The 72,089-nt window shown below is 45.1% G+C and overlaps 1 protein-coding gene, 1 long non-coding RNA gene and 1 pseudogene across 6 annotated transcripts; 1 reads left to right on the top strand and 2 right to left on the bottom strand.

Annotated features, from left to right (window-relative positions):
- The first annotated feature begins 21,914 nt into the window (after positions 1 to 21,914).
- Positions 21,915 to 23,333, top strand: LOC123160737 (copper transport protein ATX1). Its single transcript, XM_044578582.1, has 3 exons — positions 21,915 to 22,216; positions 22,480 to 22,555; positions 22,767 to 23,333. Exons 1-3 carry the CDS (start codon positions 22,205 to 22,207, stop codon positions 23,033 to 23,035), a joined length of 357 nt encoding a protein of 118 aa, XP_044434517.1. The 5' UTR covers positions 21,915 to 22,204; the 3' UTR covers positions 23,036 to 23,333.
- Positions 23,334 to 33,365: 10,032 nt separating this feature from the next.
- Positions 33,366 to 38,142, bottom strand: LOC123158719 (uncharacterized). Of its 5 annotated transcripts, XR_006479358.1 has the most exons (7): positions 37,968 to 38,142; positions 37,646 to 37,855; positions 36,915 to 37,179; positions 36,117 to 36,808; positions 35,539 to 35,995; positions 35,152 to 35,468; positions 33,366 to 35,058 (listed from the first exon to the last, which is right to left on the bottom strand). It is a non-coding gene; the product is annotated as an uncharacterized lncRNA (long non-coding RNA). The 5 variants fall into 5 exon arrangements; XR_006479356.1 differs by having other exon boundaries at positions 36,915 to 37,855; XR_006479360.1 differs by lacking the exon at positions 36,915 to 37,179.
- A 630-nt stretch (positions 38,143 to 38,772) lies between these two features.
- LOC123157966 (ATP synthase subunit a, chloroplastic-like) lies at positions 38,773 to 49,479 on the bottom strand (annotated as a pseudogene).
- Positions 49,480 to 72,089: the final 22,610 nt, after the last annotated feature.

The following is a 72,089-nucleotide window of genomic DNA, read 5'->3' as shown; positions in this document are numbered from 1 at the left end:
CGATCTAAAGCCTACAAGGTCCATGAGGGAGAACTTTATAAGAAAAGCACAACCGGAGTCCTTCAAAGGTGTATCTCCGAAGAGGAAGGGCGAAACCTCCTGGCTGAAATTCATGCCGGACTAGGCGGACACCACGCAGCAGGTCGGGCCCTTGTAGGAAAGGCATTCCGTACAGGATTTTATTGGCCGACGGCCCGGGCAGATGCTCAGGACCTATTCCAAAGATGCGTCAGTTGTCAGCTCTTTGCTAATCAGAGCCATATGCCACCCACCGCCCTCAAAACTATACCCATTACCTAGCCGTTCGCGGTCTAGGGGCTTTACATGGTTGGACCCCTTAAAGGGGGAACCCACAAGCAAAGGTGCCTATTGGTCATGGTGGACAAATTCACCAAATGGATAGAGGCCAAACCAGTCAAAACGGCAGAGTCCGGACCAGTGATAGACTTCATATCCGGGGTAGTACACCGTTATGGTATCCCCCACAGCATCATCACCGATAACGGCACGAACTTCACGACCGACGAGGTTAAGTCATGGTGCAAAAACATGGGCATTAAGCTCGATTACGCTTCAGTCTATCATCCTCAAACCAATGGTCAAGTGGAACGAGCAAATGGTCTAATAATGAGCGGCATTAAACCCAGACTAGTGCGATCACTTACGAAATCTGACATGCACTGGGTAGAGGAGCTCGACTCCGTACTCTGGGGGCTGCGGACAACGCCCAACCGTACCACCGGATTCACACCATTTTTTATGGTATACGGCGCAGAGGCAGTTCTACCCTGCGACATTATTCATGACTCACCTCGAGTGCGCATGTATGAAGAAAGAGAAGCCGAGCTGGATTGGCAGGACAGCTTGGACGCATTGGAGGAAGAACGCGACGTCGCCAAGGCTCGTTCCGCATTCTATCAGCAGCAGGCTCGAAGATATCAAAGCAGAGAAGTACGTGCCAAGACTTACAACGTTGGCGAACTAGTTCTACGCCTGCCGGACAAGAGAAAGGACAAGCTCAAGCCCAAATGGGAGGGCCCCTTCATTATCGATCAAGTCCTGACCGGCGGAGCGTACCGTCTACGAAATGCATCGGACAACCGACTCGAGCCGAACCCATGGAACGCAGCCCGCCTCCGAAGATTCTAGTCCTAGCGCTGGACTAAGAGTTCGTCCCCTTCCCCCGTCCAAATTTTTACACTTCAGCTGTCTTTTGTTTCTCTTTCTTCTATTAACACCTTTCCTAAAAAGCCCTTAAGGGCCTACTCGCACATTGTTCGCACATACTTGATGTGCCATCCGCACTCATTATACCTGGGGGCTTCTTTTCCAGAAGCTCAATTGTAAGGGCTTCATGCCCAACACATGTGTCAAGCTTCCACATGTACCTTTCACTCACCATTATATGCATCGATATGACTTAAGTTTTGGCCAAGCTGGATTGCCTGGCTCCTGTGCTTACCCCTACGTTCCCGATTGTTCGGCTAGGAGGTAAAGGGAGCACCTCTGCGATTGTTACTGCCGGCTCAGCCGGATGTGTACCTCAGACTGGGTGAAGCCGAAAGCTAGCGTTCTTAAGGGAATATTCGGTCGTGTGACTTGAAAGATGATTTTTTACCTACCTATTTATGTGCCCCCAGATGTTTTTCTGCTTTTTTCGCAGTCCGGACATGCACTTTAGGGCATGCCTCCCAGGGAAAGGAACCCTTAACGGAACTATTTTCCTTGGAAGATGTTTCTTACTAACCATGTAATATAACATAACTAGTTGGGCACTTGTCTGATAAAGCACTAATGACCCCTACGCCTGGTCTCCATGCATACCCCGGTTGTTTCTTAACCAAGAAGGTATTCGGACACACTCCAGACTCTAGGGTCCCGAGGTTGAAGCGAAAAGGTCGGCAAAGACAAACGATCTACAATCCGGCTAGAAGGCATTTCACATGTCATTTTAAAATACATTGTTAAATCTACTGACTATATTCCTTCTCAATCCCGTCTAACAGGCTGTCTAACTTACAGTCCCGTTGGGAAAATTTAGCAGCCAACTCTACTTGGCCGTATACTAAACTCACAGGGATCTCCTTCCCATCGGGCCCCACCGGTCCGACCTCGGCCATGTGGTTGGGATCCGCCTTCTTGTACCGCGTCTTCACCATGGCCCAAGCCTCCCTAGCACCTTGGCGGCAGGCCGAAATCTTCCACAAACGGAAGCGCTGCCGCACTCCCTGAAGCTTCTCCGCAAGCTCCCCAAGGCCTTCGGGTAGGGAGAGGGCTGGCCATAAAGCCTGGACAACGCCGCTCATTGCCTGCCGAACTCGTTCGAGCAACTGCAACAACTTGGGAAGTTGATCACCCGTCGATACGGGCATCTCCTCCGCAGGGCGACCTGTGAGTATACCTACAAGACATATTTTGTCAATTGACTTCCTCGCCGAACTCTTCTTTTCAAAGGAGTCCGCTCAAGCACTTACTATAGACGCCGCGACAAAGCCGCTGATTCTCCTTAACGGAGCCGGACAGCTCGGCCCGAACGCCTTTCACCTCTTCTCCAAGCTGGGCGTGGGCATCCTGGAGCTTGTTCCTTTCCTGCTGCACTCTATTCAGCACCCTCTCGCCTGCCTTCAGCTGGCACAGTAATTCTTGCCGGTCCGGATCTTGTCCGGCAGCACCTGCAATGTCATTATTAGACTTGCGCGCACGCCGCACAGCGCTTATATTTTTCAAAAAAATGTGTTACCAGGAGGGGTCTCTGTGTTTCCTCCTGCGGCAGCAAGTGCGGCCTCAAGCTGGGTCTTGCACTCTTGCAGCTCCTGAGACAGTTGGGTATTCTTCTCAGTAAGATCCTGCGTTTCAAAAGATCCTTAAATCAGTTAACATAACTCCTTTAAGTCTCGGGGGCTACTGGCATATATAGCTATCAAATTCTCTTACCCGTATGTCTTTTACATATTGCTCCATGGCTCTGGTAAAACCATCTTGAGCAGCACGGAGGTGCGCGTCCCCCGCGTTAAAGGCATTCAACGCCTCAGGGGAGAAGCACGTGTCACGAAATACTGTCCGGCGGCGCCTATGGTTCATGGCACTCTCCACCTCAGACTTGGTGGCGGACAATCTGTCGGCATCTTCCGTTGGAGGAGTGTCCGGCTCGCGCCTTGCGCTCGCCTCCCCCTCCAGACCAGGTGCTGGGGCCCGGCTGGTAGAGGTTAGATTGGCAACTTCCACGCCCGCAGTTCGGCGGGCGCTTTTTCTCCTACAAAGGTCATGAGCACTCAAATGCTTCCTAGGGACGTTGCTCTGAATAATGAACTGTGACCTATACCTTTGCGGCGATGTTTCATTCCGCGCCGCGCTCCTTTTCTGCCTGCTGGTCCGGACTGGCCTTTGTTGGTCAGCCGCCGCGGGCTCGGCTTCCCGCCCCGGAGGCACTTCCTGCAAAACACCATCGTATGCGAAGGTCAGAGATGAGTGAGGAAGAAACAATGGTGTCGAGACTTCGGTCACAATCACCTGGGAAGTCGGATATAATCCAGGGTAGTCAGCCATAATGGCGACTAAAGCATTATCCACGCTGAGCTGGTGGAACACCCCGTCGATTAGCTCCACCTTTATGTCCGGATCCTCTTCGGAGGCCGGATCCTGGGATCTCTCTGGATCCTCGGGTTGCGGGGCTGGACTTATCATGTCCTCCACAATCCGACGCAGTTCCTGCGCCGAAGACATAATATAAGAAGCTTAAACTTCGAAAACACGGGTCGGGCCCTTAAAGTGTTCGCTTACCCAATGACGGGGGTTATTCATGGAGAACCCATTCAACGGGTTCGTCTGGAGAAAGTCCTCCTTCTCCCCCTTGTACAGGCCGGACAGGATCGTCACCAGATCCTCGGCCGAATCCGGTCCTTTGCGGCCATGACGGGTGTCGTCGTCTTCCCCATTGAAATCCCACATGGGGTGGCCTCTGTATTGCAGTGGCTGCACCCCCCGCGTAATGCATGTTGCCATGACTCCAATCATGGTCAACCCGGAATGGGCCAGTAATCTTATTCGGCCCATCAGATAATGGACGCTCTTGTCTTCCTCCAGTTGGGGGCTCCGCGGGCGCCAGCTAAGGCGTTTCTTCAGAGGAGCAGTACTGAACTCCGGGAGGCCGACCCGGACTGGGTCCGGCAGCGGAGCGTCTTCTATGTAAAACCATTCCGAAGGCCAGTCTTCGGACGCCTTCTTAGGGGTTCCGGATGGATATCCGGTCCCGGCAATGCGCCATATTTCGGCGCCGCCCGCTTGATATATAGACCCCTCGTGAGAACGGGGTACGAGGCAGAACAACCTCTTCCACAGTGCAAAATGGGGCTCAATGCCCAGAAATAGCTCACAAAGAGCTACGTAACCCGCGATATGCAGGATAGAGGCGGGTGTGAGGTGATGGAGCTGGAGTCCAGGGCCGGCCCTGGGGCATGGGCGACGGGGCGACGGCCCAGGGCCCTGGCGAGGGGGGGGCCATGATGGAGTATATACATATAGTATATCCCAGCAAAAAGCAAAAAAAAACAAAAGAATTAAAGAAAAGAAATAGGATGGGCTCGGTCGCTAGGAGGCCCAGATATAGCTAGCTAGCTAGCGAATAGCGATCGCTGAATCGCTGATGGATACGCCGTGACTCACGTCGTTTCTACCTTTCCTCCGCCCTCGCACGCCCGTCGCCGTCGGCCTTCTCGCTCGTCACTCGGCGCCTTGCCCCTTGGCCCTTGCCGCGTCGCCGTCGCCGCCACACAGCAGTCCGGCAGGCAGGCGGCAGCCTGGCCATCCGGCATCCGGCACCACGGCAATACGGTAATACGTATATGAGTACGCATCCAACTGGAAGTCAACAACAGGCCTGGTCAACAAGTACGCATCCATGTTTCCTGTCCATCCCCAAACCTGAATTTGACAATCTCACTAATCACTATCTCAGTAGTTTATTTATTCTTTATTTAGTATGTATGTATTCTAATCCAATCTAAAGATGTGTGATTGAAAGTTATTATTGTTCTCGATGGAGTCATTTGAATTATTATAGTCATATTTTAAACTAAAGATGTGTGATTGAAAGTTATTTTTAATAAGTTATATATATAACATACGCATACATATATATTGTCTTAGGACTTAGGACGTAGGGGCCAATGTGGTCGAGTTCGCCTAGGGCCTCCCGAAACACAGGGCCAGCCCTGCTGGAGTCCGTAGAACTCCAGGAGCCCGCGGAGGATCGGATGTATAGGAAATCCGAGTCCCCTTATCAGATAGGGGACGAAGCATACCCGCTCCCCTTTGTTGGGACTTGGGGTAGCCTCCGCTTGCTTCCCACCTTGGTAGGTGGCCAGCCCGGCTCGGACCGGAACCATGAAGGCCGGAGGGAGATATCCCCCCGCTTGGAGCTTCACCAGCTCGTTGTGCGGAACAGAGCATCTCCTCCAATCTCCTGGCAGAGGGCTGGGAGCATGAGAAGAGGAGCCGCGTCGACGGTCCATGATGGAATGGATTCTGGGTCAAAGGCGCTCCGATGAGTATTCGCGGAAGGAAGATGGTGTGATTTGGATCTGGATTTTTGCCTCTCTTATACGCAGATTATTTGCACGACTAGGGGGTAAAACATAAAAGATACCCTGGCTTTTCGCATTCGTGCAACGCATGCAAGAAGGCCATTATTGGGCGTAGAAGCCAAGAAGCGCAGCATTTATAAGGAAGCCGGACACTGTTCGGCAGGTACATGGAACTTAAAAGGAGAACCCGCCTTGCAACGCCGAAGACTATATACGCGCTGGACTTATCGTCATTGAAGCCTGGTTCGGGGGCTACTGAGGGACTCCTGGACTAGGGGGTGTCTGGACAGCTGGACTATCATCGTCCGCCGGACTCCAAGACTACGAAGATACAAGATTGAAGACTCCGTCCCGTGTCCGGATGGGACTTTCCTTGGCGTGGAAGGCAGGCTTGGCGATACGGATATGTAGATCTCCTACCATTGTAACCGACTCTGTGTAACCCTAGCCCTCTCCGATGTCTATATAAACCGGAGGGCTTTAGATCGTATGACACAACATCCATTACAACATTCATACCATAGGCTAGCTTCTAGGGTTTAGCCTCCTTGATCTCATGGTAGATCCACTCTTGTACTACCCATATCATTAATATTAATCAAGCAGGACGTAGGGTTTTACCTCCATCAAGAGGGCTCGAACCTGGGTAAAACATCGTGTCCCTTGTCTCCTGTTACCATCCGCCTAGACGCACAGTTTGGGACCCCCTACCCGAGATCCGCCTGTTTTGACACCGACACCTGGTAAAACTCGCTTATCTCCCAAGCGCCACCATCAATGGCGCGGTTGGGTTACCCACGTCCGTATTGATGAGAATCCAGAAATAAGGGGAACACGATCTCTGCTTTGACAAGACGTGCCAAGGAAACCGCATCGCTAAACGCGCTGAGGCGGTATAATAAAAAACGACTCAAGTAAAGGCTTGGTAGTGGTGTGATGTCATGCCGCAAAATACGTCAGCAGATTGAACTTGTGTACATTTTATTCTCTCTGCGGTGGAATGTGGAATTTATTTTGCAGAGCCGGACACTATCTTGGTGTTCACAATCTTCTATGGATTATTTGGAGGAGGAACCCGCCTTGCAATGCCGAACATTATGCGCGCCGGACTCATCGTCATTGAAGCCAGGTTCAGGGGCTACTGAGGGAGTCCTGGACTAGGGGGTGTCCGGACAGCCGGACTATTATCGTCCGCCGGACTCCAAGACTACGAAGATACAAGATTGAAGACTCCGTCCCGTGTCCGGATGGGACTTTCCTTGGCGTGGAAGGCAAGCTTGGCGATACGGATATGTAGATCTCCTACCATTGTAACCGACTCTGTGTAACCCTAGCCCTCTCCGGTGTCTATATAAACCGGAGGGTTTAGTCCGTAGGACATAACATCCATACAACAATCATACCATAGGCAAGCTTCTAGGGTTTAGCCTCCTTGATCTCGTGGTAGATCCACTCTTGTACTACCCATATCATCAATATTAATCAAGCAGGACGTAGGGTTTTACCTCCATCAAGAGGGACCGAACCTGGGTAAAACATCGTGTCCCTTGTCTCCTATTACCATCCGCCTAGACGCACAGTTCGGGACCCCCTACCCGAGATCCGCCGGTTTTGACACCGACACTTACCAACTGGCAAAATGGCGTATTCTTAATAAACTGCATGACAGAAATGAAACGATGTACTACAAGGTGTGGAACTCCACAGCTCACACATTCTTTTAGGCGCAAACATATTTCTGTTGATGATGTTTCTCTCATTATATGGTTGTGCAACCACTTTGTTAACTCTATTGTATTGTAGTCTCAGATGTGGTCATCTTTTCAAAGTGGTTAGCTTATTTAACCTTATTTTGATTTTTAATAGGTCTGAATAGATAATATTGAGGAGTATACACCTGTTGTTTACACACAAACTGTTGGCGCTATTTGCCAAAATTACATGGGCGTGTTTAGACGGCCTCAGGGAATGTATTTTTGTGCAGAGGATCATGGTGAAATGATGTTCATGGTGTACAACTGGCCAGCTGATTAGCTATGCATTGGTTCTTGTCCATTCACTGATTTGGTATTATGTAGTTCAACTCTTTCAGTGTCTTAAAGGGCGTCGTTCTTGCCTTCGAGCTGTCTGTCACGCCGTCGCCATCACCTATTCCCTTGCCACGCGGGACACTGAGATGGGTGAGGACGCCAATAGGAAGCTTCGTTACCGTCGTTCTCGCCATCGAGCCGCCATTGCCATCACCTAGCCCCTCGCCGCGCGGGACGCAGAGATGGGCGAGGACACCGGTAGGAAGCAGCTAAAGCTCTTGCCTTTGTGTTGTTTCTACTAGACTGCTGATTAAGTTGCGTGTTTTCCTTACTCAGGGTTGCTAGTGCAGGTACTAACATGACCAACGAGGAGGTCGTTATTAAGCCTGTGAGTTGATGCGACCATTCTCTTGGATTTCAGCATAGTTGTCAGGATCTTTGACAGAATCTTTGACAGAATAGAATTTTACTGGAGTTCGAGACTATATTATTGATGAGGTATCCTGGAGAGCTGCAAGCTGCCTTTCTTGTTTTGAATCATGTTCCTGTTGTTTTCTCCTTGGTGAGTGTATTATGTGGGTAGTGTAACCATCATGATCTCTGAGGCTACGTATAGAGTTGCATTATTGTTTTCTTAAAAATAGACCCTCTAAATTCATGTTCTCTTATAACTTATCCCGTAAAATCTTCTCTATATTTTAATGAAGTTTGACGTCACACCATTGGAGATAACCGCAAGTGGAACATTACAAGCCTTATTAGTTGCTACTGATTGTAGTTAAGCTCGTCCATTTTGTTGGAGGCCAGCTATTTGCCAAACACAACCAATTTTTTTTAAATGGTAGCCACCTACCTGGCTTCGCTGAGCTTCCGCTCAAGCGGTGCACCCCAACCACTAGTTCTTACTATTCTTCCCAACTTTTCTGTAGTGCTAGTGCAAGTAAAATAAACCATTTTTCCTATTTATACTGAATATTTTTACTTCACCATAGCTCATCTTGAAGGAAATATGCCCTAGAGGCAATAATAAAGTTATTATTTATTTCCTTATATCATGATAAATGTTTATTATTCATGCTAGAATTGTATTAACCGAAAACATAATACATGTGTGAATATATAGACAAACAGAGTGTCACTAGTATGCCTCTACTTAACTAGCTTGTTAATCAAAGATGGTTATGTTTCCTAACCATGAACAAGGAGTTGTTATTTGATTAACGAGATCACATCATTAGTTGAATGATCTGATTGACATGACCCATTCCGTTAGCTTAGCACCCGATCGTTTAGTATGTTGCTACTGCTTCCTTCATGACTTATACATGTTCCTATGACTATGAGATTATGCAACTCCCGTTTACCGGAGGAACACTTTGTGTGCTACCAAACGTCACAACGTAACTGGGTGATTATAAAGCTGCTCTACAGGTGTCTCCAAAGGTACTTGTTGAGTTGCGTATTTCGAGATTAGGATTTGTCACTCCGAATGTCGGAGAGGTATATCTGGGCCCTCTCGGTAATGCACATCACTTAAGCCTTGCAAGCACTGCAACTAATGAGTTAGTTGCGAGATGATGTATTACGGAACGAGTAAAGAGACTTGCCGGTAACGAGATTGAACTAGGTATTGGATACCGACGATCGAATCTCGGGCAAGTAACATACCGATGACAAAGGGAACAACGTATGTTGTTATGCGGTCTGACCGATAAAGATCTTCGTAGAATATGTAGGAACCAATATGGGCATCCAGGTCCCGCTATTGGTTATTGACCGGAGACGTGTCTCGGTCATGTATACATTGTTCTCGAACTGTAGGGTCCGCACGCTTAAGGTTTTGATGACAGTTTTATTATGAGTTTATGTATTTTGATATACCGAAGGTTGTTCGGAGTCCCGGATGTGATCATGGACATGACGAGGAGTCTCGAAATGGTCGAGACATAAAGATTGATATATTGGACGGATATATTTGGACACCGGAAAGGTTCCGGATGAGATTGGGATCATACCAGAGTTCCGGGAGGTTACCGGAACCCCCCAGTAAGTATATGGGCCTTATTGGGCCTTAGTGGAAGGGAGGGAGAAGGAGCAAAGGAGGGGGCGCCCCCCCCCCCCAAGCCCAATCTGAATTGGGAGGCGGGTCGCCCCCCCTTTCCTTCTTCCCTCCCCTCTCTTCCTTCCCTCTCCTACTCCTAATACGAAAGGGGGGCCAAACCTACTTGGAGTAGGTTTGCCCCCCCTAGGGCGCGCCTCCCCTCTTAGCCGGCCCCCTCCTCCTCTCCTCCTTTATATACGGGGGCGGGGGAACCCCATAGACACACAAGTTGATCATCGTGCTCATTCCTTAGCCGTGTGCGGTGCCCCCTCCACGATATTACACCTCGGTCATATTGTAGCGGTGCTTAGGCGAAGCCCTGCGACAGTTGAACATCAAGATCGTCACCACGCCATCGTGCTGACGGAACTCCTCCCCGTACCTCTGCTGGATCGGAGTTCGGGGTGCGTCATCGAGCTGTACGTGTGTCAAGAACTCGGAGGTGCCGGAGTAACGGTGCTTGGATCGGTTGGACCGGGGAGACGTACAACTACTTCCTCTACGTTGCGTCAACGCTTCCGCTTCGGTCTACGAGGGTACGTAGACAACACTCTCCCCTCTCATTGCTATGCATCACCATGATCTTGCGTGTGCGTAGGAATTTTTTTGAAATTACTACGTTCCCCAACACATCTTACCATTAATGCAGATCGTTGTTTATGGAAACATGGTTCAATGTATTGTCCTAATTAATGTTTATACATATATTTAGCAACATTTTAATAAAATCAAAATAGTATGTCAAGTCACATATTTGTTATGTATTTCTAATATTTGTAAGATTTTCTTGTGATTTCACTTTGTTTATTTTGCTTGGAAAACTATTCTTATAATGGATTGCACCCTAAATATAAGCATATCAAAGTATCACATTATACACAAATTATTGTATTCCTCTTAATATATTATAGTGCAAATCTATATGTGTCCTTTATCGGTAGTATCCTTAATATCTACAAAACTTGGCAGAGTGATTTAAGTGTATAAATCTAACATGAAATTTGAAAGAGGTTTCTAGAGTACAAGAATATCAAGTTTAAGTGTGACTAAATAGAAATTTTTAGAGTTTATGAAGTGTGAACAGGTCGTTTGAACTCAAATCTCCTCATCCTCTCTTGCTCTCTCTTGATGATCGTTTATTGGTGGAAACTGTTCATCCCGTTGTTGGGGGTAGTAGTTAGTCGCATGTGCATGTGTGCCCTAAACTTGGTTTCAAATCACACAACTGAAATCATGCATATGTATTTATATCTCAAAATTGTAGGTTGTGTTGTTATTCGTTTGATTATTATACTGATAAAATCTCTAAAAAGAGCTAGTACAACCTTACTAAACTTGTTACCAAACCCAAAGATATCAACGACCTGTCCTGGCTCAAACATTGCTTGAAATCAACCCATCTCACATGTTTTTTAGTTGGTTAAGGTTGAAATGTTTTATCGCGCTTGAAATTGTGGGTGTACAACCCTATATTGCTTAGGCCTAATACTATGATACTACTTATTCATGTGTGTCATGACCACAAAATTTAAACCAAGTTAATAACTAAAAGTGCAATCATGCCCTTAATAGTATTTGATGTTGATGACCATATGCATATTGTTCGAAACGAATGTTTTGGCTATGCTTCACGATGTATTGATCGGTGCAGAGCGCACGTATATATGGAGTACAAAGTGGGCCACAATCTCAACTATACAATGACTAGGAGGTGGGCTAGGCTATACAATATACATGCACAAACCATATATTCAACACCCCCCCCCCCCGCAGTCGAAGCATCGCCGGAGACGCAAAGACTGGACCTGAACTCCTCGAAGACAGAAGTAGGCAGTCCTTTCGTCATGACATCGGCAAACTGCTGCGCCGTCGGGACGTGGAGGACCCGGATGCGCCCAAGAGCCACCTGCTCATGAACGAAGTGTATATCGAGCTCAATATGCTTCATTCAACGATGGTGGACCGGGTTGGCGGAGAGGTAAACGGCGGAGACATTGTCACAGTAGACGAGCGTGGCCTTGTGAACATCACAAAGCAACTCCTGGAGCAGCTGACGGAGCCAAGAGCATTCAGCAACGACATTAGCCACTGCTCGATACTCAGCCTCGGCACTCGAGCGGGAGACGGTGGGCTGTCGCTTGGAGGACCAAGAGATCAGAGACGGCTCAAGGTAGACACAGTACCCCGAGGTGGAGCGCCGTGTGTCCGGGCAGCCAACCCAGTACGCATCAGAGTAGGCGACGAGGTCGGCGGAGGCGGAGGCCGTCAGCGTAAGTCTCAAGGACTGGGTGTCGCGTATGTATCGAAGGATACGCTTCCACCAGAGTCTAGTGAGAGTCGCGTGGAGCATGCATGTGAAGACAGACCTGCTGAACGGCATACTACAAGTCGGGGCGCGTCAGGGTCAGGTACTTCAAGGCGCCCACAATGGAGCGGTAGAAGGCTGCATCAGATGCAGGCGAACCCTCCAAAGCGGAAACCATGGCCTTGGTGTCGACAGGCGTGGGAGCGGGCTTGCAGTTAAGCATGCCAGCTCGGTCGAGAAGCTCATGGGCATAGCGCTGCTGATGCAAGAAGAACCCATCTGGTCGTTGAACCACCTCAATGCCAAGGAAGTAATGCAGAGGACCCAAGTCCTTTAGGGCAAACTCATCGCGAAGACGAGAGCAGTGAGCCGCTAGAGAAGCGCGATAGTGGATGCCATCAGAATGATGTCATCGACATACAGTAGCAAGTAGGCCGTGTCAGCTCCGTGATGATACACGAAGAGGGATGCATCGGAGCGAGTCGATGTAAATCCGAGCGTCTGCAGGAAGGTGGCGGTGCGCTGGTACCAGGCTCGAGGTGCCTGCTTCAACCCGTAAAGGGAACGGGAGAGTAAGCACACATGATCTGGATGTGTGGCGTCGACAGAGCCGGTGGGCTGCTCACAGAACACCTGCTCAGCCAGGTGGCCGTGCAAGAAGGCATTGGACACGTCCAACTGATGCACAGGCCAAGCTCGGGACACGGCTAGCTGGAGCATGACGCGGATCGTGCCCAGTTTAACGACCGGGGCAAATGTGTCGGTGAAGTCCACGCCCGCGCGTTGCCGAAAGCCCCGAACCACCCAGCGAGCTTTATAGCGCTCGAGAGTGCCATTCGGACGAGTCTTGTGCCGAAAGACCCACTTGTCCGTGATGATATTGGCACGGGGCGGCCGAGGAATGAGCTGCCAGGTACGGTTCTGCTGGAGCGCGTCGAACTATTCCTGCATCGTAGCGAGCCAATGAGTATCCCGAAGGGCGGCTCAAGCTGACGATGGGAGAGGAGACGACTCATAGGCGGAAGCAGCGAGAAGGTACTCATCGTTGGGGTACCGCGTGCTCGGGCGAAGGGTGCCAGCCCGAGAGCGAGTCATCGGGCGGTGCAGCGGGTCCGGAGTGGAGACGGGTGATGACGAAGAAGAACCCGCCTCCTCTGTGACCGCCACGGGCGAGGCCGCCGGCGTGGCGGCGTGCGAGGCCACCGCGGGCGAGGCGGCGGGCGAGGTCGCCGGCGGGGTCGAGGCCGGGGACGCCAGGGGCGTCGTGGGCGCCGAAGGAGGTGCAGCCCCTAGGGCAGACAACCGGGGAGAGACTCGACCCGTGGCGCGGGGGGCACCCTCAAAGCCGGGAGGCAGCCCAAGAGAAGCACGTGGGCGGCCATCAGCGGGAGCGGGCAAGGCCGCAACATCCCAAGGTACCTGCTGAAATGGAAAAACCATCTTATCAAAATAAACGTGTCGTGAAGTGATCACCCGATGTGAGATAGGATCATAGCAGCGGTAGCCTTTGGTGTTGGGGGGATAGCCGAGAAAGATGCAGGCCACAGACCGAGGTGCGAGCTTATGAGGAGCAGTGGAAGCGATGCTGGGGTAGCACAGGCAACCGAAGATGTGGAGCTCAGCATAGGAGGGTGGCGTGCCGAACAAGAGGTGATAAGGTGCAAAATTCCCGCGAGTGCGACAAGGACGAATGTTAATGAGTAGTGATGTGGTGGCGAGCGCGTCGGGCCAAAAACATGGGGGCACGTTGGCGTGAAAGAGGAGGGTGCGAATGCAGTCATTGAGAGTGCGAAGCACGCGCTCAGCGTGGCTGTTTTGTTGCGAAGTGTACGGGCAAGTGAGACGAAAGATCGTGCCGTGTGTGGCGAGAAGGTTGCGGATCGCAAGGTTATCGAACTCCTTCCCGTTGTCTGTTTGCAATGCATGAATGGGACGTACAAACAGCGTGGAGACATAGGAGTAGAAAGCGGTGAGAGTGGCAATAGAGACCGACTTTCGCCGCAACGGGAAGGTCCACACATAGTGCAAAAAATCATCAAGTATGACAAGGTAATAAAGATAGCCCGTGTTACTTGCAACAGGAGAGGTCCAAACATATCTATGAATTAACTCAAACGGGTATGATGCGACATGCGAGGAAGTGTTAAAAGGAAGACGGACATGTTTTCCGAGACGACAAGCATAACAAGTGTGATCGTCGATCTTATTACATGTGAATGAAAAACTCCGAAGAATATGACGAAGGGTGGCGATGTTGGGATGACCGAGACGAGCGTGCCAAAGGTCCACTCCGGCGGAAAGCGCCATGGGTGCAGCAATGGAGGAGGTAGATGAGTGGACCGGGTAAAGCTCGTCGGGGCTATCACATCGGTGGAGCACCATCCAGGTATGGGCATCCTTGACAGAAAAGCCAAACATGTCAAATTCAACGGTAACAGGATTTTCACGTGTAAGAGAACGAACGGAAACAAGATTTTTTAATGATGTCAGGAGAAACAAGCACATTAGAAAGATATAATGGCATGGAGTTAGAAGGAAAAGCAGCATGGCCGACATGAGTAATGGGAATGGAAGAACCGTCACCCACGGTAATGCGAGCAGCGGTGTGAACGGGGTGAGCGGCAAGAAGGTTACCGGGGTTGGCGGCCATGTGAGCCGTGGCTCCGGTGTCCATATACCAGTCGCGACCGCCAGTGTACTGCTGTGGCGTGGGCGGTGTGGAGAGCCGCTAGGAGCGCGGGATCCCAAGGCGTCGGCGGGAGGGCTGGGGCGGACGGCGCCGGCTGAGGCGGTGGCGCCACAAACCCACCGGCCGGAGGCAGCCCATAGGCCGAGGGGCCGTAGAGCGGCACGGGCTGGTACGCCTTAGGGGCCGCGTACAGAGCCAAATGAGGGGCCGGACGGGCGCCAAAGGAGCCGGGGACGGGGGCACGCGGTATAGGCATGGAATACGCGTGCACAACCCCCGCCCAAGGGTTCTGGCCGGCCTGCCAGGGCGCCGGCGGTAGCTGGTGCTGCGGCTGGCGCGGCGCCCCGCCGTGGGCAGCCGGCTGCTGCTGCTGCTGTTGCTTACGGCCACCTCGGTCGCGACGCCCGCCCCGACGCTGCTGCTGCTCGGCGGGGGGCGGAGGGGCCTGCGGCGGCGCCGGGTAGGGGAACCCGGGTGGCGGCGGCGCCTGGAAGTGGCCCGGGGCGGGCTGCGACAGTGGGGCCGGGGCAGTGGGCGGCACACCGCCACGGGTACCGGCGGTGAGGTCCGTGTGGGTAGCCCGGGTGCGCGACATCAGCATCCTCCGCTCCTCCAGCTTCAGGACGCGACGATCTTGGGGAAGGTCGGGTTGGTGATGAGGGGGATGTTGGAGGCGGCGTTCCCGAAGTCTTCGTTCAGGCCGGCGATGAGGGTGCTGAGGAGAAGTTCATCGGAGACCTTCTCGCCAAGGTCACGGAGCTCGTCAACAAGCTTCTTGAGGCGCATGCAATAATCGTCAATAGACGAGTCAAGCTGCTGGCACCCAAAAAACTCGCCGTGCAAGAAAACCTTGCGTTGGAGCGCGTTGTCGGTGAAGAGGCCGTTGAGCTTGGTCCAAACGGCGTGAGCGTCATCGTCGGCGGAGACCACCATGTGGAAAAGGTCCTTCGAGATGGTGGTGTAGAACCAATTGATGAGAGTGGCGTCGATGGACGTCCACTCCTCATCGTCCTTCATGAAGCGGGAGTCCACGGAGCCATCGATGTGATCCCGGAGATTGTACTCACGGAACACGAGGGAGAAGTACGTCTTCCATGCATAGTACGTGGAGGTGAGGTGGTCGAGGACGACGAGAACCCGAGCGAGGATGTTGAGATCGCGGATGACGACGGGATCGGGGCCTTCGAACGGGTTGGTGCGGCGGCTGCGGGTGGTACCGGTGGAACCGGGGGAGGCCATGGCCGAGAGGGGAGGTGCGGCGGCGCGTGTGCGGCAGCACGTCAAGGAAGAAGGCGGCGCGGCTGGTGGCGGCGCGGCGGGGGCGGGCGGCTGCGGCACACCGGGGCGGCGGCGCGGTGGCGAAGGGACGCGGCGGCACGAGGTGGCGGCGGCGGCGATGGGATCGCGGCGGCGGCACGGGTTAGGGTTAGGATCGCAGGTATGATACCATGTTGGAAACGAATGTTTTGGCAATGCTTCACGATGTATTGATCGGTGCAAAGCGCACGTATATATGGAGTATAAAGTGAGGCACAACCTCAACTATACAATAACTAGGAGATGAGCCAGCCTATACAATATACATGCACAAACCCTTTTTTTTGCGGGGGCAAACCATATATTCAACACATATATACAAGGGACTAATTACATTTTTCAAGTGTATACGCTGGATATTAGTCCCTTTGGCACCATTATGTAGGGATCATGGACGCACCACATGTTTATGACTCACGCGATAACGAGAAAAGAAGCATAGCTTTTTCGCGTCAATCTTGAGTTATAGGGATCGACCAGTAGAAAACACCATTATGATTTTCACATCAGCAGCGTTTATCTTAAACAGCAGGACGCCACGGCTATTCCGCTAATTAGTAGACGCGTTCCAGCGGCAAAGAAATGCGGCTGACATTTCTGTACTTGCAGCGTTCGGTCGAGCCCAAACGCTGCCAATGTATATGATGCCCAGAAGATTCCAGGTCTGTAGTAGCCACGTTCGGCTGGCCCGAACGTCGCAGCTGCCGGACTGTGTAGCGGTGTCCACCGCATCCTTGACCGCCGCTAATTTTAAATTCGAGGAAACGGCTCTCTACCCAAAACTTTAGCATCCGCTCCAAATCATGTACTCCCTCCGTTCCCTTATATAAGGCCACAAACTCCAATTAGGGCATCTCCAATAGTTGTAAGATAGGTGTTGATAAATTTGCCACCTAGGACATAGTGATGATGTGTCATGTATTAAATATGGAGAGAGAGCAAAGTTGTATGTAGATTAAGCAACAACCTTTGCACAAGCTCCAAGGTGAAATAGAGAGCAATCACATTTATTATCTCACCATCTATTGGATAGCTTACATACAATCCATTGAAATAGTTGTATGATAGTTTGTTGGTTGATGATATGGACATTTTACCAACAAGAGTAACATACAACCTGTTGGAGATGCCCTTACAGGTATCAAGCTAAAATTTAGTGACTATTTTGCAAGGCAAATTTTATTTTTGTTATCCGGATCATCAATAAGCCGGCATGTATGCAAGAAAGGAATGAGAAGGAAGTAGTAGAGTGTCATTAACTACATGCATGAAAGTATTAAACATGTTGGTAGTACGAAAAAACATCATTATTTTTTGCTTCGATTACTGTTAATGACCTTGTATAGATGCAAAATGTATTTTTCATAGTGGTTCTGCGGGCGCCTCCTCTTGGACCTATGCCGCGAGCACGGAGTGGTGCCGGGGCGAGCCCCCACCCTCATGGCGCCTCACAGACTTTAAACGCTTCAAAACGCAAAGTTGTAGTACTATTGAAAATGTACAGCGTATTGTAAGGAGAAAAACTAGAAATGTCATTGAAGTTATATTTTTTTCCGAGGATTACCACACTTTGATCAAGGATAATCAAAAAATAATGCCTCCCGGATAAAACCCGGGGTTACACAAAAAATAGAGTCACTATAGGGTTCTGTGGCGCCTTCTCTTGGACCTATCGTTTATTTTTGTTTCTTCATGAGTTTCTTCATTTTTTTTGGTTTTTTCACCTTTTTTTTGGTTTCCTTCCCTATTATTACTTTCTTTTTCCATTTTTTCTTCTGGTTTTCCGTTTCCATTATTTTCTTGCTTTTGGTTCTTTTTCTTTAAAAGCCGTGGTTTTCTCCAGTTTTCATGTATTCTTTTTCTGTTTCACTATTTTGATTTTGTTTTCTTTTCTTCACTTTTTTTCTTTCTTTGGTATGTTTAGGTTTTTTATTTTTTTATCATTTTTGTTTATGTTTCTTTGTTTCTTCTCATCATTTTCTTTCTACAACGCAACTCTAATCTTTCTTTTGGTTTTCATTTTACATTTTTCACACTTTCTATTACAGGTTTAGAATTTCTCATATACAATTTTAACATTTTTGGATGCATGGTCAACATTTTTTCGATTCACATCCTAAATTTTTTCAAATCCTAGATAACATTTTTCAAATAAAAGATTAACACTGTTTTAATACATGCTCAACATTTTCGTATACTAATTTAGCATTTTTCAAATGCTTGATTAAATGTTTTCAAATGCAAGATTAATTTTTTTAATAAATGACCTACATTTTTTGTACATACATTTACCATTTTTCAAATAAAAGATTACAGTTTTTAATACATTGTAAAAAATTGTATACACATTTAATATTTTTTAAATACTTGATTAACATTTTCCATGCAAGATAACATTTTTCGAATGCATGGTCAACATTTTTCTACATACATTGTCAACATTTTTTCTACATACATTTAACATTTTTAATGCTTTATTGACAAAAAATGAAAATACAAATTAATTTTTTTTAATACATGGTAAATATTTTTTATACGCATTTATCATTTTCTAAGTGCTTGATTAACATTTTTTGAATGCATTGTCAACATTGTTTCTATATACATTTAACATTTTTCAAATGCTTTATTAACTTATTCAACCACAAGATTAACATATTTTGAATAAAATACAAGATTAAATATATTTTAATACATGGTCAACATTTATTCTATGTAACTTTAACATTTTTTAAATGCTTGATTAACATTTTTCAAATGCTTGATTAACATTTTTGAAGTACATATTAAATATTTTTTAATACATGATCAACAATTTTTATATACACATATAACAATTTTCGAATACTTGCTCAACAATTTTTCAAATGCCTAATTAACATTTTAAAATATGTGATCAACTTTTTCACACACATTATATATTTTATTTATATATTTTTCGTATACATGAGAAACTTTTTTGCTATACACATTTAACATTTTCAAACGCTTGGTTAACATTTTTTTAATGTGTTTTATGTAAAGTGTTTTGTGTAATATATTTAGAATTTTAGAAAGACTAAACAAAACAAAAACATGAAAAAAGAGACCGTGGCTCCCGCACGCCTGGGCCGGCCCATCTTGCGACTCCCTTCTTTCGGCGCGGGTTCCGTCTGTCTCGTGTGAAGTGAGATATAGGGGCGCCCATCTCATGCGGGCGAGACTGAGAGAGCATTGCCCCTCTGATGGTGTTGGGCAGAGGGTATGGTGGGCTAGAGGCACGGGTGGAACTTAAAATCGCTCATCGCTCCTGGCCCTTGGAAAAAATAAGTTTGCAAAAACTTCACGCATTCAAGAAAAGGAAAAAAGAAAAAAACATACTGAAAAGCCAAACAAATACAGAACCAGCCCGAACCTTCCAAAAGCTTACAAAACCGGCCCAGGAAGCTTCTGGAAACTTCCCAAACCCCGAAGCTTCCCACTCATGCCTAAAATGGTGGAACGACCCGTTCTAACCGTATCGAACAAAGGGGTGAGTCTCTGCGTCTTTTACCAGAAGCGTAGTAACCAGTGTAGTGAGCACCAAATAAGAATTGGGTTTCTGTCTCTGGCTGAGGGCGAGACAAAGCCAACGCCGAATCGCTAGTTCAGGGGTACCCCTTAAAAAGATCACTCCCACCTTCTCAGCGGGACAAGTGGCGTACTACATGTTCGCCGCTTGTCACAATCTAAGGGTTTTCCCTTTTTTCATAGATTTGTTTTTTCAAAACGTTTTATCGCTCGCACCATGTGTCCAAATCTTGAATCATTTTCACCCTTAGATTTCTCACGTCAAGATTTATGAAACTAGATCCCATGTTAATGCAAGTTTCAGCTTCTTTTCCTTTTCGAGAAGCAAAGATCTACGCTTCCACGAGATGCAAGTATATGCTTCTAGTGGAAGCACAAAAAAGCAAGGAAAAAAATCGTAACTTTTTCTTTTCCGAAGAATCACAGTTGTGCAGAAAAAAAATTCGCAAAAAAATTATAATTTTCTCCTTTCCTCGCGGAAGGAAATCTGTGTTTTGAGAAAGCCAAAAAGTAATTACGCAAAAGGGATTTTTTATCCTTTCGAGATGCACAACTGTGTGCTTCTAGCGGAAGCAAATCTGTGTCTTCATAAAAACAAATCTGTACTTCATGTGGAAGCAAAACATCATGCAAAAAATTAATTTTGTGTTTTTTTTTCGCTTTCTGAGAAGCACGGCTATGCTTCTCACAGAAGCAAATCTGTGCCTCCATGAAAAGCAAATTTGCAATTTTTTACTCCAAAACCTAGAAAAACCAGAGGTAAGTGTAAAAAATTGAAAAAAACATCTAAAACTGGAAAACATGTAAACAAATAAAAAACAAAATTCAGAGGGAGCGCCCAGCACGCAACACGTGGCGACGGCTGAATGAACCACTTGATGTGCTCTCAGCTAGTTATACTCTCAGAGCATACAAAATGACCCTTGCGGCGCTTCCACAAGGGATACCCCTTTATCAGTTGCTCTCCAACACCCGCAAAAAAGGGGAGCAACTAATTAACGAGCGCTCCCCCGGGAGCCTCACAACGATCTGAGCTATTTGGCGCGCTCTCAGCCGCCCGCCACATGTCGCACTCTAGGTGCTCCTTTCGGATTTTGTTTTTTTCCACACGTGTTTTCAGCTTTTTAAACGTTTTTTTTTTGTTTTTTTCGACGTTTCAGTTTTCCACCGGTCTTCCTTAGCTTTTAGATAAAAAATAAATCGAATTCTTTTTGCGCGAAAAAACACATTTTCTATTTTTTTTCTTTCACGAGAGTCACGGTTTTGCTTGCGAGAGGCACGGTTTTGCTTTCGCCAGAGTCACGGCCGTGCCTCTCGGAAAAGAAAAAAAACATGTTTTTTGTTTTTTTTTCCTTTCGTGAGAGGCACAGTTTTGTTTCGGCAAGAGGCATGATTGTGCTTTTATGAGAGGCACGACCGTGCTTCTCGAAAACGAAAAAGAAACGCGTTTTCTGTTTTTTCCTTTTCACGAGAGACACAGTTTTGCTTTCTCGAGAGACACGGTTGTGCTTTCGCAAGAGTCACGGCCGTGCCTCTCAGAAACGAAAAAAAACGTGTTTTCTGTTTCCTTCCGCGAGAGGCACGGTTTTGCTTCCACGCGAGGCACGGTGTGCTTTCGTGAGAGGCACGGCCATGCCTCTCGAAAACGGAAAAAACACGTTTTCTGTTTTTTTTCCTTCTGTGAGAGGTATGGCTTTGCTTTCGCGAGAGGGATGGGTGTTCCTCTTTCGGAAAGGGAAAATACCCGTGCTCCCGGTTCAGATTTTTCGTCCGGTTTTTTCGTGAAAAAAAAAGTTCTCAAGACCTATCAACATAGGATCTAGTTTTGAAGATCTTGAAGCGAGGAATCCAATGGTGAAAAGGATTCGAGATTTGGACACGCGGTTTAAAAAATAAAACATTTTGAATAGACGGATCTACGAAAAAAAAAGGAAAACTCTCAGGTTGCGATAAGTGCGCACATGCAGCGCGCCACTTGTAGCAACCAGGAAAATTGGAAGTGATCTTTGTAATGAGTACTCATCAATTAGTGATTTTGCAAAAAAAAACTGCTCTCAAACAAAGCGCGCTTCCTCTCTCACAGTCGTGGGCCTAGAGTATGGTGGGCTGTGGGCTAGTGGCGCGGTGGAACTTGAACACAGTCGTGGGCCTAGAGTATGGTGGCGCGGTGGAGACTTGAAACTCACTCTTCGCTGCTGGCCTTGGAAAACAGAATCTATGTACAACGACCCCTCGAAAAGAAAAGGCAAATGTACAGCATGTGTACTGCACAAGGGGAGGGTGTACTACTTCCGGCACTTGTACTACCCCTCCCAAGCCAACGCAGGCCGGCTGGCTGGCCGGCATGAACAATGCCCATCCCTACCGATCGATCGGTCGAGGGGGATGCTTTGCTAGCTTTATGCGTGTTTGGTGCACGTCCACCCACCGCTCACCGCCCCTTCCTTGTGCTTCCCTTCCCTGCTACGCATCTTCTTCTTCTTCTTCCTCTGGATGGCGTCTATTTAAGCCGCCCCACAACCGCAATCATTGAAACCAGAACAGGTGCAGGCATCATCGAACTCTCCCTCCGACGACATCGATCCCCGTCTCCCGATCTTCTCCTCCTGACTCCTGCTGCAGCTGCCAACCATGGCCTCTGAGGTACCAATACCATCTCCTTCCCTGTGTCTCTTCTCAGTTATTGTTGGGTGAACAGATCAAGAAAATCAATAGGAAGTGGCTAGCCTAGGAGAGACTTCTAATTTGTCGTCTCGCCTGTATATTATATTATAATACACCCCTTGTTAGATTAATTAGTTGATCATTCGTCGAAAAGAAAGATCGGTTGATCGAAATAAGCTAAGATAATGTTTGATCGGTTAGAATCTAACGAAACAAAAATCTTTTCATCTTACCATGGGCAGACTGTCGTCCTCAAGGTTGCAATGTCCTGCGGAGGCTGCTCGGGAGCGGTTAAAAGGGTGCTCACCAAAATGGAAGGTTATTCCCCTCTCCGCGTCTACCCGCTTCCTTTCAAAGCTACTCTACCAATGCATTTATACCAACCTAGTAAAGTTTCATTAGCTTGTCAAAATCAGTTTCAAACCTCGAAGGGAATGACTAAAAAACTTCACAGCAAATCAATTGGAGCTAAACTAGAATTCTATATATGGTGGCCTCACTACTAATGCTTTGCTTCTTCTCCCGGCAGGCGTCGAGAGCTTCGACATCGACATGGAGCAGCAGAAGGTGACCGTGAAGGGCAACGTCAAGCCAGAAGATGTTTTCCAGACGGTCTCCAAGACCGGGAAGAAGACCGCCTTCTGGGAGGCCGAAGCCACTCCTGCACCGGACGCTACCCCGGCCGCTCCTGCAGCGGAGGCAGCCCCGGCAGCAGACGCCGCGCCTGCACCGGAGGCTGCCCCAGCAGCAGACGCCGCGCCTGCACCGGAGGCAACCCCGGCCAACACCGTCGCTTGATGGGCACGCACAGTTGATGCCGCCGTGACCTTTGAAAACTCCAAGATATTGTTGTTGAGAGGGTCATGCATGTCTGGGCGGTTTGCACGATGTTACTTACGAGTTGACAACAACGTAATGGAATAAACAAAGTGTGTATGATTTAGAAAAATGAACACGTCGAGCACATGATTTACTATAGATTTCAGATCTATTAATGTTCTACAGCTCTTCCGTTGACGAAAGTGTTCAGTACAGCCGTCCATGTTAAATTTACACAGACTGAAATTTATAGTACAAAGATACAATGTTGTATTAAGGCCTACTTGCTACAAAAAATTGTGGGACATGTTATGTTTGGCACTTGCTTGAGACTGCTGGGGTTGGAGGAATCGCACGGAGTCGTCAACAACTCTCCCTGTTACCGTGTATCTGCCGCCTTCTTCTATGGGTATGTATACGCAGCTCTATCGCAATGACAATTTACAATTTGTACCGATTGAGTTATTTATACTCAATATTCTGTCTTTTTTGTGGAATGAATGGCTCGTGTCTGCAGTCAAACTTCGGCGCTAGCGTGGAGCCGTGGAGTTGTGCCGGGAGAGCGGCACTACTACAAGGTGGTGGTGTGCGCTGTGCCGGGAGCACCACTACTCAGAGTCATGGACTGTCAGCAGGATCAAGGCAAAATATCAACTCGGCAAAAAGGTATAGTGCAAATGTCTCCTTCCATAATACTCCCTCCGTCTCATAATATAAGAGCATTTTTGACACTAGTGTAGTGTCAAAAACGCTCTTATATTATGAGACAAAGGGAGTACTACATAATTTGCATCAGCATAGTCAATAGCTTGATGCACATCACTATTAAAAATATATAAAATTAGCAGCTTAAGTTGTTGAATTTTGTTCATGTTCATGCACACCATGATGTTCACTATGGAGAATCCGGTTATCATGTTTTCTTTCGGGCAAAAATCCGATTATCATGGTGAACTACAAATGTGTATAAAAAAATATCTATGAAAATAGCAATGCTACATCTAGAAACTAACAAATACAAATGTAAAAAAAGTAACTGAAAAATAATGGAGAATACAAGACAAGGTCTATACGTTTGTACTATGCAAGTCTTATTATGATAATATACTAAAAACAACCCGATTCCTTTCTTGAATCTCAAGGATCATGCTCATACTAAAACATAATAAATGTTAAAAAATTCAAAATGGATAGAACCAAAAAAGCTTAGCATTTGTAGAAACTCCTCTAACTTTGCATAAGAATAATTTTTTAATAACTGATACTAACTAGCACCCACTGTCACTCGGCAAAAAAAAGTTCATGATCACTCAGAGCTATGAATTTCAAAGAGCATCCAAGTGTGTACATAGTTATTAGTAAGCTCAAAACATGTTTCAACCAGAATAAATACATGTTTGTTATAGTCAATGTTTCACATTATTATCTAACTTAACATGTACTCACTCCGTCCGGAATTAAAGAGTGATGCTTGGCGTACGATAGGAAGTGTTTGATCTGTGTACGACACGAAATAAGGACCGTTAATTGCAACTTGACATAGAACTTCACAGTCCATTAGGCTGGTTGTAATGGGTAGTATCATAAGTTAGTATCATGCATATGATACTAGTATATGATACTACATCCCTAATGCATAGTATCATATAGTAGTATCATAGATGACTTTATTTATTGCCATGCATGACACATACTAGTGTAGCATTTATTATGATACGGTATCATGATATGATACTCAATCCTCTCTTACTTCATTTAATTCTATGTCACTTCATCAAAGTTGCCTAGTTGGTATGCATGATACTACCTATGATACTCTCATTACAACCAGCCTTATACTAGTATTGTACAAGTATTAGATGGGTTTTCATCGTATGTATAATCAGGAATTAAAAGGCCGGTGGACACTTCTCTCGGACCAAGGAATGGTGGGACTTGTGCCAGAGTTGATGGCTAGCTACACTATAGTCCACTCATTATCCTACATGCAGCAACTCAAGGCATAATGCTCATACTCCAGGCATATATTGCTTGCATGCAAAGATAAGACTGACAGTCTTTTTCAAAAAAGGACGATTCGTCGTGGTCAACCGCCCCTTTAAACCCGAATGGAGGCAGAGACATTTCAATTAGTAATTCAGTCTCGAACATGCATAGACATACCACAAACTATTAAAGATTAGTAATAAAAGACATCCAAACAATATGAAATTAAAGGTTCAGGTTTGTACTCCATGTCCGTAAGGCCAGAAATATAGATGAACCTAATGATATATCATAGCTCCAAAAGCTGATGCACTTCATTAAGACATACCAGAAGATATTAATATAAACTTACTGGTAAGTTATTGGATGTATGTGATCGAGATGTGTATTGAAATGATATAAATATTTTTTTATTCCAAACATAATTGTAATGTTAGTGCAAGATAAAATCAATCATTTTTTCCTATTTATACTGAACGATTTTACTTCACCATAGCCCATCTGCCCATTAATGTATATCGCTGGTGCGAAGAACCAAGCATGCGATCCAACATGGCTACATTGTTTCTGAATATAGAAATAGACTACGGCACGTTATTATTTCTAAGTTTTGTAGTCGTAATCTCGTGTGGACCACGACATTTGTGATCAACGGTATGCATAGTGACTACTTGCAGTATATATACGCGATGAACGACCAACCATGACTAAATACAATTGATCCCGCATAGCTTCATCTCCGAAACCCTGCAACCAAAGCAAACCCTAAAACAGCCACCACAAAATCCTGAAACCAACCACAGGAACAATCATGATGAGGAGTGCCATCATGCCACCTCTAATGTGCCTTGCGGCAGCCACACTGCCCAGGGCATATGTGCTGGTCGGTAGGGGTAGGCTCCTGCATGTCCCTTCTGCTGTAGCGCTGGCCCATTGCCCCTCGAGCTGCGGTAGAGTAAGCATCCATCTAACCCTTCGGGGTAGGACGTGGTTGTTTTCGGGAAGGTTTTGAGCTCACATGCAGCAACACCACTCATCATACTACTCACAACACCACCCATCTTACTCACAAGCTCTTCTTCAGAGACCTACTTATTGGAATATAACACCACCAATATCATTGGTTTCTACTCAAGTATGTGTGTGCATAATCAGAATGCAAAAAAATGATTTGCAAAACAAAAAATCAACATGGAAGGGGGGCATATGCCCCTCCCCTCCTCGGCGGACTTCACCATGCTATATTTATTCAACAATTACTTATAGTTGAATACATTATAATCATTATTTGCAGCATATAATAACATATAGATGATTGTATTGAGACTTTATTTGTCAACTAAAATCATGTTTTTGTGTTAATGCCTTTATATCTTTTATGATATACGATATATATTGTTGAAAGTATATATGTTAATACGTTAATGTTCATTATGTCTCAATCGCACTAGGGCCTCCATGATGATAGGGCCGGCCCTGTCCCTTCCTCACTATGTACTCCTTGCTTTAACGTAATTCGTCCAAGAAGCTGATTTTTTGTAAATTATGAGAATTAGTTACATGGCCATAACACCCATCCATGCCATCACCTTTTCAAAAATAACTTAGAAAGAGATTATTTTAGGTAAATTGATTAAAAATAGTAATAGAATATGACATACATCAATTAGGTTTCATTTTCAATTATATGACTGTTAACATGGAACTGGGGGTTGGGAGGGGGGAGGGGGCTTTTGCCCTGATAGTCTAAAATAAATACATCAATTAGGTGCAACGGGGTATATCATATTTCTTTGTGGAATAACGCTATGTTTTCTTTCTTATGCAAGCAAAATACATTTAGAACATTTGATTACAGATTCGATTGCTGCGATATGTTTTCAGACTTTTCTCCCACTTCAAGAATATTAAATTCAACATAGCAACAACTTTAAGATCTCCCCCGCAAAAAACACAACTTTAATCTGCACTTTCTACAATAAAACACCTGTGATAACTGATAGATAACTTTGACACATTGCTTGATCCATCACTTCATCGTTTAGATAACGACAGAATGAAAGGCCTTGTCTGAGCTGAAAAAGAAAATAGGAAATTCATTCATCATTAATTCACTACATATGGTGTCGTGTATGTATGCCCGCGTAATCATGATCACCACATCGGGATGATAAACACAAGTGACCCATCAACTGAAGCACTGGAATCTGAAAATTATCTTCAGATGTAAGGCATGAAGAATCAAATAAATGTGAAATATAATTATTTCCTTATATTCATTACAACAAGTAGGACTACCAGGAGTCCAGGAGCATTAAACTTTCATACCCACTGTTCCCAATTTGTCCAAATACACCCATTAGTATGAACCAATCAGATAACTGTTGGAATCATCATCCCGCAGTTCCAACATTGTACTCCAAAAAAGATCATTGAAGGTAATTGTGGCACACAGTTCCAGGAACACAATATATTATAGAAATTCTGAAATGACATAAAAATTTCTTATTTCCCACACAAAATACATTTAGAATATTTTATTTTAGAATTAGCTAGCACTATTATTTGGAGATTTCTCTCCTGTTGATTTACAAATTAATGTCACAATGTTTTTTAGCTTGTCGTTCTGGACATTAACACTTTTCAACACAAATGTTTTCTAGCTTGTCGTTCTGGACATTAACACTTTTCAACACAAATGTTTCTGGCCCTTTTTTATATCTTAGCACGGTTTACTATATAAAATCTAATGTTGTAAAGACTTGGAGAGTCTTCAAATACAACTTAATAAACTATAGTAAGAAACCTGAATCCTTAATAAACAAGACACTTGAAACAAGATGATTTTTGAAACAGATCTATGCTCTAGATTAAAACTTACATCTCACTTTTAATTATAATTAAAACAAATAAGCACCGGGCCGCATGTCTTTTTCGCCACCCTCCCCATCGGCGCCATCCCAGAAATCCGGCGGCTTTGTGTGCAGTAATAATTATAATTAGCTTTTCAGACTATCTTATCGACGCTTCCGGGCATCATGATGCATGTATCTGTAAATTAATATCAAGGTAATAAGCTCAAGTAATTTATCCAAAAAAGATCAGTCAACATGAGGACAACTTTAAAGGTTACATAGATTTAGGAATACGTCCTTCTGATTTTAATTTTCCAAATAATTCAATTGAACCTGTTCCTTCTAATTGTACGTTCTTTTCAGTCTCTTTTTGTGTGATTTGTCAAAAAAAATACTTGATTTAATTATGATATGCTTATTTCTAGGAAGTTACTCAATGCGTATCAACCTTTATGTGTTTTGGATTGTGAATTCTCTGAACAGAATGTACTGATTTTTCGCCATTGTGTTTCTTCCCTTCATTGAATAACTGCATGTTGATGATGTTGGACAGAGTGATGCAGCTGTGATGGGCACTTTTCCTTGGATTGCTGTGGCGAGAATTGTCTATGGACTTCGTCACATGGTCGTACCCATAAATGATCCATATTACGTTTAAAAGCTGATATGATTGAACATATTTTTTGCTGAGCAACTGAATTCATCTATGTTGCTTCATATTTTAGACTCTTCCTGGGCACCTTGGTCCCCGAAACTCCCTCGCGGGCTCGCTACCAAATGGCCTCATGGTCATGTAAGTCGAGGGCCTCTGATTCTTCGGGTTTCTGATTGTGGTTTTCAACTCTGTTTGGGATCAATGTTCCTTTCTTTGGGTTCCATCTTGTGTTTCTGCGTCTTCTATTTGTTTCATGCTGGTGCTGCGCTGAGCAATTTCCTGCAAGCTTTTTCCTTCTATTTATCTGAAGGAACTTCTTGCTACAGAGTTCCTGTTGCCACACGTAGTTTTTCGATATAGAACCTTGCCCCGAACAAGTTTTACTGTAACTAGCAAGGAAAGGCACTCCTGAAGTGGAATAGCATGGATCCTACAATGTTAGTTATGCTACCAACCATTCGCTTAGTGAATCGTATAACTCCATCTTTAATGTGTACGCCAGTTTAAAATATTTCAAAAAACAATTCATAAAAACTCATGTAACACAAGGATTAATCAATTGCTTTAATAATGAACCACGAGCATGAGACTGAAGAACTTCTCCAAATAAACCTTTTTCCATCAATGACAAAGCAAGCTTGCCAGATTTGTAGCTCGGTTTGAAAAATATGTTGATTTAAAGTTTAACGATTAAACGTAGCATTTTCCCTTTCTGAATGTGTCCTAGAAAGCATAGCAATGGCAGACCATGTATGAAGACTTAATATGGCAGCTGAGTTCACCTACCATCCTCTGTTTTCGATTATCTAATAAATCTTTTAATGAAAGCAGATTATTTTGTAAGTTTACAACTTTTATGATCTCTTCCCGAACCAAACATGAATCTTTCGATTCATTTGGCTCTCACGCTCCTTTTTTTTGCTATGGCTATTTCCATATTTTTTTTAAGTAATGAGCCTATCATCTATCTTCTTTTTTATGTTTATATTTCAATATACCAAAACCTATATAAGACTAGATAAATATTAAGAGGACTCTTCCAGCTAGATAAAAATATATCATGGTCAGCAAAGTTGTTTCTTTATTTGTATTTGCCCTTTAGTTAATAATTTCAATTTCATTAAGAAAAACCAACTAAATAAATGGAAAATGAAAATTAATAGAATTCTTTTTTCTTCAAATCCAAAAAATCTCTCTTTTTTATACATAGGTCGTCGATTCGGCATTGGTTAAAAAGGGCAGGGTGCCCCCTTTTTCTGTAGTAAATAGTTCAAACCATTTTATCGATATGAGTGTTCTATATCAGATAAATTTACATTAGCTATTTCCCGTTTAAATTCGGTACTAATACTAATATAGTTGTAGAAAGAGTACCTCTTTTTGCCTGGACTTCAAGCAGTTTAGCTTTAACCGTGTTAATGGTCTCACATTCTTGGTTTATAGATAATCAAAGTTGATTTACCAATGCGTCGCAAAATGCTATGGTTCTTCCATATGATTTCTGAATTTATTCAGAAGTAATTCGTCGAGATCATGCACCCTTTTCTTATTTATCCAAAAAATACTAAAAAATATTATAAAGTGCAGCCGGATAGATCCAATCTATTCTTGAAATAGACAACTCGCACACACTCCCTTTCCAAAAAATCAAAACACCAACCACTACAGTTAGATTTATTAGATTTGTTGCTAAAATATTGATATTAAGCCCGAAACTGCTAGCGGATGGCCAGTGAGCTAAAAAACGAAAGAATGGGTTACATTTTTCATATGCTCTCCTCTTATAGATAGGATGAACAAAGAACAAAGTTTTTCGATCACTTACTTCGATCGCCCTTTTTTGATTACCTTTTTTAATGCAAATAGATTCAATCTAGTAATTTCTTTTAGATTAAGACTTACGTCTTGTTTGACCGGTGAAAGACTTCCTTTGTTAAAGCTTCTGTTCCCAAAATTCCTAAAATAAAATAAAAGAAAAAAACTTTCCACTTTCCTAAACTAAGGACGGGAAATAAGAAGGTGAGCATATCTTCTAAATTAATAATACTCAACTCAGCGCTTCCTAGAATGGGGTATTATCAGTCTCGATAAATAGATAATTTCAGGAGTAATAAATAGGAGTAAATTAAACAAAGTATTGATATAATTGGAATTGAGGAAGCAAGTACCAATTTACTAAAAAAAGAAAAAATATCTAATCAAAATTGAAAGATTTTTTTTTAAGATTAAACAAAAGGGTTCGCAAATAAAAGTGCTAGTGCCACAACTAGTCCATAAATTGTTAAAGCTTCCATAAAAGCTAGACTAAGCAATAAAGCACCTCGTATTTTACCTTCTGCTTCTAGCTGTCTCGCAATACCTTCTACAGCTTGTCCTGCAGCAGTACCTTGACCAACTCCAGGTCCAATAGAAGCAAGCCCTACGGCCAATCCAACAGCAATAACAGAAGCAACAACTATTAGTGGATTCATGGTGAGTAGTTCCTCGTGTCAAAAAAAGAAGAAATGGTTAAGGATACAATCAACCAATAAATTCTTACTTCTAAGCTCTATTGGGGAGAAGTAAACTAACTAAAAAGTACAAATTGAAATCAAATTGAAATGATAATGTGAATTGTTCGAACTACATATATATATAGACACGCGCGCGCGCGCACACACACACACACACACACACACATACATTTGTTTCTTCTATTTTGTTTGCATATTTTTCTCATTTTCTATTGAATTGGATCCTAAAATCATTGCTTAAAGTGGAAACCCGCATAAAAGAGGACTCCACTTATAGACATTAAGGATATTATAGTATAGATCTGGCCTGACTCCACCCTCTTTATGGCATATATACTTTGAAAATTCCATAATATAGCAAAAATTCAATATGGGTCATACTACTATATGGTACTATTATCCCAGTCCTTGCTCGTCCTCGAGATTCTCGCGCATGCATGTATATGCATATGTATTCAGCTTTGCCAATGAATTGAGCACAGTAGCAACGAGACTTGTCTTTTGTTAATTATGAGGCCCAACGCTATAGGTCTACTACGGTCTTAGAAGGCCGGCTTTTAGCAGGACCGACGGGTCACTCCATCTGGGCCGCCATACGCTCATATATGTACACCCCCCTGCTCACAACCCCTCCCGTGCTTGTTCAAAATTCGAACATTCAAAAGTGGTTGGGTGGCATCCGGGGGGAGTTGTTGATGTGTTTGCCACTTGCTATGCATGTTAGCCGCGTGGAACTGAACACAGCTGGGCTTCCTAACTCATCAGCACTTATGTTTCATTGTGCAATGCATTTATCCTACCCTGTCCAGAACAACACCTACTCAACAGGCTCTCTCAAACTTCTCATTTTTTATGTTTGGCGAACAGCAATAACCGAAGATGGCAAATGGAGTACACAGACTGCATTGCAAGCAAATTACATCAGGTTTTACATCACAAATTCATTTGGAAAAAAGTGCCTCACACGACCTCACAGTGCTTTCCAGCATCCATCATACGAACGCAAAGGAAAGTTTTTTCTTTGGAACAACACAATGCTTTGATAGAAAATTTTCACTGATGCCATAATATGGCCTGACAGGGGACAACGTGCATTATCATCCATGGGGGAGGTATCCTGACTCTGATTTTGCAGGATGAACCCTTCTAAGATTGCTAATCCACACCTTCAGTAATTCCTTTGCCAGCAACTCTGTCGCACGTATTCTTCCTGTGCCCTGCGACACCGCATTTGCTGCATTTTGCCATTTTCCCGGGCATCTTTGGGGCATCGCCACGTTCTGGGCAAGTCGTTCACTTGTGCCCTTTAGTCTTGCAGATGCTGCAGAACCTACTCCTTTTTGTCATCCCCTCGTACGACGCCTTCTCTCTCGCATTTGTTGGCCTGCCGGATTTTATCTTCTTTGTTGGAGGAGCCAACCCAGCCAGCGGATTGCTCTGACCGGAGCACCTATCTTCCTGTTCTGCGGTAGCTGCATCATCAGCTAGGCCTTGAATTTATAGCGCCTTGCTCTGAACACGATCTTCCAGACCCATGCCGTCCCTTGCATTGTCAAACGGTTTCATTGTTGGCGCTGCCCTCTCGCAGCGCCCCTTCTTCTTCTACCTCTTGCTGCCTCTCACAGCTCAACTCTCTTTGTCTCACACAAGAACACACACACATGGTGAAACTCAGAAAACACAAGCGCACACCTCACCGTGGAGAACACAGCTTTGCTTTTCACTCCCGGTGAGACACACATGCACTACATTATTTCTGCCAGCCCTCACGGTCTCTTCTTCATTGCTCAATGTGAAATATATATACACAGGAGGGCACACAGCCAGCCATCACGTCCGGCCATCACGCACGCACTAACCGGCCATCATAATCGGCCACTAACAGCACGTCCTGCATGCACTAACTAGTCCTATCTACATGCACATGCTAACTGCCTTATCCTACTCCAAGCTAGAATCACTCCAGCAGCGACAAGACTCGGCCATATCTAAAACCAATTCCACGTCTCAACGTGGCCTACTACTTCATGCACGAAGCTAGCTAGCTACAACCAACCAGCACACTCTAACTAACTACGGCTTGGCCAAATCACTCGGCTCAACCTGAACGAGCAGCCCATCATCCTCCAGCTTCGTCGCGTCTCGCTGCTTCTCACAGCCTCGCCGTATCGCACGACATCATCGGCATCTTGCCATGCTCACCGCATCGCACGGCAGCCCGGCATCTCGCTTTCTTCACGCGCCTAGCTGAAGTATCATTGGCCTACATACACTGCCCTAGATCATCTAAACTACATGCAAACTCAAAACTAAACATGCATGCTGGTACATCATGACAAGATTAGTGCTAACAATCACCTCCCTAATCTTGTCATGCTAAACCGCCAGTTCCTCTCGCGGATCGCCCGCAACACCTTGCCGTGCACGACGCCGTCGCAGCGCCAACCACCATGCCGACTTGCCGCTCGTGGCGGCCTCCTCTCGATGTGGACGACGCTGTCGCAGCGCCGATCACCACGCCGTCTTCGCCAAGCGGCATCGCACCGCAACTTTTGTTGGCTTCACACCAACTTTCCATGATGACGATGGCATCACACCACCGTCATCGGCATCACGCCGACTCTTCTTGTGGCAGCTTCGCACCGCCATCTTCACATAGCGGCACCGCATGGCCACCATCCTCCTTCTTGCGCCGTCGGCCTCCATCTCGCATGAAGTCCGTCGCGCCACAACCGACGCCGTCGCAGCGCCGGTCACCACGGACCATCTTGTCGTGGATGACGTCCTCGCGACGCCGATCATCGCACCACCTTCATCTCGCGGCATCGCACCGCAACCGGCCGCCCGCGGCATCGCGCCGCTGCCAGCCATCACCTCGCACCCAGCGCCACGCCGGCCACCATAGCCGCCGGCACCGTCGTCGCCGCCACGGATCAACAAGGCTCTGATGCCAATTGTTGGCGCTGCCCTCTCGCAGCGCCCCTTCTTCTTCTACCTCTTGCTGCCTCTCACAGCTCAACTCTCTTTGTCTCACACAAGAACACACACACATGGTGAAACTCAGAAAACACAAGCGCACACCTCACCGTGGAGAACACAGCTTTGCTTTTCACTCCCGGTGAGACACACATGCACTACATTATTTCTGCCAGCCCTCACGGCCTCTTCTTCATTGCTCAATGTGAAATATATATACACAGGAGGGCACACAGCCAGCCATCACGTCCGGCCATCACGCACGCACTAACCGGCCATCATAATCGGCCACTAACAGCACGTCCTGCATGCACTAACTAGTCCTATCTACATGCACATGCTAACTGCCTTATCCTACTCCAAGCTAGAATCACTCCAGCAGCGACAAGACTCGGCCATATCTAAAACCAATTCCACGTCTCAACGTGGCCTACTACTTCATGCACGAAGCTAGCTAGCTACAACCAACCAGCACACTCTAACTAACTACGGCTTGGCCAAATCACTCGGCTCAACCTGAACGAGCAGCCCATCATCCTCCAGCTTCGTCGCGTCTCGCTGCTTCTCACAGCCTCGCCGTATCGCACGACATCATCGGCATCTTGCCATGCTCACCGCATCGCACGGCAGCCCGGCATCTCGCTTTCTTCACGCGCCTAGCTGAAGTATCATTGGCCTACATACACTGCCCTAGATCATCTAAACTACATGCAAACTCAAAACTAAACATGCATGCTGGTACATCATGACAAGATTAGTGCTAACATTCATCACCACAAGCGCTTGGTTGAATAGAGCCATTAACGTGTCATAAGCTTCCACACTAGCATCCCCTAGCCTGACCAACTCCAGCGCCTGCACGTACATTCTGTTATGTCTGAATGTCAAAGTTGTTGTACTAATCTTATCACGCTGATAGTGCTGCAGGTGTTCTGGTAGTATGTCCCGCACATCCTTCGTTCACCGTTTCACGATGTGCTTCTTGGGAATCCTAGTCATTCCTAGGTAGTCCATAACCTGGCAAAAATAATGAACATTTTGTGTCAGCTGATCACATCATGTACTTTTCTGCCGCAACATGTGCTTGGAAAGCTCAGATAGAGAAGCAACCTTCAAGACGTGGGCACAAAGCATACCCATGTGTTCAAAAAGCCCGCACTCGCATTCAAACCGGTCGCCGTCGTCATGCATTCTCACCATGAAGACGACTCTGCTCCATTTCTCACCATGAAGACGACTCTGCTCCATTTCTCACGCTGGTCAGGTCTTGTGTGCGTCGCCCTGTACAATGAGTTTTGCTCTACCTCCTGCACTCGGTACCCCCATGCTTCGTACAGAATGAGTTGGAACTGCTCGAACATGGATCTCGTGTAAATTCTGCTTGCATCCAGCTCGATAGATGAGTCCGTCCGCATCACAACCCCTCCCTGCACGACAAGGTAGTCAGCGTAAGAACATGCTGCGGAATTGTGTAAAAAAGATAGTGCCAGTTCTTACTATTTTTGTTCTCTTCTCCTCGTAACTCTCGTCAGACGACCTATCAAACTGCAGCCTCATGTATTGCCTCACAAACATATGCATTGGCGATCCTGGTGGAACATAGCACTTAAGCATATGGTTTGCACTCTCGCTGCGTTGGGTACTGGTCATTTTTGCACAAAAGACTCCTTTGATGTATGGCTTAGCCCATTTCTCCCTAATCTCAAAGAGCTGAGTCATGTACGAGTGCTCCTTCAGGTTGTGTTTCTCTAATAATTGTGCCACGCCTCCTCAAATTCGTCCACCGTTAACATGTGGTTCACAACCTTATGAAATTCCTGCCTGAATTCGTTCCTCTTTCCATAGAGTGCTCCCAGACTTTCTTTTGCTTTCTTCAGTACATGCCATTTGCACCACCGATGGACTGTGTTAGGAAGTGTCTTTTTTATACCAATCTACATCGCTCCACACTGATCTGAGAAATGAAAACAAGAGCACACAACAAATCATTCCTTGTTTTTTTTTCATTGAACTTCAAATCTATGTAGCAACAATAACAAATTCTAAACCTTTTGTCGCTAATTGCTAGAACTTACCCGTAAGTATCGTACGAGGAGCCACCCCACCCATCATCCTAACAAACTCGGTGAAGACCCACTCGAAGCTCTCCACCTGCTCGTCCCTCATCAGCACTCCTGCTAGGAGTATACTCTGGTAGTGGTTGTTCACTCCAACAAATAAACCAAACGGCATGTTGTACACGTTCGTCCGATAAGTCGTATCGAAAGTGACAACATCACCAAAAAACTTGTATTTCAACCGGCTATCTCCTGTTGCCCACATCAAATTCCTTATCCTGCCTTCCCAGTCTGGCTGCACCCTGAACAGAAATTCAGGATCCTTAGCTCCAAGCTCATCGAAAACTTCAATCGTTTTTCTAACATCATCCTCTGCCTCGTCACGGCTTATCTGTCCACACAAATTACGAAGAGACCGTTTCGTGAAAGGCACACTCTCAACTGTGCCAAAAAAACCCAGCTATAATGCTGTACACCTTGCTGAGGTTGATGTTGTTCTTCCGTAGGTTCCGAACCAGATCTTTGGTGTACACATCAATGTGCTTGTGAGATGGCCAGTGCAGCATTTCTCCACAATTTGGCGTCATCACATGATTATGCTTGACTCGATGCTCCGTTATGTACCAGCCGTTGTCCGATGTCCTTAACAACCTTATCATTGCTGGACACTCACATCTGCAAGAACGTGTATTCTCACGCAGAGGTTTCCCCTGTCAGGAAAGTAAACAAAATACATTAGTGCACAAAAGCCAATCTCCACCGTGGTTCATGCTTTTCTAAAGTTTTCGTAGCAAACATCATCGAATGTACTCTTACCGAGCAGCCGCACACAATCTCCTGCATGGTCTTTCTTTTATCTAGATTAAGTCGGCTCTTTCCGTATCTAATACCAAACCCATGCTCCCATGAATATAAGTTGTAAAAATCGTACGCCTCTGTTAGTGAGTCAAAAGATGTCCCGAGCTCCGGCTTCACCACTTCATCCCCAGCCCTTTCCGCAAAGCCCCTAATTGTCTTCTCTAGAGCCCCCATCCTCCCAGGGCAGGGTGTTCGCTCAATTGGATTTGCTCCAACTCGGACTCTGATGCAACCAAGAGATTTTCAATGTCATTTTCAGGAACAGTTTTTCCGTCGCTACTTTTAGAAAACAAAATGCAGTACTCAACATGAATCCCCTATGTATTCGTTCCTTTATTTTCCCTAGGATTAGTGACGAGTCATGCTCCAACAAATTCATGGTTATCACACGAGCCTTTAGCAGACAGCGTAAAACAGCTTTTTTAAACTTGGCGACTGAATCCCATTATCGCCGAACAGGGCTAAAGCTACTGCTTGTCAGTTACGAATGCCTACCACGTCTGGATAAAATTCAGTGAACATAATGCCATTAGCATCAATTAAAAAAATTTAACTTGATTACTCCCTTTTCATTCCAATTGAAACCATAAATATCAGCCACCACCGGCCCAAAAACCAAACAAGAACATGTTTCCCAATCACTTCTACCATCATTTTTTGTGCGTAGCTACAGCGCAAGCAAGATGTACCTTCTAATCCAGCCTACACTATTTGGATCAGGTTTTACTGCTGACTCCCCCGACTCTGCCGGTGCGCTCTCCGCACTACACTCGCCGGCGGGGGCGCCGCAGCTGCCTTTGCCATCCACCGAAGAAGCCACACCCCCTGTTTGGTTCTAGGCCAAATCGCCGCCCTGCACCGAGCACGCCGACAGCGCTTCGCCATGGAAGATCGGCAGCCTTTGAGGAACACAGAGCACAAATAGAAGGGGGGGGGGGGGGGGGGGGGGGGGATCAATCAGAATGAACGGTAAAGACTAGGAGAAGAAGGAGGAAGAGGTTTGGATCCCACCTGCACACTGGATCTACCGGGAAGATGACATCCTGAGCCGCCAGCGACGATCCAGCCGCCACCGCCGCCGCGGTCGCGCTCGCCTCCGCGTCCGCCTCCATGACTCCGCTGAACTTCTTTTTTTTTCTACCTTTTACTATACTAGCTCGCCCCCACCACATGTGTACTCAAAAAAGCTTATCCCACCGCCCGGCCAGCACAGCCTACCTAACACGGTCAGACAACATTAACACACTTTCTTATTTTCAGTTGTGAAAAAAATAAACTCCCGAGGACACGAACACGTGTAAAATATTTGTTTATTTTTCTATTTTTTTCCCACCACCTGGGGGGGGGGGGGTGGTGCTGCTTTTTGAACCCGGGTTTTCGTTTTTTTCCGTGTGCTTGTGGCGAAAAAAATAATCCTGGAACAGGTACAGAATCGAGCTTCAAACATGTACCACCGGCCCACCTCCGTTACTGACTACTGCCCAGGCGTCAACAAACCCATCGTATTCCTACCGTATCTGCTCGCCAGATGCCTGGCCCACTTCCTTTTCCCTGAATTTCTGGCGGCGACGCTGTTCGCATTCAATGCAGGCTACCTGCCAGATCAACCAAAAGCAACGGCCTGGATAATACTACCATATAGTAGTACGACCCATATCGCTGCTCTCATAATATAGTCTATTCTATTCTCTCTCCTATAAATGTAGGCTATATATTAATACACATTTCTAACTATTTTTTTGCAACCAAGCAGATGGAACCATGCATGAATTGAGCTAAGCTGCAAAAACAGATACTATTTCCAAAAATACTCAATTCAATGATGACCCTCCATGGATTCACCTATATAGGTTGCGGCTAATGTTGCAAAAATAAGAGCTTGAATACCGCTTGTAAATAATCCAAGAAACATGGCCGGTATAGGGATTACTAAGGGGACTAAAGAAACAAGAACAACAGCGACTAATTCATCCACCAATATACACTGGTAGAAAAAAGCCCTTTAGTCCCGGTTCGCAACAGCCATTAGTCCCGGCTGTGCAACCGGGACTAAATATGCGCGACTAAAGACCCCCCTCCCTTTAGACACGCCCCTTACGGACCGCGACTAAAGGCCCGTCCACGTGGGCGCCCGTGGTCCGTCGGGGCGGAGGACCTTTACTCCCGGTTCTCGTGGCCAACCGGGACTAAAGGCCTCCTCCGCAGGTTTAGGGTTTCAGCCCCCTAAACCTGGTTTCTTTTTAATTTGTAGTGTTTTATTTGTTTTATACTTTATTTTGTGTTTTATTTTATTTTTGATGAAGTTTCAGTACACATATTCTACGCTACTATATACATGCATATGAAATTTCAAACAAGAAGAATTCAAGAGGAATATATAATATATATTCAATCTCGGGTGACCATATACAACTTCGAACAAGTTTCCATACACAATTAGGATGGATAACCATATACAACTTCGAACAAGTTTCAATCTCGGGTATGCATATAAATTTCTTCGTCCTCGGTATAGTGTTCTCCTTTAGGATTGATGACTTCCCTCATGAAAAATCCTGCTAATTCTTCTTGAATTGGTCGGAAGCGAGCTTCTGGACTAAGCCTCCTCCGCAAGTTATCCGTCGCGTTCCGCACGCTATCTGATGCCTTTCGCTCAGTGGTGTGTCTCCGGATGTTCTCACAAACATAGTATCCACATAGATTGGTCCCCGGTGGCTGCTTATCCACATTAACTAACCTTCTGAAATCTAGTTCATGTTTGAATTCACCGACAATTTCTTCTGAGAACCGTCTCCAAACCCTACAGGGCAAAGAAAATTAAATGAATAAGGGAGTTATTAGTTACTTGATATTAGGAAATGAACGAAAGAGACCGATCGATATAGAGCTCAAATGATTGAAAATAATTACTTTTGCAGCATTTTTCTCATGTCGGCCCAACGCTTTGGATCCGAATCCATAGAGTCCATGATTAGAACTCTGGAGGTGTGAAGTTCAATATTTAGCAGAATCCAGTGGAACCTGCGGACACGTTACATGCACAGTCATGCATAACTCATCGATTAGACATACCATGCATGGAGTAAACAAAAGAGAATGGGCACAAGAGAGAAACACTCACCCAAAATGGTAAGGAAATAGAATATAACTTTTGAGTTGATGCTTTCTAAGAAACTTGTACAGGTCTTTCTCCACGTCTTCGGGGTGATGTTGTAACACATGTCCATTAACGATATGTGGGTCAATGAACCCAACATCATGGATGTTTCTTATTTTGCATTCCCAAATCTTCAATCTGCATAATAGCGTACGCAACAATATAGTTAGGACAATATATATATATAGTGCAGACAATGAAGAACGAGATGAGGTAGAAATAAATCACTTACAGAACGTAGCAACTCAGCATAGATTTGTTGAGGTCGCGCAGATTGAACAGCTGGAACAATTCACTCATATGAACTTCTACAGAGTACCGTTTGGTGTGATGCTCATCTGTAACATCCGCATAAACATATTCTTTGTTGGCCCATGTTATGAATTGCTTGTACCAACGTAGCAGATTTCGCATTTGTGGTGGTAGACTCTTTTCCTGCGCAGGCTCGACGAGAGGCCCATTCCGCACATATTGTAATGCTATCTCACATACTGGCGCATCCTCAAGGTCTAAGAAGGCACGAAGAGTCAAACCCATCTCGGACGCTTGTTTCATGGCACCCGCTACAGTCAATCCAAGTGCTGCCGCAGCTGCTATGATCTCGGGGTCCTCTTCCGGACCGGCTTTCACTATGAGTGGGGGGATCGATTGTTTCTTCTGCATCCCGAGCTGGTCAACTTGTTTCCCGCTTTTTTTACTTTCTTCTTTCTCCTCCTTCAATATTTTTGCTTGCCTACGAAGTTCATGTCCATAGTCGTCAGGCACATTCAGCTCGGCTTGGGACGGTGTCGTCAAAAAATCCTTAGCCCACTTCTTTTGCTTCTCAGTGAATACTTGCTTGGGCTCAGGCTCTTTTTTCGCCTTCATATCCGCCTTCCATTTCTCATAATCAGCAGACGCGGCCAATTTGATTTCAGCTTCACTAAGTTCCCCAGGCCTTGGGAGGAGAGGCTTCAGTGATGGCTCCGGTACCCTTGTGGTCTTAGGTACATAAGGGTCCGGGTTAATAGTCCAGGAGCGGGTTTCCTTGCTGTCCGCCTGCTTCTGCTTCTTCGCCGGAGGTGGATTGGGGGGCGTCGTACCCGCCGGAGGAGGATTGAGGGGCGTCGTACCCGCCAGAGGTTGTGGATCGGGGGACGGCGTCGAATGGCGTGAAGGAGGTGTAGGTGAACCACCACGACCACCACCACCGCCACCACCGCCACCACCACCACCACCATCGGAGGGGGGTGGACTTGCTAGCCTTGGCGCCTCGCCTGGAAACACTATGTACTTCTTTTTCCATAGAATGAACTGGCGCTTGACATCTCCAAGTCTTCTCTCCCCTTCGGGTGTAGGTTTGTCAATCTCCGGGTCCTCAAACCCTTGGACTATGTCTTCCACCATGACACGAGCATAGCCATATGCAATGGGGTTGTTGTGGTGGAGTGCTCCAGGTGTACAGGGTAAAGCACTGCCGCTAGCTACCTTCGTGGAAACGTTCCCCACGGGATAATGCAGATCACATTCTTTCATCTCCTTTACATCATCCACGGGGTAGTGAGGCTCCGGTGCATGAATCTCGATCATCGGTGCACTAGCACCAGGCGGGGCATCCGTGGAAGCCACGCTGCTTCTCCACTGCTGGCTTCCGCGATCCGCTTCATGATCTTCATGCGGCCCTGCAGCCGATTTTTCTCTCACTAGTTCATGCACGGTCTGCTTCAACTCATGGAGTTCCGATGCTAACTTCGTCATAAGATCTGCATCCCGGTCCGTCTTTCTCTTACGGCTTCTGTAACAGTACGGGTCATTGTCCTGGGAAAACCCTACTTTCCACGGAACTTTGCCTTTGCCTCGTACACGTCCTCCGTGTTCATCATTCCCGAGGGCTATTGTCAGTGCGTCTTTCTCTCTGTTGAACTTGATCAAGCCCTCTTGAGCTTGGGTCATTGCGTCAATAAGGGCTTGGGTGGGAGCAAACTGTCTCTGCTGGGGAACACACACCCCTGTCTCCGGGTCTAGCGATCCCCCATGCCCGTACCACCAGCTTTTGGCCCTTGGGTCCCATCCCTCTGTACCTAGAGGGATTCCTCGCACCCTTAGGTCCTCCTCCATCTTCTGCCACCTAGGCTCCGAAAGGAGGTATCCTCCTGGCCCCATAATATGATGGTACTTTTTCTTACTCGCATTATCCTTATTTTTTTTGATATTTCCTTGAAATGCTCCGATTGCTTTTGCCTCACAAATTCTGGCCAATCATCTTTCAGTTTCTCATGTTGTCCATTGAAATCCGGAGTCTTGCCCTTGTTGACATAGTCACGGGTTAAATTTTTCTTGAAGTTCCGGAATGCTTCGCCCATCTTCTGAAGAGCGAACTCTTTAACTAGCCTCCTCCTCTGACGTCCACCCGGAACCTCGTTACCGAATTCATCGACTTTGTTGTATTCCGGAGGTAGAATGAAATGTTCCATAAGCTTTCTCCAGCAATCCTTTTTCGTTCTCTTGTCGACAAAACTGAAACCAAGACGTGCCTTCTTTGGCTCCTTCCATTCCTGGACGGTGATCGAGACGTTGTCTCTAACAACGACTCCGCATTGGTTGATAAACTTTGAGGTGTGCTGTAGGGGCTTGCCGGTTTCACTGACAAACTCAATGGCATATGTTTCTCCTGTTTTCATCGCCTTGGATTTGCCACGCTTTGTCGTACTCGATCCGGAGGGCTAAAAAAAGAAAGAGAGTCGCGCGCGTTAATACATATGTATTCACATTTCAGTAAGTTTGTATCACGAGAGGCTCAATGTATATATATACCTCGCCGGAGGTGGTTGCTACTTGCAATTCGAGATCGTCGGTTGTTGACGGTTGACCTCCGTCGACAATGTCCGTTCCTTCACCTTCTTGATCATCGACAATCTCTGTTCCACCGTCAAGGTTCAGATAAGAAGAGACTACGTCCTCTTGTTGCTCATATTCTGAGCCCGGCACATAAGGAATCTCGTTGTTGATGATGCCCATTAAATAACGTTCAGCCTCCGGATCCCTAAGCGGCTCGGTTCTATCGTCCGCCATATGTCACTCCTACATGTAGTAAAAATTCTTTAAGTATAAAGGAATTAAAAAATAAGATTAAGGGGACATAGAGGAGGAGGAATTAAAAAATAAGATTCTTTAAGTAAAAATTCTTTTTTTCTTCTTCTTCCTTTCTTCTTCCTCTTTCTTCTTTCTTTCTTCTTCTTCCTTTTTCTTTCTTGTTTTTTCTTCTTCCTTTTTCTTTCTTCTTTCTTTCTTCTTTCTTTTTTTCTTCTTCCTTTTTTTTCTTCTTTCTTTTTTTCTTTTTTTGTTTTCTTTCTTTTTCTTTTTTTCTTCCTTTTTCCTTTTTTCTTCCTTTTTCTTGTTTTTCTTCTGTTTTTCTTTTGTTTTCTTCTTCTTTCTTTCTTCTTCTTCCTTTTTCTTTCTTGTTTTTTCTTCTTCCTTTTCTTTCTTCTTTCTTTCTTCTTTCTTTTTTTCTTCTTCCTTTTTTTTCTTCTTTCTTTTTTTCTTCTGTTGTTTTCTTCCTTTTTCTTTTTTTCTTCCTTTTTCCTTTTTTATTCCTTTTTCTTGTTTTTCTTTTGTTTTCTTCTTCCTTCTTTCTTCTTCTTCCTTTTTCCTTTTTCTTTCTTCTTCTTCTTCCTTTTTCTTCTTCCTTCTTCTTCTTCTGCCGGCGCGCGGAGGACGGCAGGCAGGGCCAGCGGGCGGCGGGCGGCAGGGCGTTGGCGGCGGGCGGCGGGCGGCGGGCAAGGGCGCAAGGCACGGGCGGCGGGCAAGGGCAGGGCACGGGCGGAGGCGGCGCTCACTGGGGACGGGGGCGGCGGCGCGCAGGGCTTCGGCGTCGGCGTCGGCGTCGGGGCAGGGCTTCGGCGTCGATCGGCGTCGGGGCAGCGCTTCGGCGTCGAGAGAGAGGAGAATGGGAAGTGGCAAAACTGCTAAGTGCAGTATTTATAGACGCACCTTTAGTCGCGGTCCGCCTCCCCAACCGGGACTAAAGGGTTTTGGCGCCGCTTCCATTCCCGCGCAGAAAGACCCTTTAGTCGCGGTTGGGGACAACAACCGTGACTAAAGGGTACCCTTTAGTCGCGGTCCACCTCCCCAACCGGGACTAAAGGTCTGTGCTAGAACTGGCGCGGTGCGGTGGGATGTTTAGTCCCACCTCGCTAGCCGAGAGGCTTCGACAGTGGTTTATAAGCGCGGCTGCGCTCACCACTTCGAGCTCCTCTCAAATGCAGGCTTACGGGCCTATTCTGTCACTATGTGCCTGTGGGCCTACTCGGCCTTCTGCGGGCCTGAATCCTGGCCCTTTAATGGGTTTCTAGTCGTATTCAGGCCGTGGTGGCCCAGTAGGTGGCATATTCTCTTTTTTTTGTTTTCTTTTTTGCTTTATTTATTTTGTTTTGCTTTTCTTCTTTTTTTCTTCCTTTTTTCCTTTTTCCTTTTTTCTTCTGTTTTTTCTTCTGTTTTTTTCTTATGTTTTTCTTCTGTTTGTTTTTTTCTTCTGTTTTTCCTTTTTTCTTCTGTTTTTTCCTTCTATTTTTTTCTTCCTTTTTCCTTCTTTCTTCTTCTTCCTTTTTCCTTTTAAAATCAGAAAAATAAAACTAAATCATTTTAAAATCTTAAAAATACAATTATATATCAAAAAAATCAGAAAAATAAAACTAATTCATTTTAAAACCCCTTGAAGGTTTGACAAAAGGTTTGATACATCATTCAGTTCATCGACCAAATACAAAGTTTGGTACAATAAATTATTACACATCAATTCTTCCCTTGTGTCCCTGCTTGCTTACGATTGTGCCGTATCCATGGAGCATCCTCATCATTGAACTTAATGCTTGGGTCAGTGTTCACTTTGAAGGGCGGAATTTCACCAAACATATTATAATCTTCTGACATGTCTGTCTTGTCCTCCACTCCCACGATGTTTCTTTTTCCTGAAAGAACAATGTGGCGCTTTGGATCATCGCATGATGTACTGATCGTTTTCTTATCTTTCCGTTTCCTCGGTTTGCTACTCATGTCCTTCAAATAAAAAACCTGAGCGACATCTTTGGCAAGGACGAATGGTTCGTCAAGGTAACCAAGATTGTTGAAATCCACCATTGTCATTCCGTATTGCTCGTCCACCTTTACCCCACCTCCTGTTAGCTTGAACCATTTGCACCGGAACAAAGGGACCTTAAAGGAGGGTCCATAGTCAAGTTCCCATATCTCCTCTATGTAACCATAATATGTGACCTTTTGCCCATTCTCGGTTGCTGCATCAAAGCGGACACCACTGTTTTGGTTGGTGCTCTTTTTATCTTGGGCGATGGTGTAAAATGTATTCCCATTTATCTCGTACCCTTGGAAAGTCGTTATAGTCGAAGATGGTTTCTTGGCCAACATGTACAGCTGATCTCCAACATCATTGTCATTCATTAAATGTTTTCGCAACCAACTGCCGAAAGTCTCCATGTGGGCCTTTCTAATCCAGGATTCAGGCTTCCCCGGGTTGTCCGAGCGTAAAATATTCTTGTGTTGCTCGAAGTACGGAGCCACCAAGCTGGAATTTTGCAGAACTGTTTGGTGTGCTTCAGTCATAGAATGACCGTCCATACATATCATGGATTCCCTTCCGATCTTGCCTTTTCCACTTAGTCTCCCCTCGTGCCGCGATTGAGGAATACCAATCGGCTTAAGGTCAGGAACATAGTCAATACAGAACTCAATTACCTCCTCATTTCCATAGCCCTTGACGATGCTTCCTTCTGGCCTAGCACGGTTACGAACATATTTCTTTAATACTCCCATGAACCTCTCAAAGGGGAACATATTGTGTAGAAATACAGGACCGAGAATGGAAATCTCTTTGACTAGGTGGACCAGGAGGTGCGTTATAATATCGAAGAAGGATGGTGGGAACACCAACTCGAAACTGACAAGGCATTGGACCACATCGTTCTGTAACCGTGGTAGATCTTCTGAATTGATTACCTTCTGAGAGATTGCATTGAGGAATGCACATAGCTTCACAATGGCTACTCGAACATTTTCCGGTAGGAGCCCCCTCAAAGCAATCGGAAGCAATTGCGTCATAATCACGTGGCAGTCGTGAGACTTCAGGTTTTGGAACTTTTTCTCCGACATGTTTATTATTCCCTTTATATTCGACGAGAAGCCAGACGGGACCTTCATACTGCTCAGGCATTCAAAAAAAATGACCTTCTCTTCTTTGGTAAGAGCGTAGCTGGCACGACCTTGAAACCATTCCGGATGCCGGTCATCTGGGTCTTTCAAAAGTTGCTGGTCCTGCCGTGCTTCCTTTGTATCATTTGTCTTCCCATACACTCCCAAGAAGCTTAGCAGGTTCACGCAAATATTCTTCGTAACATGCATCACGTCGATTGCAGAGCGGACATCTAGGACTTTCCAATATTCTAGCTCCCAAAATATAGATTTCTTCTTCCACATGGGTGCGTGCCCATCAACTCCCCGCGGAACTGATTGTCCGCCAGGACCCTTTCCAAAGATGACTTTCAAATCCTTGACCATATCAAATATTTCAGCACCAGTACGTTCCGCAGGCTTCGGCCGGTGATCTGCCTTCCCGTTGAAATGCTTGCCTTTCTTTCTTACGTTATGATTTCGGGGAAGAAATCGACGATGACCCAGGTACACGTTCTTCTTACAATTAACCAAACGTACACTTTTAGTCTCATGTAAGCAGTGCGTGCATGCATTGTATCCCTTATTTGTCTGTCCCGAAAGGTTACTGAGAGCAGACCAATCGTTGATGGTTACAAAAAGCAACGCTCGTAGGTCAAATTCCTCTCCTTTGTGCTCATCCCAGACACGTACACCAGGTCTGGCCCACAACTGTAAAAGTTCTTCAACTAATGGCCTTAGGTACACATCGATGTCGTTGCTGGGTTGCTTAGGGCCTTGGATGAGAATTGGCATCATAATGAACTTCCGCTTCATGCATAACCAAGGAGGAAGGTTGTAGATGCATAGAGTCACGGGCCAGGTGCTATGGCTGGAGCTCTGCTCGCCAAAAGGATTAATGCCATCAGTATTTAGACCAAATCTTATGTTCCTTGCGTCAGCTGCAAAATCTTTGAAAACTCTGTCGATCTTTCTCCATTGCGTTCCATCAGCGGTGTGTCTCAACTCCCCGTCGGACTTACGGTCCTCTTTGTGCCATCGCAACGACTTGGCATGCTTTTTGTTCATGAACAGACGTTTCAACCGTGGTATTATAGGAGCATACCACATCACCTTGGCGGGAACCCTCTTCCTGGGTTTCTCGCCCTCAACATTGTCACCAGGGTCATCGCCTCTGATCTTATAACGCAATGCAGTGCATACAGGGCATTCATTCAAATTCTCGTATTCATCGCGGTAGAGGATGCAGTCATTAATGCATGCATGTATCTTCAGAACCTCTAAACCTAGAGGGCAAACAACCTTCTTTGCTTCGTACGTACTGGCGGGCAACTCGTTATTCTTCGGGAACATATTCTTCAATATTTTCAGCAAATTTTCAAATGATGAGTCACCTACACCTTCCTGTGCCTTCCATTTTAGCAAATCCAGTGTGCAACCCAGCTTTTTCAGACTATTATCGCATCCTGGATACAACGACTTTTTGTGATCCTCTAACATGCGATCCAAATTCTCCCTCTCCTTGTCAGTTTCGCAGCGTCTCCGTGCATCAGCAATGGTCCGACCAAGATCATCAGCGGGCTCATCATGTGCCTCTTCTTCACCTTCACCTAACCCTTCCCCACCTTCAGCATCATCCTCCATGAAAGTATCACCGAAATGATCATGATAGTTGTCATCGATATCATCCCCTTCTTCATCTTCTTCCATTCTAACCCCTCTTTCTCCATGCTTGGTCCAACAATTATAGCTTGGCATGAAACCATGCCGAAGCAGGTGCATGTGAACGTCTCTTGAGGAGGAGTAACCCTTCTGATTCTTACAGACAGCACATGGACAGATAATAAAACCTTGCTGCTTGTTCGCATTTGCCACTACGAGGAAATCTTTCAAACCCGTAGTGAACTCGCCGGAGAGTCGGGGACCGTACATCCATTGCCGATTCATCTGCATTATTATTATATAAAGTATATAATTAACCATGATGCATTTGTTAAACTAACTAGCTAGAAATAATACAAATTAAACAATGAACTACACACATGCGTATTTTATCAATGACACATGAAAGGTTCAAGTTGCTAACCGCGATCGCGGAGGAAAAATAAATGAGAAAGCTCAAGTGTGGCTCGGACACTTCATATCATGTTTGTTTCAGGCTCTCGGGCATTTCATCAAACACCTTGTGTGCATAGGAGAAACCAAAAGCAAACCCACCACCACCTTCTGAAAATTGTGAAGTGAGCTGAGTCCTATATATAGGGATGGGCCTTTAGTCCCGGTTGGCCTGGCCAACCGTGACTAAAGGCCTTCAGGGACCTTTAGTCCCGGTTGGCCAGGCCAACCGGGACTAAAGCCCCTCCCGTCCGCCAGCTGTCGACCGAGCGCGCTGGGCCCAGATAGTTGGTCGCGGGTCTTCTCCCGAACCGCGACTAAAGACCCCTTTGGTCGCGGTTCGATTGTTTTGGGGACTAATGGGGGCGTATGGAAGCCTCTTTTTCTACCAGTGATATTCCCGAAAAGTCGAAAGCTAAGCGATAATGGTTTTGTGAAATCTTCTAGGATGTTAATTGGTAAAAGGATTGGAGTTGGTTTAATGTATTTCTCGAAATAGCTTAATCCTTTTTTGCTAAGACCAGCATAAAAATATGCCGCTGACGTGAGTAAAGCTAAAACAACTGTAGTATTTATATCATTCGTGGGCGCTGCTAATTCCCATGGGGTAACTCTATAATTTTCCAAGGTAAAAGAGCACCCCGACCAATTGGAAACAAAAATAAAAAAGGAACATAGTTCCAATAAAGGGAACCCAGGGACCATATTCTTCTCCAATATGAGTTTTTCTCAAGTCTCGAACAAACTAAAGGACATATTCAAAAAAATTCTAACCGTCGGTCGGGATGGTTTGTGGATTCCGAACAGCTATGACAACTGAACCTAGCAAGATAGTAATTATGACCCAAGAAGTGATGAGTACTTGGGCATGAATTTGGAAACCGCCTATTTGCCAATAGAAGTGTTGGCCTACTTCTACACCTGATATATCGTATAACCCCTTGAGTGTTTTAATGGAACAAGGTATAATATTCATATTGTCCTCTGATAAAAATTGAACTTCAAAAAATGAATTCTTTTGATTCAACCATCTCTTTCTCAACTTAGCAACTTGAAGTATTAATCTTATATTTAGGATACCAAGAAAGCACATCAGATCGTAATATATATCAATACCCTCTAATATATATCAATATTCCCCTTCTTTTTTCTATGCAAAAAAAGATATAGTAAAGTAAGTGATTCCATAAATTTACGGAATTGCCCAAGAATTCACTATATATTCTTAATCAACGATTTCTTATATAGAGAGAACGGCCCTCACAGACTGAAAATACTAATTTGTTAAGAATCAATCGAATTGAAGTAATAGTGTCATCGTTGGCTGGAGTCGATATATTCACGAGATCCGGGTCACAATTTGTATCGACTAAAGAAATAGTAGGAATCCCCAAAATGGCACATTCCCTAAGAGCTCCTAAGGGATTGAAGACCATATCAACGGCGTTCCATCTTGCAAATAGGGCATATCTTGCCTAGGCAAAATTTTGCAAATGATCCCTTTATTCTCATGTCTTTTGGCTACTTTATCCCCAACTTTGATTTCATGTTTCTATAAAATATATACACGAACCATTATGTCGAGCGGATCCCTTTGGATCCATTTCACATCGATAACGCCCCCTCTTCCACCTATAGGTAATTTCACATCGATATCCCCAACTTTGAGTTCTTTTGAAGTGGAAACCTCAAGGCCAAATATGGCCCGCAATAATCCAGCTTCCGTGATATAAGATGGTTCACTCGCTAGCCTGGAGTTGGATGGGAAGACCATGGTGTTAAATAAAGGCCAAACTGATGGTAGAGAAAAGGACAATTATCTAGAGCAAGAGAAAGTTTGTTTTTCCTTTCCCTTCATCTTCCCTCAACATGTCGGTTAAATGTTAGTATGTAGACGTTTTGAACTCAAAATAGCTTTCTAGGTCGCAACTTTGTTATACTAATCAAGTTATACCTTTGATCTAGGTTGTTGCTTCCCATTTCAGTTTTCCCCTGAGTCCTATTGTCTGTTGGTGCTTTAGTTTTTTTTTAACAAAAAGGCAGGGCCACTGCTTTTCATTTCATATAGAAGAAATAAACAATCAAAATACAAGATTAGAGAAGGATGATTGGGGTTAGAGATACATCAGAAGTACATCAGTCTGGTTCTAGGGGGCGCTCTACAAGTGCTTTAGGTTTTCAATTGTTGGTTTCGAACATTCAGAAGAACTTGTCTTATTGTAGGCTTGGTGTAGATCTAATGGATACAATGACACGCAGTTGTGTCAAGCAATATCATGGAGACTCTCTCTGGTAAATGATAACATCAAGCATAAAGTTGAAGAAAAACAATTGTAGAACCACTCAGTGCATAATGATGGCTTACTGAAATGCACGAAACTACATAGTACTCCCTCCGTTCCTAAATATAAGTCTTTTTTAGAGGTTTCACTATGGCTACATACTGATGTATATAGACTTAGTTTAGAGCGTAGATTCACTCATTTTGCTTCGTACGTAGTCTCTTATTAAAATCTCTAAAAAGACTTATATTTAGGAACAAAGGGAATATTACATAGTAATACTTCAGCTATGCTATGGCTATAGTAATGAGCTTCTGGTCTCGAAACTTGTCACCGAATGCTACGGTTTTCGTTAATGAAAATCGGAAGGGGAGAGCCCTTCTTTTATCAAAAATAAATAAAAATAAAAAATACTACAGCTATGCACTGAGCATTAGTCTTTGTTAGCTTGCTAAATCGTGCATCCAAAAAGTGGAAAGACCTGAAGCTCATTCACATGTTACATCAGTATGTGCAAAGTATCAAAGGTGATCTGAACACATTGAAGAAGCACACAGCAGCACGTGCGGAGAAGCTTGTCACGGCTGGAGGTATGTTCCATCTTCCATGTACTCTACACACTTCCAAGGTCTTTTTTTTAAAGATCCAGCGATTTCCGGCTTCATTAGATTTAGCAGAAGCAAGAGGGGTACAAAATCTGATCAAGTGATCATAGTTACAGTTAACAGAGATAAAAAGGAGGACAGCGAGGGGTTAGAAAGCCCGCCCCCTCCCCTGAAAACATCTAATCCTCTATCTCCCAACTATATCCCCGAAAGGGGTCTCAATATCTTTTGCTCCCGTGATTCGCCATTGCTCCGTTGTGCGCCGTATTGCCGCTAGGATGTCATTGGGGTAGGCTGTCTTTCCCCTGAAAGTGCAGTTGTTCCTTTCATTCCACAGCTCCCAGGATACTGCCATTATCATTGTTTTGACACCTTTTTTGTCCTCCTTGTCTGCCTTGGAGACAATACTGGTGACTGCTCCTCTAGTATTGTCTTGCTCTTCCTCTGTCGGACGTAGTGAACTACAGCGCCTCCAATCGGCCGCCCTCGCCCAAACTGAGCGCGAGACCGGGCAGTTCCAAAACAGGTGAGTGGAAGACCCCAAGTTTCATAAACACAACTGGCAGAAGTAAGAGTTTGGCCATTGTTTCCTCTGTAAGCGATCATTGCACCATAGCCTGTCGTGATGAAGCTGCCATGCAAAGAATTTGATTTTTCCTGGGGGCCCAAACCTTCCAGATCAAGTTTTGCATATCCGTAGTAGGCATGCTTTTGTATTGCAGGATGTACGCTGATTTTGTTGTATACATTCCCTTGCTGTTTGCAGTCCATACAATCGTGTCTTCGGTTTGTCCCTGATGTATTTGTCCATGAGCTCTAATCTATTGTGCCATCCGGACAAAGTCGGTAACCATGGATTCCCAGTCCCCGCTTTGTAGGTCTTTTATCCATTGTTGATCAAGTAGGGCCTCGACAACTATTCTTGATTTCCTCTTTGATTGCTTGTACAGAGTGGGGAAGGAGATGCATAGTGGTTCGTCCCCCAGCCAGCAGCAAGTCCAGAACCTTGCTCTTCTTCCATCTCCAATGGTGACCTTTGTTGTCGTGGCAAAGAGGTCCTTGTCTCCTTGGTCGCATGGTGTTGGGAAACTACTCCAGGGGCTATTTGGCTGCATCCATGCCAGCCATAGCCAGCGTAAACGAAGGGCTCTGCTCATACTGTGCAGGTCTTGGTTCCAACTCCTCCTTTTTCGTTGGAGTACACACCTTTTTCCAGTTAACCTTACACGCTGCACCTGTTGCCTCGCTCTCTTGTGCCCATAGAAATCTTCTTCTAGTCTTGTCGATCTCCTTTAACAGTTTCTTTGGTGGTCGGAGCGCTGTTAGAGCAAAATTTGGCATTGCGGAGAGCACGCTGCGAACGAGCACTCGCCTTCCAGCAATGTTCATGAGCTTGCCTTTCCAACCAACGAGCCTGGCTCTAATTCTATCTAAGATGAACTGAAGATGCACTAATCTAATCTTATGCGTGGAGATGGGGAGGCCCAGGTAAGTCATCGGGAAACCTACAACTTTTCCTCTAAAACCGTGGAGCACCTCCGAGAGGTTTATGCCTTCACACCTAATAGGGGCTACTGAAGATTTCTCTTGGTTTAATCTAAGGCCTGTTGCGTCGCCGAAAGAGTGCAGAATTTGAAGCAGGGCTTGCACCTCCTCTTTGATCGGGTTTGCAAAAATCACCGCGTCGTCGGCATAGAGGCTTACCCTCATGCTCGTCCCCCTCCCCGGCAGAGGTGCTAAAATGCCATGGTCAGTCGCAGCAGCGAGTAGACAATGCAGAGGATCAATTGCGATGATGAAAAGCAAAGGTTAGAGGGGGTCGCCCTGTCTTAGTCCTTTTTTGTGTATGATCGGAAGGCCAGCATCGCCGTTTAGCAGGCAGGAAGATGTCGCTGTGGACAACAGAATTGCCATCCAATCACTCCATCTGGCGCTAAATCCCAATCTCTACAAAACCTCCAGAAGATAGTCCCAGGAGATAGTGTCAAATGCCTTTTGGATATCCAGCTTGAAGAGCAGAGCCGGCTTCTTTCTTCTATGCATTGATCTCACACTGCCCTGAACATATAAGTAGCTGTCGTGGATGCACTTTCCCTTCTGGAAGGCCGATTGCGCTGGCGAAATAATATCAGGGATAACTTTAGTCAATCTTATGGACAGGACCTTTGCGATTAGCTTTGCAACCGAGCTAATTACACCCTTCCAAGGTCATTACCACGAAGCTGTTTCTAATACGAAGGCTGTCTTCTATCTGCAGAAAAGCGACTTGAACTTCAACTTCCATGTGCCGGTGTCTGCCAGAAGAATAAGCTATCTTGTTGTACAGCTAACATCGACTATGTTTGCACTCTGGGGCCCCTCCCTGTTTTCCCTATCCAAACACCTCATTCCGATTTGTCGTTGGATCACTCAGGAGCAGGTGGGTCTCAGTAGAATGCTAGCTCTGCTCAGCTTTTTATGGGTTAAAAGGCCACTATGAACAAACTGCTAAGGTCTTCTTCTGAATTCAGGACTGTAGTAACAGAGTCATAGTGGGAGCTGACGAAAATGTGCATTCTGTAGCCGAGCAACTGCCAAAAGAGATGAGGAGAACGGGTCGTACCGATAGGCGCGTTGCTACTCTGCTGTGCAAATTTCGAACAAAAGATGGAAAGAGAAAGTCGTTTCCTGTTTACTTTGATATAAATTTGTTTGTCCGTGAGTTATACGCACACGAAAAATGTATCGATCTACAATAGCAAACAGTATGTTCGTTGTAGGTTCACATATTTAACTTCTTTCATACTTATTTTGGAACACTTATTTTGGGACGGAGGAAGTATCATATATCGTTAAATTTTACATGTATGTAGGGGGCATCTGTATCACTGTATGTACTTGTGAAAAAAAATTCATAGTTTTCTAAAATTATGGAGCCAAAGATGGAAAGAGAAAGTTATTTTCTATTCCTTCCGTCCTAGTGTCAAAATGCTCTTACATTATGGGACGGGAGTATTTACTTCAATAAATATATTTGTTTGTGCGCTACAAAAAGGGAAATATGTTGATATATAACAGCAATACACCTATTGTAGGTGCACGTATTTCTCATTTTCCTAGTCCGCATTGTTCAATTTTAGTGCTGTTATATATAGACATAGGGGCCGGGCATCTATATGCACTTACGGGGACCTTTTTTAACTTCAAAAGTGTGTCTTTTTTTAATAAAAATGACTACCCCTGGGTAAATTTCTATATAAAGTACTCCTTAAGAATAGGGTGTGGAGGAAATCATTCGTAACAAGTAAGTGGGTTCCAAAAAAGTAATCTCCTAACTCCATTGAAAACCCAGTGAAGTTTAGATTTTGGGATGGTGCTATGCCCAAGCCTGTTTTGCATTGTTAGACATAAATTCGCCACAATCGCATAAGTCTTGGGTCAAGCTAACCCTGATATTTATTTCTGCATGGATCTATTAGAGCAACTCTAGCAGACCCCGCATCCGGCGCAAACCCGCATAATTCCGACGATTATACGCACTCGGCCCATTTTTCTGGCCAGACCAGAGCCCGCATCGGTGTCGTAAATTGTTTTGCCGCAACCCGCAAATGCAAACCCCGAGCCACTATAACTGCGGGTTTGCGGGGCAGATGCGGGTCGAAACCCTATCCTCCCGCCGCCGCGTTCCCCTCCAATTCCCCACCACGCCGCTCGATTTCTCGCCGCCGGCGAGCCTTGAACCACCATGGCCAACTCGGGGGATGAGGCGGAGCGCCGCCGCCGCGCCAGATCTGATGCCGCACGCAAGCGGGGGGCGCGTCTGTGGCTCAACCAGGGTGCCCGGCCACCGCCGGCATTCGACCGGCACGAGCTCGACGAGTTCGAGCTCGAGCGCGCCCATCGCCGCCGCGCCTCCTCCGGCAACTGGTCCTCGGGTAGCTCATCCGGCCACTGATCCGCGGGAAGCTCATCCGTGGGCGCATCGAGCTCGCGGCTCGTTCCGGTGAAGAGGGAGCCGGAGGAGGCCGTGCTCGATGCGCCGCCGCGCCGAGGCATCATCGGACCCGAGGACTACCTCCCACCGGGGCAGGAGGAGCTCCTCGAGCGCGTCGTCCTCGAGCGGTCGGCGAGGAAGCTGCAGGAGATGGAAGAGCGCATCCGGCGCGAGCTCGAGTATGAGCGGCTCTTCCTCGATTCGGGCCTCACGGCATTGCAGGCACAGGCATCGAAGGAGGCCGACCTGCGCGTGATGAAGGAGGAGCAGGCGAAGCTCTTCGTCGACCTCGGCTCCAACTCCTCCGACTCCGACTGATCGCCGCCGGTGGGCAGCTACCGCAGGAGCTCCGGTGAGCTCAATTTTGTTGCAGTGATGCGGTAGCGTAGGCCCTGTCTAGCATATCTAACCTCTATGTATGTATGTGGCGTGTATGAACTTATTATGCGAAGAAGAACCATGTATGCGAGCGAGCCCCGGCGAGCTGTTGCTTAAAATTTCTCGCACGAAACAACTTTTTTTTAAAATTTAGGGGTTTGTTTGCGGTTTCTAGTCTGCCGCCGCAAATTTCGGCCTGCATAACTGCCCCCGTGCGACCTGCAAACACATTTTACGGGTCGGCAGAATGTGGGGTCTGCTAGAGTTGCTCTTAGGGCATTGCCTTGCATCGTGTAGTGAAATGCTGACACTTTGAAGTACATTTAGTTGTCAAACTAGTTGGACAAATTCCGATGAAACTTGCATCAGAATGATAAGTTTTCGGTAACCACAAAGCTTAGGGCATGTCATTACACCCCGACTCCCGTGTCGCTCCCGAGCGAGCGACCCGGGAGTAACCTAGCCGCCGCCATCAGCAGGCCCCAAGCCAGTGCCTCTCCTCGCCGTCGTCGCCGCTGGCACGCACCGCGGCGGCGGTGGTCTCGCCTCCCTAAGGATGGTGAGGATGCCGGCCACGCAGTCTCGTCTCGCGGTGACGCGTCTTCTGTTGGGAGCCGTTGGCCTTCGTGCTGCTCGTCTGGAGGCGTCCCGAGGGTGCTCCGCTCCGGCGACGGCGGATCCGGGCGGCGCGGCCTCATCTCCGTGGCGTGGTGGCGGATCCGGAGCAGACGCGGCCGCGGCCGCCGCTGCTCTTCGGTGCGGGCGGCGCTGGGTTGCCCTGGCCCTGTGGGGGGCATGGTCCCGCAGGGCTTCCTGCGCGGCGGCTTGGACGGTAGGACGGCGGTCCTGTGGTGCTCTCGGTTGTGGCCGTCGTGGCCGTGCGGGCGGCGCGACTGCTGGCGGTGGTGGAGGGACGCTCGTCCCTACCGGCTATTTGGCACGTCGATGCGTCCTGGAGGCCCCTTTGCAGCGATTCTCCGGCCTAGTGTCGTGGTGGTGATGCCTGCTGCTTCGGCTGTGGCGGGCTGCGGATCTGGCAGCTTCGTCCGGCGAGATGAGGTGGGGTGGCGGCCCCCCCCTCCCTTCTCGGGGTTCTTCTATGGCTGTGCAGTGGCAGATCTGGCCGGTTTCGGCCAGATTCGGTTTGTCGGTGGCTCCCATGCGGCGGCAGCGCGACTGCTGTGCGGGAGGTGAGCGGGTCAGCAGATTGCGGCGCGTGGGGGTGGAGTCCGAGATGCTCCGGGTGAAGGCCTGTCCGGTTGTTGCCGGCCGGCGGTGGCGGCACCCGCGGGCGTCGTTCCCCTCCTTGGAGGCGCTGCTGTGGAGATATCAACCTCTCCTACCCTCGGTTCAAGCTCTTCGGGCCAAAGCCTAAGGCCCGATGTCGGGTCGGGCGACGGCATCGTCCTCGTTGCATCCCCCCTTTGGGGCGTCGCCTTGCAGAGCTTTGATCATGTTCGCGCATTCCTTAGGCTAGACGCTCGCGGCATTGCGGTCGGCTGGTGTCCGTCTGGCGATGTGAGCGGTTGGCGTTGCGACTCGTGTGGCGACGATGATGGTGGCGAGCGGAGCCGGGTCGCGACTTGTCCTTCTAGTGTCACCGGTCTGGTGCGTCAATGGGTGCGCCTGTGCTGGTTTCGTACTATGACAGAGAAGTCGGAGTTGCGGTCGGCGGGGTCACTGCGGCAACGATGACTCCATAAGGGTGTTTCTCAGCGGGCGGTGCTGTCCGGATGTTGCACTAGGCTATGCCGACGCGAGGCTTGCACTTCCGACATCCAAATATAGGCTTCCAATATATCAATCTTCATGTCTCGACCATTTCGAGACTCCTCGTCATGTCCGTGATCACATCCGGGACTCCGAACAACCTTCGGTACATCAAAACTCATAAACTCATAATATAACTGTCATCGAAACTTTAAGCGTGCGGACCCTACGGGTTCGAGAACTATGTAGACATGACCGAGACACGTTTCCGGTCAATAACCAATAGCGGAACCTGGATGCTCATATTGGCTCCTACATATTCTACGAAGATCTTTATCGGTCAAACCGCATAACAACATAAGTTATTCCCTTTGTCATCGGTATGTTACTTGCCCGAGATTCGATCGTCGGTATCTCAATACCTAGTTCAATCTCGTTACCAGCAAGTCTCTTTACTCGTTATATAATGCATCATTCCATAACTAACTCATTAGTTACATTGCTTGCAAGGCTTATAGTGATGTGCATTACCGAGAGGGCCCAGAGATACCTCTCCGACAATCGAAGTGACAAATCCTAATCTCGAAATACGCCAGCTCAACATGTACCTTCGGAGACACCTGTAGAGCTCCTTTATAATCACCCAGTTACGTTGTGACGTTTGGTAGCACACAAAGTGTTCCTCCGGTAAATGGGAGTTGCATAATCTCATAGTCATAGGAACATGTATAAGTCATGAAGAAAGCAATAGCAACATACTAAACGATCAAGTGCTAAGCTAATGGAATGGGTCAAGTCAATCACATCATTCTCCTAATGATATGATCCCGTTAATCAAATGACAACTCATGTCTATGGCTAGGAAACACAACCATCTTTGATCAACGAGCTAGTCAAGTAGAGGCATACTAGTGATACTATGTTTGTCTATGTATTCACACATGTATTACGTTTCTGGTTAATACAATTCTAGCATGAATAATAAATATTTATCATGAAATAAGGAAATAAATAATAATTTTATTATTGTCTCTAAGGCATATTTCCTTCAGTCTCCCACTTGCACTAGAGTCAATAATCTAGTTCACATCGCCATGTAATTTAACACCAATATTCACATCTGTATGTGATTAATACCCATAGTTCACATCGTCATGTGATCAACACCCAAAGGGTTACTAGAGTCAATAATCTAGTTCACATCATTACGTGATTAACAACCAAAGAGTACTAAGGTATGATCATGTTTTTCTCGTGAGAGAAGTTTAGTCAACGGATCTGTCACATTCAGAGCCGTATGTATTTTGCAAATATTCTATGTCTACAATGCTCTGCACGGAGCTACTCTAGCTAATTGCTCCCACTTTCAATATGTATCCAGATTTAGACTTAGAGTCATCTGGTTGGTGTAAAAGCTTGCATCGTTGTAACTTTTTACGACGAGCTCTTTTATCACTTCCATTATCGAGAAATATTTCCTTAGTCCTCACTAAGGATATTCTTGACCGCTATCAAGTGATCTACTCTTAGATCAAAATTGTACTCTCTTGCCAAACTCAGAAGCAAGGTATACAATAGGTCTGGTACACAGCATAGCATACTTTATAGAACCTATGACTGAGGCATAGGGAATGACTTTTCATTCTCTTTCTATTTTCTGTCATGGTCGGGTTTTGAGTCTTACTCAACTTCACACCTTGGAACACATGCAAGAACTCCTTCTTTGACTGTTCCATTTTGAACTACTTCAAAATCTTATCAAGGTATGTACTCATTAAGAAATCTTATCAAGCGTCTTGATCTATCTCCATAGATCTTTGATGCTCAATGTGTAAGCAGCTTCACTGAGGTCTTTCTTTGAAAAACTCTTATTCAAGTATCCTTTTATGCTTTCCAGAAAAATTCTACATTACTTCCGATCAACAATATGTTATTCACATATACTTATCAGAAATGTTGTAGTGCTCCCACTCACTTTCTTGTAAATACAGGCTTCTCCAAAAGTCTGTATAAAAACCATATGCTTTGATCAACTCATCAAAGCGTATATTCCAACTCCGAGATGCTTGCACCAGTCCATAAATGGATCGCTGGAGCTTGCACACTTTGTTAGCACCCTTAGGATTGACAAAACCTTCTGGTTGCATCATATACAACTCTCCTTTAATAAATCTATTAAGGAATGCAGTTTTGACATCCATTTGCCAGATTACATAAAATGTGGCAATTGTCAACATGATTCAGACAGACTTAAGCATCGCTACGAGTGAGAAAATCTCATCGTAGTCAACACCTTGAACTTTGTCAAAAACCTTTTTCGACAAGTCTAGCTTTGTAGATAGTAACACTACTTATCAGCGTATGTCTTCCTCTTGAAGATCCATTAATACAATATGGCTTGTCGATCATCGGGCAACTCCACCAAAGTCCACACTTTGTTCTCATACATGGATCCCGTCTCAGATTTCATGGCCTCAAGCCATTTCACGGAATCTGGGCTCATCATCGCTTCCTCATAGTTCGTAGGTTTATCATGGTCTAGTAACATGACTTCCAGAATAGGATTACCGTACCACTCTGGTGTGGACCGTACTCTGAAAGACCTACAAGGTTCTTTAGTAACTTGATTTGAAGTTTCATGATCATCATCATTAACTTCCTCACTAATTGATGTAGGCATCACTGGAACTGATTTCAGTGATGAACTAGTTTCCAATTCGGGAGAAGGTACTATTACCTCATCAAGTTTCTACTTTTCTCCCACTCACTTCTTTCGAGAGAAACTCCTTCTCTAGAAAGGATCCATTCTTAGCAACAAATATTTTGCCTTTGGATCTGTGATTAGAAGGTGTACCCAACAGTCTCCTTTGGGTATCCTATGAAGATGCATTTCTCCGATTTGGGTTCGAGCTTATCAGGTTGAAACTTTTTCACATAAGCATCGCAACTCCAAACTTTAAGAAATGACAACTTAGGTTTATTGCTAAACCAGAGTTCATACAGTGTCATCTCAACGGATTTAGATGGTGCCCTATTTTGACATGAATGCAGCTATCTCTAATGCATAATCCCAAAACGATAGTGGTAAATTGGTAAGATACATCATAGATCGCACCATATCCAATAAAGTGCGGTTATGACGTTCGGACATACCATTACGCTGTGGTGTTCCATGTGGCGTGAGCTGTGAAACTATTCCACATTGTTTTATATGAAGGACAAACTCGTAACTCAAATATTCTCCTCCACGATCAGATCGTAGAAACTTTATTTTCTTTTTACGATGATTCTCCACTTCACTCTGAAATTCTTTGAACTTTTCAAATGTTTTAGACTTGTGTTTTATTAAGTAGATATGCCCATATCTGCTCAAATCATCTGTGAAGGTCAGAAAATAACGATACCCGCCACGAGCCTTAATACTCATTGGTCTGCATACATCAGTATGCATTATTTCCAACAAGTCAGTAGCTCATTCCATTGTTCCGGAGAACGGAGTTTTTTAGTCATCTTGCCCAAAAGGCACGGTTCGCAAGCATCAAATGATTCATAACCGAGTGATTTCGAAAATCCATCTTTATGGAGTTTCTTCATGTGCTTTATACCGATATGACCCAAACGGCAGTGCCACAAATGAGTTGCACTATCATTATTAACTTAGCATCTTTTGGCATCAATATTATGAATATGTGTATCATTACGACCAAGATCCAACAAACTATTTTCATTGGGTGTATGACCATTGAAGGTTTTATTCATGTAAACAGAACAACAATTATTCTTTGACTTTAAATGAATAACCGTATTGCAATAAACATGATCAAATCATATTCATGCTCAACGCAAATGCCAAATAACATTTATTTAGTTTTAACACTAATCCCGAAAGTATAGGGAGTGTGTGATGATGATCATATCAATCTTGGAACTACTTCCAACACTCATCGTCACTTCCCCTTCAACTAGTCTCTGTTTATTCTGTAACTCCTGTTTCGAGTTACTAATCTTAGCAACTGAACAAGTATCAAATACTCATGGGCTACTATAAACACTAGTAAGGCACACATCAATAGCTTGTATATCAAATATACCCTTGTTCACTTTGCCATCCTTCTTATCCACCAAATATTCAGGGCATTTCCACTTTCAGTGACCATTTCCTTTGCAGTGTAAGCACTCAGTTTCAGGCTTTGGTCCAGCTTTGGGCTTCTTCGCGGGAGTGACAACTTGCTTGTCATTCCACTTGAAGTTCCCTTTCTTTCCCTTTGCCCTTTTCTTGAAACTAGTGGTCTTGTCAATCATCAACACTTGATGCTCTTTCTTGAGTTCTACCTTCGTCGATTTCAATATCACGAAGAGCTCGGGAATCATTTTCGTCATCCCTTGCATACTATAGTTCATCACGAAGTTCTAGTAACTTGGTGATGGTGACTAGAGAACTCTGTCAATCACTATATTATCTGGAAGATTAACTCCCACTTGATTCAAGCGATTGTAGTACCCAGACAATCTGAGCACATGCTCACTAGTTGAGCAATTCTCCTCCATATTTTAGCTATAGAACTTGTTGGAGACTTCATATCTCTCAACTCGGGTATTTGCTTGAAATATTAACTTCAACTCCTGGAACAACTCATATGCTCCATGATGTTCAAAACATCTTTGAAATCCCGATTCTAAGTCGTAAAGCATGGTGCACTAAACTATCAAGTAGTCATCATATTGAGCTAGCCAAACTTTCATAACGTTTGTGTTTGCTCCTGCAATAGGTCTGTCACCTAGCGGTGCATTAAGGACATAATTCTTCTGTGCAGCAATGAGGATAAACCTCAGATCACGGATCCAATCCGCATCATTGCTACTATCATCTTTTCAACTTAGTTTTCTCTAAGAACACATATAAAACATAGGGAAGCAACAACACGAGCTATTGATCTACAACATAATTTGCAAAATACTACCAGGACTAAGTTCATGATAAATTTAAGTTCAATTAATCATATTATTTAAGAACTCCCACTTAGATAGACATCCCTCTAATCATCTAAGTGATCACGTGATCCAAATCAACTAAACCACGTCCGATCATCACGTGAGATGGAGTAGTTTTCAATGGTGAACATCACTATGTTGATCATATCTACTATATGATTCACGCTCGACCTTTCGGTCTTATTGTTCCGAGGCAATATCTGTATATGCTAGGCTCGTCAAGTTTAACCTGAGTATTCCGCGTGTGCAACTGTTTTGCACCCATTGTATTTGAACGTAGAGCCTATCACACCCGATCATCACGTGGTGTCTCAGCACGAAGAACTTTCACAATGGTGCATACTCAGGGAGAACACTTATACCTTGAAATTTAGTGAGAGATCATCTTATAATGCTACCATCAATCAAAGCAAAATAAGATGCATAAAGGATAAACATCACATGCAATCAATATAAGTGATATGATATGGCCATCATCATCTTGTGCTTGTGATCTCCATCTCCGAAGCACCGTCATGATCACCATCGTCACCGGCGCGACACCTTGATCTCCGTCGTAGCATCGTTGTCGTTTCGTCACCTATTGCTTCTACGACTATCGCTACCGCTTAGTGATAAAGTAAAGCAATTACAAGGCGATTGCATTGCATACAATAAAGTGACAACCATATGGCTCCTGCCAGTTGCCGATAACTCGGTTACAAAACATGATCATCTCATACAATAAAATATAGCATCACGTCTTGACCATATCACATCACAACATGCCCTGCAAAAACAAGTTAGACGTCCTCTACTTTGTTGTTGCAAGTTTTACGTGGCTGCTACGGGCCGAGCAAGAACCGTTCTTACCTACGCATCCAAAACCACAACGATAGTTCGTCAAGTTAGTGTTGTTTTAACCTTCACAAGGACTGGGCGTAGCCACACTCGGTTCAACTAAAGTTGGAGAAACAGACACCCGCCAGCCACCTGTGTGCAAAGCACGTCGGTAGAACTAGTCTCGCGTAAGCGTACGCATAATGTCGGTCCGGGCCGGTTCATCCAACAATACCGCCGAACCAAAGTATGGCATGCTGGTAAGCAGTATGACTTGTATCGTCCACAACTCACTTGTGTTCTACTCGTGCATATAACATCTACGCATAGAACCTGGCTCTGATACCACTGATGGGGAACGTAGTAATTTCAAAAAAATTCCTACGCACACGCAAGATCATGGTGATGCATAGCAACGAGAGGGAGAGTGTCGTCCACATATCCTCGTAGACTGAAAGCGGAAGCGTTAGAACAACGCGGTTGATGTAGTCGTACGTCTTCACGGCACGACCAATCAAGCACCGAAAGTACGGCACCTTCGAGTTCTAGCACACGTTCAGCTTGATGACGTCCCTCGAACTCCGATCCAGCCGAGTGTTGAGGAGAGTTCCGTCAGCATGACGGCATGGTGACGATGTTGATGTTCTACCGTCGCAAGGCTTCGCCTAAGCACTGCTACAATATTATCGAGGAGGACTATGGTGGAGGGGGGCACCGCACACGGCTAAGAGATCAATGATCTGTTGTTGTGTCTCTAGAGGTGCCCCCTGCCCCCGTATATAAAGGAGCAAGGGGGAAGGGTGCAGCCGGCCAGGGAGGGGGCGTGCCATGGGGAGTCCTACTCCCGGTGGGAGTAGGAATCCCTCCTTTCCTTGTTGGACTTGGAGAAGGGGGGAAAGAGGAGGGAGAGAGAGGAAGGAAAGGGGGGCGCTGGCCCCCTCTCCTTGTCCTATTCGGACTAGGGGGAGTGATGTCTACTACATAACCTTCTTCTTATAGACGTTGTTGGGCCTGCAAGTGCACAGGTTTGTAGGACAGTAGCAAATTTCCCTCAAGTGGATGACCTAAGGTTTATCAATCCGTAGGAGGCGTAGGATGAAGATGGTCTCTCTCAAGCAACCCTGCAACCAAATAACAAAAAGTCTCTTGTGTCCCCAACACACCCAATACAATGGCAAATTGTATAGGTGCACTAGTTCGGCGAAGAGATGGTGATACAAGTGCAAAATAGATAGTAGATATAGGTTTTTGTAATCTGAAATAATAAAAACAGCAAGGTAACAAGCGGTAAAAGTGAGCGTAAATGGTATTTCAAAGATAGGAAACAAGGCCTAGGGTTCATACTTTCACTAGTGCAAGTTCTCTCAACAATAATAACATAGATAGAACATATGACAAACCCTCTAATGCAACAAAAATATAGCTCCAAGTAAAGTTACTGATGAACGAAGACGAAAGAGGGGATGCCTTCCGGGGGCATCCCCAAGCTTAGGCTCTTGGACATTCTTGAATATTGCCTTGGGGTGCCTTGGGCATCCCCAAGATTAGGCTCTTTCCACTCCTTATTCCATTGTCCATCGAATCGTTACCCAAAACTTGAAAACTTCAACCACACAAAACTCAAAACAAAACTCGTAAGCTCCGTTAGTATAAGAAAATAAAACCACCACTTAGGTACTGTAATGAACTCATTCTAAATTCATATTGGTGTAATATCTACTGTACTCCAACTTATCTATGGTTCATACCCTCCGATACTACTCATAGATTCATCAAAATAAGCAAACAACACATAGAAAACAGAATCTGTCAAAAACAGAACAGTCTGTAGTAATCTGTATAAAACGTATACTTATGGAATCCCAAAAATTATGAAATAAATTTCTGGACCTGAGAAATTTTTCTATTAATCATCTGCAAAAATAATCAACCTAAAAGCACTCTCCAGTAAAAGATGGCAGCTAATCTTGTGAGCACTAAAGTTTCTGTTTTTCATAGCAAGATCACATAAACTTCACCCAAGTCTTCCCAAAGGTTCTACTTGGCACTTTATTGAAACAAAAGCTATAAAACATGATTACTACAGTAGAATAATCATGTGGACACACAAAAATAGTAAGGATAAATATTGGGTTGTCTCCCAACAAGCGCTTTTCTTTAATGCCTTTTAGCTAGGCATGATGATGACAATGATGCTCACATAAAAGATAAGAATTAAAACATAACGGGAGCATCATGAAGCACATGACTAGCACATTTAAGCCTAACCCACTTCCTATGCATAGGGATTTTGTGAGCAAACAACTTATGGGAACAATAATCAACTAGCATAGGATGGCACAACAAACATAGCTTCAAGAATTTAAGCATATAGAGAGGAAACTTGACATTATTGTAATTCCTACAAGCATAGAAAATTTTCTACTCTCCACATAAGCAAACTTTTTCTTTATAGCATACGTATCATCACAATAATCATCATAGATAGGAGGCATGCTTTCATCATAGTAAATTTGCTCATCAAAGCTTGGGGGACAAAAAATATCATCTTTATCAAACATAGCTTCCCCAAGCTTGTGGATTTCCATATCATTAGCATCATAGATATTCAAGGAATTCATACTAACAACATTACAATAATGCTCATCATTCAAAGATTTAGTGCCAAACATTCTATAGATTTCTTCTTCTAGCACTTGAGCACAATTTTCCTTCCCATCATACTCACGAAAGATATTAAAAAGGTGAAGCGTATGAGCCAAACTCAACTCCATTTTTTTGTAGTTTTCTTTTATTAACTAAACTAGTGCTAAAACAAGAAACAAAAAGATTCAATTGCAAGATCTAAAGATATACCTTCACTTACCTAGCCTCCCCGGCAACGGCGCCAGAAAAGAGCTTGATGTCTACTATACAACCTTCTTCTGAAGGAAATATGCCATAGAGGCAATAATAAAGTTATTATTTATTTCCTCATATCATGATAAATGTTTATTATTCATGCTAGAATTGTATTAACCGGAAACATAATACATGTGTGAATACATAGACAAACATATAGTCACTAGTATGCCTCTACTTGACTAGCTCATTAATCAAAGATGGTTATGTTTCCTAACCATAGACATGTGTTGTCATTTGATTAATGAGATCACATCATTAGGAGAATGATGTGATTGACATGACCCATCCCGTTAGCTTAGCACTTGATCGTTTAGTATTCTGCTATTGCTTCCTTCATGACTTATACATGTTCCTGTAACTATGAGAATTGTGTAACTCCCGTTTACCGAAAGAACACTTTGGGTACTACCAAACGTCACAACGTAACTGGGTGATTATAAAGGAGTACTACAGGTGTTTCCGAAGGTACATGTTGAGTTAGCATAATTCGAGATTAGGTTTTGTCACTCCGATTGTCGGAGAGGTATCTCTGGGCCCTCTCGGTAATACTCATCACCTAAGCCTTGCAAGCATGTAACTAATAAGTTAGTTATGAGATGACGTATTACGGAATGAGTAAAGAGACTTGCCGGTAATGAGATTGAACTAGGTATTGGATACCGACGATCAAATCTCGGGCAAGTAACATACCGATGACAAAGGGAATAACGTATGTTGTTATGCGGTTTGACCGATAAAGATCTTCGTAGAATATGTAGGAACCAATATGGGCATCCAGGTCCCGCTATTGGTTATTGACCAGAGACATGTCTCGGTCATGTCTACATTGTTCTCGAACCGTAGGGTCCGCACGCTTAAGGTTTCGATGACAGTTATATTATGAGTTTATGTATTTTGATGTACCGAAGGTTGTTCGGAGTCCCGGATATGATCACGGACATGACGAGGAGTCTCGAAATGGTCGAGACATAAAGATTGATATATTGGACGAATATATTTGGACACCGGAAAGGTTCCGGAAGAATTTGGAGCTCCGGAAGGTTACCGGAACCCCCCGGGAGGTATATGGGCCTTATTGGGCCCATGTAGGAGGAAGGGAGAAGGAGCAAGAGAAGGGGGCTCACCCCCCAAGCCCAATCCGAATTGGGGATGGGGGCCGGCCCCCCCTTTCCTTTCTCTTTCCCCCTCTTCCTTTCCTACTACTAGTACTACTTCCTAATACTAGTACTCCTTCCTTCCCCCTCCAAATAAGATAAGGAAAAGAGAGGGAAACCTACTTGGAGTAGGTTTCCCCCTCCCTATGGCGCGCCCCCCCTTGGGCCGGCCACCTCCTCCCTCCCTCCTTTATATATGGGGGTAGGGGGGCACCCTAGGACACACAAGTTGATCATATTGTAGCGGTGTGCGGTGCCCCCCTCCACGATATTACACCTCGGTCATATTGTAGCGGTGCTTAGGTGAAGCCCTGCGACAGGAGAACATCAAGATCGTCACCACGCCGTCGTGCTGACGGAACTCCTCCCCGCGCCTCTGCTGGATCAGAGATCGGGGTGCGTCATCGAGCTGTACGTGTGTCAAGAACTCGGAGGTGCCGGAGTAACGGTGCTTGGATCGGTTGGACCGGGAGGACGTACGACTACTTCCTCTACGTTGCGTCAACGCTTCCGCTTCGGTCTACGAGGGTACGTAGACAACACTCTCCTCTCGTTGCTATATCATCACCATGATCTTGCGTGTGCGTAGGAAATTTTTTGAAATTACTACGTTTCCCAACAGTGGCATCCGAGCCTAGGTTTTTATGCGTTGATGTTATATGCACGATTAGAACACAAGTGAGTTGTGGACGATATAAGTCGTACTGCCTACCAGCAAGTCATACTTTGGTTCAGCGGTATTGTTGGATGAAGCGGCCCGGACCGACATTACGCGTACGCTTACGCGAGACTGGTTTTACCGCCGTGCTTTGCACACAGGTGACTAGCGGGTGTCTGTTTCTCCAACTTTAGTTGAACCGAGTGTGGCTACGCCCGGTCCTTGTGAAGGTTAAAACGGAGTCTATTTGACAAACTATCGTTGTGGTTTCGATGCGTATGTGAGATTGGTTCTTGCTTAAGCCCGTAGCAGCCACGTAAAATTTGCAACAACAAAGTAGAGGACGTCTAACTTGTTTTTGCAGGGCATGTTGTGATGTTATATGGCCAAGACGTGATGCTATATTTTATTGTATGAGATGATCATGTTTTGTAACCGAAGTTATCGGCAACTGGCAGGAGCCATATGGTTGTCGCTTTATTGTATGAAATGCAAACGCCCTGTAATTGCTTTACTTTATCACTAAGCGGTAGCGATAGTCGTAGAAGCAATAGATGGCGTAAACGACAACGATGCTACGATGGAGATCAAGGTGTCGCGCCGGTGACGATGGTGATCACGACGGTGCTTCGGAGATGGAGATCACAAGCACAAGATGATGATGGCCATATCATATCACTTATATTGATTGCATGTGATGTTTATCCTTTATGCATCTTATCTTGCTTTGATTGACGGTAGCATTTTAAGATGATCTTTCACTAATTATCAAGAAGTGTTCTCCCTGAGTATGCACCATTGCGAAAGATCTTCGTGCTGAGACACCACGTGATGATCGGGTGTGATAGGCTCTACGTTCAAATACAACGGGTGCAAAACAGTTGCACACGCGGAATACTCAGGTTATACTTGACGAGCCTAGCATATACAGATATGGCCTCGGAACACGGAGACCGAAAGGTCGAGCGTGAATCATATAGTAGATATGATCAACATAGAGATGTTCACCATTGAAACTACTCCATCTCACGTGATGATCGGACATGGTTTAGTTGATTTGGATCACGTGATCACTTAGATGACTAGAGAGATGACTGTCTAAGTGGGAGTTCTTAAGTAATATGATTAATTGAACTTAAATTTATCATGAACTTAGTCCTGGTAGTATTTTGCAAATTATGTTGTAGATCAATAGCTTGCGTTGTTGCTTTCATATGTTTATTTTGATATGTTCCTAGAGAAAAATGTATTGAAAGATGTTAGTAGCAATGATGTGGATTGGATCCGTGATCTGAGGTTTATCCTCATTGCTGCACAGAAGAATTATGTCCTTGACGCACCGCTAGGTGACAGACCTATTGCAGGAGCAGATGCAGACGTTATGAACGTTTGGCTAGCTCAATATGATGACTACTTGATAGTTTAAGTGCACCATGCTTAACGGCTTAGAATCGGGACTTCAAAGACGTTTTGAATGTCATGGACCATATGAGATGTTCCAGTAGTTGAAGTTAATATTTCCAGCAAATACCCGAGATATGAAGTCTCCAACAAGTTCTAAAGCTAAAAGATGGAGGAGAATCGCTCAACTAGTGAGCATGTGCTCAGATTGTCTGGGTACTTCAATCGCTTGAATCAAGTGGGAGTTAATCTTCTAGATAAGATAGTGATTGACAGAATTCTCTAGTCACCATCACTAAGTTGCTAGAACTTCGTGATGAACTATAGTATGCAAGGGATGATGAAAATGATTCCCGAGCTCTTCGTGATGTTGAAATTAACGAAGGTAGAAATCAAGAAAGAGCATCAAGTGTTGATGGTTGACAAGATCACTAGTTTCAAGAAAAGGGAAAGAAAGGGGAACTTCAAGTAGATTGACAAGCAAGTTGTCACTCCCACGAAGAAGCCCAAAGCTGAACCAAAGCCTGAAACTGAGTGCTTACACTGCAAAGGAAATGGTCACTGGAAGCGGAACTGCCCTAAATATTTGGTGGATAAGAAGGATGGCAAAGTGAAAAAGGGTATATTTGATATACAGGTGTTTGATGTGTGCTTTACTAGTGTTTATAGCAACCCCTCGGTATTTGGTACTGGTTCAGTTGCTAAGAGTAGTAACTCGAAACGGGAGTTGCAGAATAAACAGAAACTAGTTAAGGGTGAAGTGACGATGTGTGTTGGAAGTAGTTCCAAGATTGATATGATCATCATCGCACACTCCCTATACTTTCGGGATTAGTGTTAAACCTAAATAAATGTTATTTGGCGTTTGCGTTGAGCATGAATATGATTTGATCATGTTTATTGCGATACGGTTATTCATTTGAAGTTAAAGAATAATTGTTGTTCTGTTTACATGAATAAGACCTTCGATGGTTATACACCCAATGAAAATAGTTTGTTGGATCTCGATCGTAGTGATACACATAATCATAATATTGATGCCAAAAGATGCAAAGTTAATAATGATAGTGTAACTTATTTGTGGCACTGCGGTTTGGGTCATATCGGTGTAAAGCGCATGAAGAAACTCCATAAAGATGGATTTTCGGAATCACTTGGTTATGAATCATTTGATGCTTGCGAACCGTGCCTTTTGGGCAAGATGACTAAAACTCCGTTCTCCGGAACAATGGAACAAGCTACTGACTTATTGGAAATAATACATACCGATGTATGCGATCCAATGAGTGTTGAGGCTCGTGGCAAGTATCGTTATTTTCTGACCTTCACAAGATGATTTGAGCAGATATGGGTATATCTACTTGATGAAACATAAGTCTGAAATAGTTGAAAGGTTCAAAGAATTTCAGAGTGAAGTGGAAAAATCATCGTAACAAGAAAATAAAGTTTCTGCGATCTGATCACGGAGACAAATATTTGAGCTACGAGTTTGGTCTTCAATTAAAACAATGTGGAATAGTTTCACAGCTCACGCCACCTGGAACACCACATCGTTATGGTGTGTCCGAACGTCGTAACCGCACTTTATTTGATATGGTGCAATCTATGATGTCTCTTATCAGTTTACCACTATCATTTTGGGGTTATGCATTAGAGACAGCTGCATTCACGTTTAAAAGGGCACCATCTAAATCCGTTGAGACGACACCGTATGAACTATGGTTTAGCAGTAAACCTAAGATGTCGTTTCTTAAAGTTTGGGGTTGCGATGCTTGTGTGAAAAAGTTTCATCCTGATAAGCTCAAACCCAAATCGGAGAAGTGCGTCTTCATAGAATACCCAAAGGAAACTATTGGGTACACCTTCTATCACAGATCTGAAGGCAAGATTTTCGTTGCTAAATTCGGATCCTTTCTAGAGAAGGAGTTTCTCTCGAAAGAAGTGAGTGGGAGGAAAGTAGAACTTGATGAGATAACTGTATCTACTCCCTTATTGGAAAGTAGTTCATCACAAGAACCGGTTCCTGTGACGACTACACCAATTAGTGAGGAAGCTAATGATATTAATCATGAAACTTCAGATCAAGTTTCTACTGAACCTCGTAGGTCTACCAGAGTAAGATCCGCACCAGAGTGGTACGGAAATCCTATTCTGGAAGTCATGTTACTTGACCATGATGAACCTACGAACTATGAGGAAGCGATGATGAGCCCAGATTCCGCGAAATGGCTCGAGGCCATAAAATCTGAGATATAATCCATGTATGAGAACAAAGTATGGACTTTGATTGACTTGATCGATGATCAGCAAGCCATGTTAAATAAATGGATCTTCAAGAGGAAGACGGACACTGATAGTAGTGTTACTATCCACTTAGCTCGACTTGTTGCAAAAGGTTTTCAACAAAGTTCAAAGGTGTTGAATACGATGAGATTTTCTCACTCGTATCGATGCTTAAATCTGTCTGAATCATGTTAGCAATGGCCACATTTTATGAAATCTGGCAAATGGATGTCAAAACTGCATTCCTTAATGGATTTATTAAAGAAGAGTTGTATATGATGCAACTAGAAGGTTTTGTCAATCCTAAAGGTGCTAACAAAATGTGCAAGCTCCAGCGATCCATCTATGGACTGGTGCAAGCATCTCGGAGTTGGAATATACGCTTTGATAAGTTGATCAAAGCATATAGTTTTATATGGACTTACGATGAAGCCTGTATTTACAATAAAGTGAGTGGGAGCACTACAGCCTTTCTGATTAGTATATGTGAGTGACATATTGTTGATCAGAAATGATGTAGAATTTTTCTGCAAAGCATAAAGG

The sequence above is a fragment of the Triticum aestivum genome, chromosome 7B, assembly GCF_018294505.1.
Source record: "Triticum aestivum cultivar Chinese Spring chromosome 7B, IWGSC CS RefSeq v2.1, whole genome shotgun sequence".
Taxonomy (NCBI): domain Eukaryota; kingdom Viridiplantae; phylum Streptophyta; class Magnoliopsida; order Poales; family Poaceae; genus Triticum; species Triticum aestivum.
This window is presented reverse-complemented; position numbering and strand designations above follow the sequence as displayed.

Bases quoted from the DNA above. Each gene is read 5' to 3' on its own strand.
- LOC123160737 (XM_044578582.1), top strand. The intron at 22,556-22,766 runs GTTATTCCCCTC...TTCTCCCGGCAG, and splicing joins GGTGCTCACCAAAATGGAAG to GCGTCGAGAGCTTCGACATC.